The sequence below is a fragment of the Solanum lycopersicum genome, chromosome 3 (assembly GCF_036512215.1).
Source record: "Solanum lycopersicum chromosome 3, SLM_r2.1".
In the NCBI taxonomy this organism is placed as follows: Eukaryota; Viridiplantae; Streptophyta; class Magnoliopsida; order Solanales; family Solanaceae; genus Solanum; species Solanum lycopersicum.
Window position 1 is genome coordinate 67486300 of NC_090802.1, and position 69270 is coordinate 67555569.

Below are 69270 nucleotides of genomic sequence, written 5' to 3' on the forward strand. Positions count from 1 at the left end.
AAACAGTGATTCAGAGGAGAGTGCATCTGAAATTGACGGATCTGAAGAACTTCACAATCATGATGTAGTGGCTTAAAACACAACTTTAGATACAATATTTTTGTTACTTAGTTGTCAATATACAAAAAAATATTTGTTTAAGTAATTTTTGTATTCACGTAATTGTATATAGTATATTGCATGTTTAGTACACACATGTTTTAGTTATTTGTATATATCTTTCATTATTTATTTGTATATTCCTTTAGTTATTGTACGTATCTGTAGATTTGATAAGTTTATACATATTTTAAGTTATGTATAACAAATAATGTACTAAGTTTTAATAGGGGTAGTAATGGATCGTATATTAAAGGCTCCATATTATTTTTGTTTTTGTATACATATACAAAAAATAATTACATTTAGTTATAGATGTCACGACCGGAATCTAGACCCCAGACGAGACCGGCGTCGTTGACCTCTCAGAGGTTGCAGACAAGCCTGCTTACGTCATTCTTACTTTACATAGATTAATTTTAGCGGAAAATTTGAAATTTTTGATTCTTTAATCATAATTGCTGAACATTCTTAACATTCCGTAATCGTTCATCATCAACCATCTAACATTTAAGAGAGAAGCAACTGAAAGAAATAATTCATTAAGTATTAATTGTATATCGGCCACAATAGCACTAATACAAAGTTTGAACCAAAACAGGAAAGAAACGCTAGTGGAACATGCTCCACTAGCTCAACTCTAAAACTACGCTAGAATGTAAAACAGTAGCATCCTCGAAAGCATGAGGACCTACCAAACTCCGGATGAATACTGACGTCCGGATAGCTGCAACGACGAACCTGTAGCTCTAGCGTCCACCTGTGCCTGCACCTAAAAGTAGATGTTCGTATGGAATTAGTACACACTTGTACTAAGTATGGGTATATGCAAGTACACACCAGGGACATACATGAGAAAGAATAGCTCTTTCCTAACAACATGATTTTTGGAAGTCAAGTCAGTGGACTTGCCAAATTGAGATTGGGAAAGTTATGCCATGAGAGTGACATGCATCATTATAATTATCGTATGGCACACAAAACATAACATATTCATATAGCACATAACATATAACACATACTTTCTCTCATATTATTCATTCGTATACCATGAGACCTTATTATCATAGACTTAACTTTAAGACTTTCCAAAATGAGGGCTCAACATATGGGACCTCAACTAGGGAGCCTTCTTTAGCAAACCCAGAGTCTGCTTCACTCATTCATTCGTATTTCATTTCAATTCATTCATAGGCCAGTGCGAACACCAGCTATACCTAGGATGTAGTTTAAGACTTTCATCGGGTTTGCTGTGCAATGATCAGGAATGACCTAATGTCATTACCTGAATCTAGCTCACCTCTTGATTATCCTATCCTAACACCTTCGGTATCATTCATTTCTTTATATGATTCATTTGAGGCTGGCCTCATTCATTCATTGGGAACTTTAACTTTAACCGACATAGATCATGTGAGCATCATGAAATCCAGTGTCTTCCCTACACCGAAAAGAGGTGGAATCACCGGCCAAAGCGATTCAATAACATACTAGCGTATATGGGAATTTAACCCCGCCAGATCCCTATAGTGGCAATATAGGTTCAAAGACTAGGAGATGTATGGAGACCCATACCCGGCAAGCCGGACAGTCTCATCTCATGAGAATTACGTGAACCTCCGCCCTTCCCGAAAGAAGGCATCACCACTCATAGCTAGCCTATCGGTGCTCGGTATAAAGTTCCATTACATTCAACTCATACATCATAGAAGTTTGCTTCTAGTATGAGGACATCATAGCTCAATAGATGATTTCTCATCTCATCATTAGTATTAAATGTTTTAAACTCAATATTTTTATTAGAGTATTCATAGAGGCTGGTCTCTTCATTATCTCACATTCACGTTGGTAAGTACATATTAGTAACATTTACTTGGGCTTATTTGAGATTGCTCTCATCATATACATTAGCCTCACATCATGGTTGTCACCACATTCTTCATTTCATTACGTATATCTTAAGTCCACTTATTTTTGAACGTATGTTAGATTTATGTGTCTATACATACAAGCCATGGGACTTCATTTATAGTTCGTTAAGTGATTCTTATTTTTCTAAGATTATGTATTACAAGACTTATGTATCTTGTATATATGCCAAGGTCTTTGATTTTTAATCTAAGTAGATGACATTACTCTTGAATATTTCACTCACGTATGACTTATGTATCAATACGGAGGTTTGGACACGAGAACCCAAACCTTGAATTATTTGGATATCATTTATATTTTTCATTGACTTTAGTTCTAATATTCGTAAATTAGAACTCTAAATTAAATCTCAAAATTTTCATGACATAATAAATTTTTCTATTTTAATTAGAAATTCTAAATTAAATTTCAATCATTTTCATAAAAGAATTAATATTCTATTTTTAATTAAAATTCTAAATTAAATCTCAATGTTTACATAAGAGAATTAATTTTCCAACTTTAATTAGAATTTTAATTTACTATTATTATTATTTTTAATTAAATTCGCTTGAATAGGGAGGTTGTGGGTTCGAACCCCCACAGCCCCTTATTTTTCCTCTCTTTTTCGCTGAAGAGGAGACTGTGAGGTGGTGGGTTCGAACCCCCACAGCCCCTCATATTTTTTTTTTATACTCTGCTACAGTCATTGAGGTCGTGGGTTCGATTCCCACGCCTCACGTTTTATTTCTTCCCATTTTTCCCTCTCTCGCGCGCACTTGGAGGTCGTGGGTTCGAATCCCACGCCTCCCCTTTAATTTACAGAATTAATTCCCTTCCCCTCTTTTCCTCAGGTCGCGTGTTCGATTCCCTTCAGCCCCATTTCTTTTCCCTTTTTCGCGAACTGGGGGTCGGGGGTTCGATTCCCGCCCCCAGCATCTCCTTTTTTTTTTCCTCTTCCTGTACCCGATTTCGAATCCCCCAGCCCCCCTTTTTTTTTTCTTTTTCTGCGAGCTACTGCAGCTTCACAGGTGAGGTCCCAGGTTCGAATCCTGGCGGCCTCATTCCTTTAAAATTTAATAAATTTCCAGATTTCCTTCATTAAACTTTAGTCTAAATTAAAGTTGCATTGTTTCTGGAATTTTTGGTCATTTTTCAATTCGTTTTTATCAATATTTTCACTTGAATTCCTAAGAAAATTCGTAGACTATTATAACACATTTTAAGTGCATCTTTTATGGGTTTGTTTAGCTAAAAGATTGTTAATCAATTACTATATACTTCATCATAATGAACATCATCTTGTACATCCATTATACACATCAAATACACAATAAATACAATCATATTACATTAAACTTTTGGAGCATTACATAGAGAACCTCATTCACCGTAACATACTTAATTTCAAGAAAACATGATTGCCATTCATACGATTCCAAGTACACAAACATAATCATATTCATCGCGAAAACATAATATACCTCTAAATCTACCAACAATCATACCCAACCTAAAATTCATTGGGAGCTAGTGACAAGGACATACAAAAGGGAACAACCCTAGTTTTCGGAATGAATATCTTGAACCTTAAGGGGTCTCTTGGGAAAGGGACCAAGAGAGAAGAAAACCCATACCTTAATCGATGTTCAAACTTTAAATGTTGCTGCCCGGAAAACTCCTCCAAACCACTCCCAATTCACTTCAACGTACACCTCACTCAACAAATCTCTCTTAGCCTTGACGTTTTGATTACTTTTTCTTTTGCTTAAATTTTTTTTTTTTGAGTTCTTCAAGCATGAAAATTGTTGATATTTTGGCAGAATTAATGTGAGGAAGATGGAGAACGTGAGAGAGGGAGTTAAGAAGCGTGAGAGAGAGAGGACTAATTGGGTTAGGAGACTAATTCAAGAATTAGTCAAATAACATTAAAATAAATAAATACAAATCTATTTTATTTATTTATTTATTTATTCATTTAAAACGTGAAAGGACAATTATGCCCTTAAATACCTATTTATTCTTATTTACATAATTCTCTCTTTTTTTTTGAATCGTTACAATAGAGATGAAAAAAATTCATATATGATTATAATTTGTATATATTAGTAGTTATATACAAATTATTCAAGTTAAGTATATATTAAGTTTATATATTATTGTAGTATATACAAAGTCATTTGGACAATTGTATATATTGACATGTTTAAGTACCATATTCATGTACACATACTAATATACAAAAACGTACGTTTGTATATATATACAAAAGGAAAGCAATTACAAATGTATATTTAATTTATACTTTTTTTTTGTTATGTATACAAAAAATGTATTTATATGTAGACCTTGATTGAAATAATGTAGTTTTTTCCTGTTTTTTTTAGGTCGTCAAATTTATTTGCAAGAATCGTGAAAAAAGTACAGTTCACATGCAATGTATATGCAAATCAATACATTAAATGAGCTTCAGAACAAACTGCCTTCAAATCAATATAATCGTATATGTACATCATCGTATTTTGCAACACTTTTATACAATCATTCACTGAAATCATATGTACAGTTAATACAACACTTTTATACAATCAGATTAGTAAATAATGACAAACTTAAATTTACACTAATCTTCTTTCTAAAATACAAATAATACTCCAAAAATATATATATATAATTGTATCCTATGGGTTTTCATCGTAAATTTTTTTTATATTTTTTCAACATATACATTACTTCATTATTTGTACATGCAAAATTAGAAATCACAGAACGTATACTACACAACTATATCATAGGTAATGCAAATAGATACAAAACTAACTTTCATACTTATATACAATTAAATAACACAACCTTTGTATACAAAAAAAACTTAATATACAACTGCAAATTGAAATTACTGCTACAATGTACTGTCGTTTACGATAAACATTGAAATCAGTTTTCAAAAGAAAAACACTCCAAAAAATATTATATACACTTACCTTATGGACATATACAATTCTCAACACACTAAGGAACACACGTATATCCAATAGAACATTGTATAATTATTGCAATAATAAACATAAATTTTCATTCAATGAACCATTACCTGTATTCAAATATACGGAAAACAAAAAAAAATAGATGAAATGCTGCTTCGTCAAAGCGCAAAGAAAGTTTATCTTGTCTTTCAATTGCTGTATACTTCTTATTTTTTTAAAAAATAAATAAATATATTTGAACGTTTATCTTAAATTATGGCATTATCTAAATTTATTGTTAGCTTATTTAACGCTTCATTTATAAACCATTTTTTCTAAAAGAAAATTGTTTAAATAAAAAACAAAAGAAACATTATATACAACATTAAAAATATCTAAATAACTAAATTATACCCAACTAAATAAACTATAGCCAATGTTATTTAATCAATTAAGTTTGGCATGAAATTTCCTTTTTAAGTTGAGCCCAATTGAGGTTGATCATCCAAAGTGGATGTAGCCCATCATAGCGTAAACCCTAACCCTAAAGGCAGCAGCTTCGTTTCTGTCTCTCACACTCGCTATATATACATTGTTGTGCGATTTTCTTGAATCTATCTGTCACAGGCCAACCCTAAATTGTATCCCCCTCCCTACCGCCTCCATTCATGGTTTTACTGTTAGATTAGATTTGGGTGTGATGATCAAAGGAATTATACAGTTATCCCTGTCTGATATATTCAGTGCTGAAAGTTCTCCTTTCGTTTCTGACCCATGACAATATTTTATTTTTGTCAAAGAAAAGTATTGCCTATGATGACATGTATATAGATAGCCACGGAGATGCTAGTTTTATGACTAGTTTCGATGTTGATTATGGCATTGACTAGGACGGTCTGAGGCTTATTTTTCATATTTGTTTGTTTGTTTGTTTTGTATATATGAAGGCAGATGATGTGTTTTTCGGAGATGAATACTCAAAATTTTTGAGTATTATGATTCTCATCTGAATAGGAAGATCTGATGCTTCTTTTTTAACATTGCTTTTTGCCTTATGGATGATGAGATAAGCAATTCACAGTTATCCCTGTCTGATACGTTATGATGAATGCTTGTGATCTGACATGTCTATCTTCATTATGATACGTCATACTAATTATGCCTGGAAACATACATTACTTGTTCAAGTTTGTTTTGATGCTGGGACTGTAATAATTTCATCAAATCCACTTTTAGCGTATGACAAATCTTTGATGGTGAAACATGACAAGCTTTGCTTAGAGTATATTTATTCAGATCGCAGCTCTCAGGTAGTGAACTGTTAAAACGGAATACATGAGTTCATTAACATTCTCACATAATCCACTTCTGAATGTTAGTGTTATACTGTTGGCAACATGTTTATGCGGCAAATATAACACAAAACTATACTTGTGTGACACTTTTTAAAACAGAAATATAAAACTTTGGTCCAATTATTACCACATAAATAGCAGGCAGGCTTAATTAAATCAGTCATAAGCATATGTTTTGTAAATTAAATAATGACATGTGGTGTTTGAATCAAAAAATTTATTATAAAAAGCATTCCAACGAGATGAATGGTGAGTTTTTCTCTCCATCTAGTTTGGTATGAGAAAGATGAATATAGTTTTACTGAAAATTATGAATTCCGTTGGAAAAAATCTTATCTAAAATATTTTTCTAAATATTGAATACGTATATATAAGAATTAAACCTTGTTGGAACAAATAAGGTTGTTCAATTGGAACAAATGTAGGTTAAAGAATTTTAAATGAAATATACTAATAGTTTTTAATTTTATTATTAGTCAGTACACATTTTTATTGATGTTAAAATTTATATATATTTAATTATTTTATTTCTTACTTCATAAAATATTTATTTTAATTTCTTTTCACTTAAAACTTTTTTTAATTAATTTATCATCTTTTCACTTTTAAGTATTTTTAAAAAATTAGGTGTATTTTTTTGAAAATAATTTAAAAGTGTCATTTATTTTAATATTTTAATTTTTCATGTTTTATTTGTTAAATACAACACATTTGAAATCAAATCAAAAGAAAATAAAATCAATAGAAAAATAAAAAAGAAACGATGAATATAGGTAACAAGATGTTTCATTACAAGGTAAAAGGATGTGTATCCATTTAATTTAAATACAAGATAAAGAAAATAAGAATATTTTTTTAAAAAAAAATAAAAATTTAAGTATTGCAAAAAAAAAATTAAGAAAAAAATTATTTTTAATTAAAAAATAATTAAAAAAAAGATATGACGGATGAGTGTGTACAATACAATCAACTTGGGTGATTAAAGGTGTCACTTCAGCACAAAAGTTGCACAAAAATATAAAAAAAAATGAATTTGGAAGGTGGAAGGATAGAATCTTCGTCAAGTTTAAGTATGTATGTCTTTTTTTTGAAAAAATCGTAGAAAGTTATTTTTTAAAAAAAATAAACTAGGAAAAACTTATAAAAACCAAACTAAGTAACCATAGACACGAGGCCTCCACAAAATCAAGTAAACTAACTACAAGTATCCTTGACACTTGAGAGTTTTGCTAGACAGGTCTAATCTCTCAACTTTAACTAGGATAAAGCACTCCACCTATTCGTGGACTTTAGTTAAGTGTATAACTGTGGAAAAGTCTTTTTAATTTATGAAAAAAGTTCTTTTTTCAAATATTAATATAACTGAGGCTTCTAGTGACTACTAGATGATTTTAGGTCTTTGCTCTTTAATTAGCTTTTACTTAATTAAGTTTAAAATTAAAAGATATTGTAATAAATGCTCTATAAACATAACCTATACAAACACTACTATTAAATAGTTAAGATCAAACAATACAATAACAAGGTTTTAGGTGTCTTTTGGTGAAAAATTAAAGTATCTCTTCAAAAACATATTTGTGAAAGAAATATATTAATAAAACTATATATTGAGGAGATATTATAAAAATAATAATAAAAAAAATTAATCGAACCGTACCATTACAAAAGAGAAACTGATATAATTGAATTTTAAAAAGTCTAATTTTGATTATACATTACAAATTACCCAAAAAATTGAGATGGTATAATTTTTAAAAAATAAGCGATCAAACCGTACTATTGGCCCTCCTACTAGATGATACACACATATACATACTAACTTTCTACCTTCATTTTTTCCTCTACCCTTTTCTGTTTAAGGTCAGTACATTATATATAAATTCAAATTTTACCAAACCATCATGACAATACATCTATTCATAATAGAAGTTCATTTTAAAAATAATTTAACACTCAAAAGCACTCTAAAAATCGGATGCACACAAATTACCACTTGATATATCATTCTTTCAGTTTTAATGTTTGACTTGGTTGGATTAACTAAAAATAGCTTCTTATAAAAAGTGTCATTATTTTTTAAACAGATTAAAAGCAAAAAAAAAACCTCAATAACCGAAACTCTTTTTGGCATGCAGCCCTTTTCAAAATAAACCAATTCTGAAAGTTTCACCTAAAACAGGTGGTTTAAAATTTATAAAAAGCATCTGCACCCCTCCCAAAAGCACTGTTTGGGTCAGTACACTCTACTCTCTACTGGCTTCAATATCTTTTTGGCAGCACAACCATATCCTCCCGCTTAAACTATAGCTATATATAATCCAGCGAGGGTGAGTAATTGCTGCATTGGATACAAAAATCAAAACTATTTAAGTAGTACCAATAATACAAGTAAAACATGAAAACAACAAGATATTAAAAAGAGAAAATACATAATAAAAAAAACCTTTGAACTTGGCACCAATACTTACTATTTTTAATGATATTACGAATTTTGAGTAAATAAAGGTTCGAAGCTTAACCAATTTAGCTAATCCATAATTTACCCATATTTTTATGGGTTGAATACAGGTATCAACCCATATAAAAAATAATTCACCCAACCCATTAAAATATGGGCTCCTTTTGCCGGCACTACTCACAACTATGTAGCATCTATGTTTTTTTAATAAAGTATATTAGTTTCAAAATAACAGTAAATAACTCTTAGTGTAGTGACATAACACTCCCACTATTATCTTGGTTGTACCCCTTCTCTAATTTACAAAACACTTCGTCTAAACATTCACATTTACTATATTGGGATTCCAAATCACTTAAATCATTTAGAGAACTAGTATTAAACCTCTCGATAACAACCTTACCTTATTTTTTTTTTAATGTGGGTATGTTAGGATAGATATGATTAAAAATAAGGATATCCAAGACAAGGAGGGAGTGACTTCGGTGGAAGAGAAGATGCGAAAAACAAGTTTGAGATGATTCGGGCATGTGATAAGAAGATGCATGCATGCCCAGTGCGGAGATGTAATATGGTTGGTTGTGGATGGATTCAGGAGAGTTAGAGATGGACCAAAGAAGTATTAGAGAAAGGGTATTAGATAGGACATGGTGTAGTGCAACTCACTCAGGACATTACCTTAGATACAAAAGTGTGGATGATATGAATTAGGGTAGAAGATTAATAAGTAGGAGTGCTTTGTCTTGTAGCTCTTATTAGTAGTCATAGGACTACTCTTCTAGTGTCTTGTTTTTCGATTTCTGTTACTATCTATTATCTGATGTAGTTCATTTGTTGTAGTATTGCTCTATTTTTGACTAACCAGAACTCTACCCTATAAAACAATGTCAACCCAACCACCACTCAATAGAATTTATCTTTCGTCCATGGAAGTTTATTTGGACGACTAATGCTCCTCAGAAGGTTATGCATTTCACCTGGTTGGTAGCTAAAAAGATAAATTTGACTCAAGAAAGATTGAGAAGAAGAGGATTCCATTTATGTTCCATATGTTGGTTATGTGAGTCTAACACATAGATTAATAGCCAATTGTTTCTTCATTGTTCATTAACTTATCAGAATACCATTAAACACTGGATCTTCTTAAGAGCTGAAATAGTTTGAGAGTTATAGTTAGACAGAAGAAATGGCAGAAATTGGTTTCTGCCTTTATATGGTTGACAGTTTCGATTCCTTTTGGTATACCCTTGCAAATACGACCTGTTCGATCTTGTTTATGAATGAAAGATTTTATTTGATAGAAAAACAGATAAAATTATGAAGTTAACTAATAATAGGTCCAACGTTTTGACCAAATATTTTTCGGTACATACTATGGTGATCAAAAAACTTTTTCATTGAAATATTAGTAATGCATTCATCACTTAAAAGTTTATAATGCATTTTTGCAGGATGATTTACATGAATGAAGTTTATATGCAATTGCCTGAGGGATTTCCAAGTCAGGGGGACTCAGTTGTATGCAACTAGAAAAGTCCCTATATGGTCTTAAGCAAGCAAGTAGGCAATGGAATTTGAAGCTATGTTAGGCACTTTTTCGTTCAGCTTTTATTCAAAGTAGTTTGGATCATTCTTTATTCATCAAGAGACAATGTTCAGATATAGTAGTGATATTGGTTTATGTGGATGACATGTTGGTCACAAGAAGTAACATGGTTCTCATTGAACAAACAAAAGCTTCTTTACACGAGGCTTTTAAGATCAAAGACATTGCTGAGTTGGAATTCTTTCTTGGAATGGAGTTTAGCAGATCACAAAAAGGGATTCTGATAAATCAGAGAAAATATGCACTAGAAATCATCTCACACTTGGGGCTAGGAAGTGCTAAACCAGTTTGAACACCACTTGAGGCAAACATGAGACTTACTACACAAGAATTGAATGAATCAATAGGAAGAGCAGATGATGAGTTTTTTGAAAACATAGAGCAGTATCAAAGCTTGGTAGGAAAAATGTTATATCTCACATTAACTAGATCAGATATAGCTTTTTCAGTTCAAACACTTGGTCAGTTCCTACAGCAGTTAAAAAAATCACACTGGGAGGCGGCAATCAGGGAGATGAGATATGTTAAAAGAGAACCAGAACTTGGGATCTTGTTGAGCATCCATAAAACAAATAAGTTGAGTGTTTTTTGTGATGCAGACTGGGCATCATGCCCTAACACAAGAAGGTCAGTCTCAGGTTTTTTAGTCAAGCATACTGATTCCTTAATATCATGGAAATCCAAGAAGCAAAATGTGGTCTCCAGAAGCTCGGCAGAGGCAGAGTATACGAGTATGGCAAATCCAGTGTCAAGAGGTAGTATGGGTGACTGTGTTGATGAAAGAGTTAGGGAGTGAAATAACTGATCAGTCATGATCTTTAGTGATAACAGAGCAGCACAACAGATAGCAGCCAATCCTCTGTTTCATGAGAGAACAAAACACATAGAAATTGATTGTCATTTCATAAGGGAGAAAATACAAGAAGGTATAGTGAGGTCAGTGCATGTGACCTCTAAGGAACAACTTGCAGATATATTGACCAAGGGACTGCCCAGAATACAACATGAATATTTGGTTGGCAAGCTAGGTGTGTTGAATGTTTTTGCACCCACTAGCTTGAGGAGTAATGAAATAGGGATAACTTGATAATGATGTGTAAGAAGGGTATTTGAGTAATAAGCAAGCCGAGTTTATTAGTATAGTTAGTTAGAAATGTAGTTACCTTATCAAAAAAAAAAAATACAGTTAGAAATGTCGAGTTCACTGGTGTATATATATGCATCAGATTCATTGTATTGAGTCAGTTTTTTGTATCCAATAATAAGATCGAACACATTTCTTCTTTCTTCTTCACTGTCTATCCTTCAATGGACGCTGTGTAAATTTGACAATTAGGGCATATTTGTATTCCATAAGCCAAAAGTGTTCCATCTTTCAAGGGTCAAAATTTACTATTATTAAAGTCGAAACCCGGTTAGAACAACGGAAGGTGACTTAGAACACTTCCAGTCATGATGGGGTTTGCACGAGGGATCAACCTTTAGTTTGTTACTATTTGCCCAAGTGATGGACGAATTCAGATGACACATTCAAAGGCAGGTGTTGTAACGTAAGCTATTCACATATGACATAGTACCAAATGATTAGAAACAAGTTGGAGTTAACCATAAGCTGGAAGTTTAGCGACATGCTCTAGAGTCAAAAGGTTTCAGGTTAAGCAGAACTAAAATAAAGCACCTGAAGTTCAAGTTCAGTGACGTGATGCATTAGACAGAGGTGGAAGTGAAGAACGATACGCGATTCATACCATGAAAAGAAGTTTCAAGTATCTTGAGTCCATAATCTAGGGAGATGGTGAGATTGATGATGATGTCGCACATCGTATTGGAGCAGGGTGGGTGAAATAAAGGCTCGCATCCGAGGTGTTGTGCAATAAGAATGCATCGCCAAGGCTTAGTGGTTAAAAAAAGAATTTAAAAAAATTGGTATTAGGTATTGAGAAAACTAGGGCTGTGCTGCAACTATATTTGTAGACAAAAATCACCACAACCAAACAGAAGCCTAGAACTCATTCATGGTATCCTATCACTTCTATCAAATCCAATAAAGAAAATTCCTCCTCTAAGAAACATTCTTTATACTAAAAGTGGAACAAAAATAAGCACTTTATCTTAATATCCTGCTGCTTCTTACTTTTCATCTCTTCTTGAGAAGAGGGTCTAACTGAAACAGTCCCTACCTTGCGGGATATACTGGGTATGTTGTTGATTGTTGCTATTATAGGTAAAAAGTTGTTATAGAGGTAAAATATAACATAAAAGATAGGTTCCTAGAAAAAAATGGCTTTTATAGTGAAGTGTTTTTATACAAGGATGATGTATAGAGAGGTCTGTTCTTTAATCTAATATGACTTAATTACTTCCACTTCACCTTCTTATAACAATTTGAACTAAGACATTGAAATTGATAATCAAACAAGCTCAGAATCACTTCAAAAATTTTCTTTTTCAGATTAGCCTTCTGTCCCCGTTCCTGATACTGCGGAAGGTGGAGTCGCATAATTGTGTGCAACCAAACATGTCAATATGACAAAAATTAATGTGCAACTTCAGCATATAATATCAGATGTCATTGTAGCTAGAGTACCTACCTAGATTGCCATAAATCTCAATAGAGCCCCAACATTCTTAGCTCTGTAACGTGATTAGGATCAAGTACTGGGACATCTTTCGTTAACCTTTCCCGATCTTCTACCACATATTCCTGTCAATACAACAATAAAAGTGTAAGCAAATTAAATATGTGGATGGGTGGTGGGGGGCCTTTGGTTTTGCAATATATGAACATTTGATCTCCATAAAAATTCCATATCAATTAAACAACATTTGGTTTACGATACATTTAGTACCGGAAACCAAATATTATCAGTACATATATTAAATGAGCTATGCAGCATGCAGAATTTGAAACCAGAAACCAAACAAATGTATACAAATTTCGGTACACAAGAATCTATGAATATAGAATGTAGGATATGAAAACCTGTATAAGCATACATGGATATGAGCATCTAACTACATTAACAATCCATGTATCTATATTCATCGCATTCCTACTTATTCACCCCATCAATCCTTGCATAGTTATTCACCGTATAATTAATCTCGGACCATAATTCTCGTATAACTAGGCCATAAACCAAACAACCCCATTACTATTAAAGTTGAAAGGGACGAGGCATAAACAAAATAATGCCAAAGTCCATGATGCATAAGCATGTCTGTGTCTTAGCAGTAGATGCAACACCTTCGTCAGTTCTTTTTTGGCAAGGACATGATAATGGCGTTCACTAATTCTCTGTCCACAAATTATTGCTATGAAGAAACCATAAAGCAAACCCACCAGTACAATTGCCAAAACTGCAATCAAAGAAGACATATTAGTCGGCAAGTTAATAAGCAGGGTAAAGGCTCACAAATCATTTTGAAGGGCACAATAAAGCACAGGAACACATCTAATCCACTAAACATTATTAGAAAGGATGCATTGCTGCATCAGACCGCACACATTTTCCTTTGTCAGTCTTCTCTTCTTGATAAACATCCCATACTATCAATTAGATCTAATATGATTCAGAAAAATAAGAGAGTGTTATATCTTGATTGCAAATGATCACTTAAAGATACAGGAGGTACTGCATCCAACCATAGAACAGTAACATTACTGTAAAACTTACCATTGATTCAACACTACTGAATAAGAAAGAAATACGAGAACCATAAGACCTACATCTGAGAATTGTTTTTTCCTCTTGTTCCTGTATTCTCTTGAACTGGTTGACCAGAACATTTCATCGCATGATCACCTCACATAATGGTTAAATATTAGAATATTGTATATTGCAATCAATGTATCCAAGTGTATAAACAGGTCTTTGTGATAATAACCAAGACCTCACTAAAAACAGAACAGTGTACTTGATAGTATCCCAACATATAATATGTCACTACATCCCATATCTAGTAAGGCTTTGAAGCAACTGGACAAAACCAGAAGGAATTTTCTATGGAAAGGGAATAACAAAAGCCATAAATTCCATTTGGTCAAGTGGCCAATAGTCTTGTTACCAAAAAAGTTAGGCGGGCATTAGAGACTTAGCACTGCACAAGAAATCCCTACTTATGAAGTGGTTGTGGAGATACACTCAAGAGGAGCATAACCTTTGGAAGGATGTGATTATTGCTAAACATGGAGCACTAAACCACTGGTGTTCTAATGTTTCAATGGCTCCATATGGAGTTGGTGTCTGGAGAAGTATATCAAATTATGGGAGGAGTTCTCTCAACACAAACACTTAATTGCAGGGAATGGACAATATATCAGTTTCTGGAGAGACAAATGGATAGGCAACTCCTCCTTAATGGTAAATTATCCTAACATGTTCCGGAAGAGTATCTGATGTATTGAAATGTTGGAATAGTGATACCAACCCCTCCAATCAGAAAGAGAGATGAAAAATTGTCCCGGCTTGTATTTGGTGGATTGTCTGGGGAGAAAGAAACAAAGTTTGTTTTGAAGACAAAGCCATTAGTATACAGAAACTAAAGTTGAAATGTTTAGGACTTTTCTTTTTCTGGTGTAAACATAGCTTAATGGAGGAGTTCGAATCAGCTAATGATGTACTCGACTCCTTAAGAGAAGATTAAGGACTAGGAGCTCTTTTTTTTTTTGCTCATCTGGATGTAAATATGGGGGACTACACACCCTTTGTGTAGTTTGCTATTAATACACAAAAATGTTACCTGTTCAAAAAAAAGACTAATAATAATGTACTTATAAGTAGAAGAGGGAGCACAATGTGCTCTAAGCCAGAACCATGCTCACCCACTGGAAAGAGAAAAATTGCTTGACTACCTACTCTAACCCTCAACCCTATTCTCAACCTCCCTGCTTTCCTATCTAGGACACGTCTTCCGTGAGCGAAGACATGTCATGTCTAATCATTTGATATAGCTAATCAAATCAAAAGATCCCTTTCTGCGCACCAGCTGAAAGGAGATTGTGCTCTCTGCTATTTCTGTCAAACCTCTGAGCCTTTGAATATGGTGAGTGTTCCTAATACATATAAAACCTACTGCAAGTCCAAGGAGCGTAAAAAGCACACCTTGCATAAGGTCACACAATACAAGAAGGGGAAAGACAGGTTGGCTGCTCAGGGTAAGCACCCTTTTAACAGGAAGCAGTCTGGTTACCAGGTCAGACAAAGCCCATCTTCCACCAAAAAAGGCTAAGACCACAAAGAAGATCGTGATGAGGTTGCAATGCCGAGGCTGCAAGCATGTCTCACAGCACCCAAGCAAGAGGTGCAAGCATTTTGTAATTGGTGAGGACAAGAAAGGAAAGGGAACCTCTCTTTTCTAGATTGCCTGTGAAGTCACCAAGAACTTCCTTTTCTTTGCCTTCTCTTATGTTGCAATGTTGAACTTTGGTTATTTTGGATGTTGGTTCTGTTATGTTACATTGTCTTAAAATAGATAATTTTCCGTTATGATAGTTATATGAAGATCCTATCAAAAAAAAAAGAAGAAAACTTGCAAACACTAGACCAAATATAACTAAAAATGTGGAACTTATGCACGGGATGGAGATCTTGAGCTGGGAACAAAACTAAGAACAGTCCATCAAATTAAACTGCTCAATAATCTGCTGAGGACTTATAGTGGAATTAATTTTTTGTTTTGAGATAAGGGTAACTGACTTATAGTGGAATTAATTTGATTCCAACAAAATGGCATTACCTATATGACTCCCTAATTTCCTCTGTGATTTGTTCTTCACGAAGTCCACAAAGAAATTATGTATTAAACTGTTGAAAAGGCAAAACTTCTCTTTTCATTGTGCAATAGGTGATTAATATTGTTATATCAGATTCATTGCCATCATGTTGATTAATTTTTTTATCAAAGTGGTGTCACAATTGCACATGGTTTTGATAATTAACATCTCAAATGATATTTAATCATAAAAAAGTTAACATCTCAAATGATAGCAGGTGGGTACAACAGTTCATGACTTCAGATCAACAAGGTTATTAACAAGACAGCAACCAGGCATTACCTATCTAATTCACCCCTGTAGAAGTATAATCTCATTGATCAGTTCATGGTAAGCGTTTCCTCTCTCCTAGAGGCAGGAATCGGTTTTATATATCTTTCCGTTGAATGCGGCAAAGTAAGGCCAGCTTTCTTGAAAGCAAAACAAAGAACTAGACTAACAACTGAGAAGCTACCAGCACCTTTTCCTTTCGACCGACATAGTAATTCCACCCTATTCCCCAAAACTGAATTATTGTTCTTCCCCCAGTGTATTCTTTCCAAAAATACATTCAATAGTATCTAAAGATGTTTAGTCATTTTATTAGTGTATTCTTTCCAAAAATACATTCAATAGTATCTAAAGATGTTTAGTCATTTTATTCTCCTAAACACAAATCAAGGCATTTACGACTTTTTCCAGAAAGAAGAAACTGAAAGTGAAACAAATTCTCCCACAACCAAACGGTTTCTAAACCAAGCAAACCTAGGACGAATTTAAGAAGCCGTTTGATGGCACATAAATCTTCACATCAACAAGGACTATACAGCTAGAGTTTTTATAAAGGTCAATGATCAAAACTTCATATATAATTACATTTTTTGACAAAATGACGATGTAACCAAAACGTGATTTGTAAACCAACAAGCATAGCATTTAATGGCCACAAGTTCTAACGAAGGTTAATCTGATGATCAAGTCAGAAAATACCTGCCATTGTATAAAAGCCATATGGATGCTCTCGGTAGCCAAACATTTCCCTTAGCTCCTCTCCGTAGAATTTGTATACAAGTACACCTAAGAATGCTACAATCTGTGATAATTGTTCATTCAACAATCAGCAAGGACTGTTACTGGAAACAATTGATATGCATGGAAACAGTCGTATCATTATACAACATCAATAAGTTGCAATCATACAGAAAAAAACTCCAAGACTTATATGTATCTCATTGGGTCCTAGGTTTAGCTTTCCTCCCTAGGTTTTGTACATTCTATGATCAAACACAGATTCACTTCCGAGCTTCTTGGCATAAATAACTTTGGAAACTCTTTTGACGTGATAATAGGAAAGACTAGAAGGAGCGATGCCTGGTCCATGATAAAGATGACAGAATTGCACAATGATTTTTGCCCAACCAAGAGGTCTAACCTTATGGAAGATCTCTGAAAGGAAAAGGACGGTCTCGCTCTAACAATAGACTGTGTAAGGGCATGGGAAGAACTAGGGGGGTGCAAAAGGGTTCATCTGATGTCCAAACCCATACAAGGTCAAACTTAATTTTTTAATTTATATAGTAGATGATGAATCCCCCAGCATTTTCATGCATTTACTTATTTCACTTTTGAATCCCTTAGTGAAAATCATGACTTCGCCACTGAATAAGGGGGCATATATTTTTTAACAAAATGGACAGCTTTGTAAAAAATGAATTCATAGGAATTGGAGGGCCAAGTGACCTAGTATTACACAATGTATTTGCCAGTTTAGCTATGTTTCATTTATCTACATTAGTTGAAATATTGAACAGATGAGAGAAACCAGAAAAAAAAATGTAAGAAATTTCAAGGTCTTTAACCTTTTAAACCTACTTATAACAAACACCTATGCAGCAAAACTGATCCAATATCAAACATGGATAAAAGCAGGACTGCAGTCGGTTGACCAACATAGAAAATAGTCTTAACTGTAATGCATCTTATAAGTTTGATGGACCCAAAGAAATCATATAACTGATCCTAGCTAATTTTGATTGAAGCATAATCGAGTGAATGCAGGTGAAGAATCTTTTGAATATTGGGCACACTATTTCACCATGAAATGAATCCCATGCCCTTTTAAATGAAATTTGTAAACATACCACAATACTAAAGGAAAAGGCTATGGTGGTAGACCCCAAGGAAGATACTCTTGCTCACACCTTAGCCGAAAACCATTATTAAAGAATTAATTCTAAAAAAAAATGCTAGTACATGCATGTATTTTACTTTATCAAAAAAAATAAAAAATAAATAGATGTCAGGCATCTGCTTTTCTTTTAATGAAATTGTGCAGTCTGGAAAATCTTTAGTAACCACAATTAAATAAGAACAACAATGAATTGGCTCTAGGCTTCAAACTTAACTCATTAACACTCCCAAAGCTCCGTTTTGAACTAAAAAAGAAAAAGGTGCAAACATTCAAGATAATCTTATGCTTCGCAGTAAGTGTGAAGCTCTTCTAATTTGAGAAACTTATGGGGGCTTTTGTTGACGGCCATCAATGTCTTCTTGTTCATTATGGTAAAACCACCATCACAAGCATAGTTATTTACTGATGGCAGTACAGAAGAAACATATCCTGTCACATTGCAAATCTAGCTTTGGACTATTGAATTAAGGTTTTAAACAAGTGGTAAATAAATATAAAGCAAGAAGAGCATAAACGAGAAGTACAGCTACATCCAACTTCTGTGCCATAAACTATACACCACCTTTGAACTACACTACTGGTAGGAACATAAGACAGAATGGAAAATCTCGCTAAAAGAAATTATGTCCATACCAACTGGACAACGAGAAAAATGAATGCATGGTCTCTTGCCACAAGGAATTGAAATTTCAATCTCAACCACCAGCGATCAGGTGGGACATTTGCCCGTAATATGAACTTTGCCCTGCATTCGGTACAGTGAGCAAAAGCAAATCCCTCCTAGAAAATGGAGCCACAAACACATTAATAACATTAAGAAGATGACAACATGTCTTATACAAAGTACAACCATTAATGAAAATTTCAATGTATGTTGTTACTTTATCTTCAAAGAACGGCTGTTAATGCCAAAAATTCCAAATTCAATGAACTAATGAGATGTCAATTGATAGCTAATAATATTGATCCCAAATTACTGCAATGAGAAAGCAAGCAACCTGATTTTAAAAAAATATACATAACCCAAAGACTCAAAATAGTTCAATAAAGGATAGTTTCAAATACTATCTCCACAGATACATGGAGGGAATCTTGAATAAGATGGGAATAAATCATAAGACAGGAGAAAAGGAAAAAGAAATAGAGTATAGCACCTAAAAATAAAAATAAAGAAAATAACACTCTCATTGCATCTAGTAAAACTGAAAGGATCTCACAAACATGGAATTAACACTTCGTGAGATTGTTTATCACCTCCTTCAATGGTATAAGGGCTAACAAGCATAAAGTACCTTGTTTACGTTCAAGGGTTACATAGATAAATATAAACCACAGATGCGCTATGAGCATAGAGTATTCTATGGCATACTAGTTCTTCTTAATGGATAACTTCGTATATGCTTTCCAGATACTCTAACTTCCAATGTAAACTACTACATGCATTATGCATTTCTTGGTGATCTTTTGATGCAAACTAACTATACATCAGTCTGAGTTTGATGAGAATAAAATTTAAAATTCTCCAACAGAATCTAATTTTCTGGCTACTTCTAGGACATGCGACTGACCATTCGTAGATAACATGTATATAAGTTAATTCACCTTAGTTGATCTCCAGTTATCGAGACATGATCTATGGACATACTTTTGTGTTCCTTTACAATGGCAGGGTGCAATCAGATCTTCTCCTGAAAAAAATTTACCAAATTCAAGCTGTTAGTGCAGTAACGAAGTATAATTCCGAGGATATATGTAATCACAATCATGTAGCTGAAAGCAACAAATTCTCATCATATCTTCCTTAATAGTTTACACAAAACTAAGTGCACAATCAACACCTTCACTGTCCAAGCATATGCGACATTGGGACAGTTCAGCATGTGAGAAAGATTGAATTTCATAGACTCCAACACTTGGCAGGTCACCAGCAGTCTCCAAACAATCCTCAGTAATTTCAGTTGAATGTGAAGTGTCCTCAGATTCCTCAACAACCGAAATCTGCGATAAGATGGGCTCTGTTTCTGAACTATCCACTACCAGGCTATCATTTGACACTATTCGCATCGCGAGAAATCTTGACTCCAAATTATGCTGTAAATCTCATCACTGGGGAGATTGTCCCTACAGACCATTTCAGTATAGACGGGAAAAACTGCAAACAGTAAAATAACTGAGAAGATCAGGAATTTGAAGCCCACTTATAAATGCAACTGCTTAGGTTCGACTGCTCAGGAACAGCAGCTGATTGAATAATATGCACAGCAGCAACACCACTCTATACATATGGATGCTACGATCTCTGCTAAAATACCATCTAGTTATTGCTGGAAATGCTTCATGGGCATTATATTTTCGTGAGATGATCTGTTCTCATAAAATACATTGCCATCATTGAAATAAGAATTACAAAATCATTACGATACAATGACCTTGTAGCTGCATAAATTTTGACTATATTATAATTTATAAGCTTATCAAAGAACCCTGAGATGATAAGAGTACATACATCTTCAGCAAGCAAGAATTTCACTTTTCTTTGAACATTTTGACCACCCGAGTGTTTCATATGTAGAATTATGCAAGGCCAGCCTATATGATGATATGAATTTGTCTAGATGAATATAGATATCTTGTGACAGACATTATTTTGCGTCAATGGAATTCATTCTATGTTTGTAAAGGGATCAATTGGGATCTGAGCTTTAGAAGGAATATGCACGATTGGAAAGTGAATGATCTGGTAGACCTTTTTGCTAGACTACAACACTGTCACATTAATCTCCAGGCAGCTGATAAGCTCAAATGGGTACACCAGAAAGGAGTTTATACTGTCAAGGAAGGGTATCAACAGTTGTGCTCTAGAAACCCCGTGATAGCTAACTGGCCCTGGAAACTCATTTGGAGGACCAAGCTATCACCTAAGGTAGTCTTTTTTTACCTGAATAGCTCTATATGAGGCATCCCTCACCCAAGACAACATAAAGAAAAGAAAAATCCAGTTCCTAAACAGATGCTATAGGTGCAAAAAAGAGGCTGAAACCCCCAGACACCTTCTTCTTCATTGTGAGGTGGCCAGAATTATGGAACATGTTTTATTGTCTCTCTGGCATCAATTGGACCACACCCCTCACAGTCAGTTAAGGATGCATATGAGAGTTGGATCCTGTGGAAAGTTGACAAAGCCATCAAGAAGATCTGGATTATGATACCTGCTTGTATTTTTTGGTGTATTTGGTTAGAAAGGAACAAGAGATGTTTTGATGCAGAGTCAACTGCTTTAGGCATTTTGAAGACTAGGTGCATTGCAAATTTGTTTACTAGGTCCAAATGCCAGAGATTTTTTTGCAAGCTCAAATGCCATATCTTGTAAATTTTGCATCTTCCTGATGCTGTTATTTTTACCACTTATCTTATCCAAAAAAAGAAAAGAAAAAAGAGATATCAATAACGGAAGAGAACAATTTTAATTTACAACAAATTCATTTATTTTTTCACCTTATTCTCTAAGGGGAACATATTTTAGAAGGTAATTTGTGAATTTGTTGTACAAGGCTCAGGGCAAAGAACGAAAGAAGCAAAGATGCTGCGAGCAGTCAAAGCACACTCAATACCTCAAAACAATAGCTGAGCGGTAGCAAGTGACGAATGTCTTTCTGGATAAATGGCACGTCAACTACAGGAAAAGGTAACAATTCAATGTGGTGAATTGCTTGACCTCGTCATGGTGATATTAACTCTTTGTACCATTATGTGCAGTGATAATAGCAGGAGAGTTTGATGGCGAGAGAGAAATGTCGAGGGACATTGTGGAAAAATTGGTATAAACTAATTAAAAAAAAAAAAAACTGCTACGTAGCAAACCAAAAGGCCTAGGTAGGGGTTGAGATAATAGAACAAGCAATAAGTTATCCAGAAATTGAGTCCAATACACAAGGAATCGAATGGGATCTTGTATTAAGCAAATTTAAGCTAAGAAACAAAATGAATCCAAACTAAAGAACAAAGCTCGGTGATGTAGAGGGATAAGACTAACCTGATATATCTTCAGGAGTAGTTGTTGATCGGGAGATGCTTCGACGAAGACATTGGCCAAGTTGACGATGAAAAGGAAGGGAATAACAATCTGATAATAGCCGGAGGGCGGTGGCGAAGCTTGGAAGATCGGCACCAAAAGGGGCCTGGAATTTGGAATTTGGAACTCGCAAACGACAGGACACGACGGGACTTTTCCAATTATTGTTTTTCATCGCTTTTTAAAAATAAATTAAATTATATTTTGATATTTCAAATAAAAACATATTTAAAAATTGTTCAAAAAATATCATTAATTATAATTTCTTGTATATTAATATGAGAAAAAAAATATACCGTAAAATATTAATTATAATTTTATAATTTGACTCTAAAAAAGATATTATAACGCCCCAAAACAAACTAAGATGAACTAAAGCCTCGTAAGGATTTCATAAGTTAATTTGAAGTTAAAATGAGTTACTTTAGTGTTCTTAGGCAGTGTGTGAAGTTTGATTAAATTTTGAGGTCAAACGTCCAAGAACGTCCATGACGTTCGGAAGGTGTGCCTTAGATAACACTTGTGTATCTCTAGGTGTTTGAGTGAGTTTTATGTGTTCGTTTTACTTGAAACTTGCATGAGATGTTCCTAAGACCTAGATATCCTTAACCTATAGTTTAAAGTGTTTAAAATCCGTGGAGGTTATGTCTAGCACCGAGAGGATATGAAGAAGAGGAAATTACACTTCTTGAGTTGAGATGTTGTATTCCAATGTACCCCTTGAGATGAGTACTCCTCGCGAGTAGATAATGAGTTACTTAGTAGCAATCTCCTAATCCCTTAACTATGCGCTCGCATAGGTGTAGCCATTGGGAAAGCCATGTAAAAGCTGAAAAGAATGACCTTACTTTATGCAAGTGAGGATCCCTCATCCGATAGGGGTTATTGTCGGGATTTCATGTCTAGCTTTCATGGTCTATGTCGGTTAAGCTAAACCCCACAAAAGAATTGATTGAACTAAGTCTTCTAAAAGAACGTACTAGTTATGGTAGGTGGTGGTATGAGACGCTCATTGCACAAGGTAGGACCTTCCGAAAGGGAAGACTTGGTGTCAAACCTTCTAAAAGAATGTACTACTTAGGGTAGGTGGTGGTATGAGACGCTATCTACTCATTGCACTAAGTAGGCATTCCAAAAGGGAAGACTTTGGTGGGTTTTTGAGTGTCTTTTAATGTCTTGCCATTGGTTGAGGGGCTTGTTTCTTCCGAGTTGAGTAAGTCGAAAGGGGTAGCCTTGAGAATTGCTTTGGTGTGTATTCAAGGAGGCATATGCATACTTCCTTCATGTCTTAACTTAGTGAGTCTTAGGATAATCCCGAGGTAGGCAAACTCTTACGAAAAATCAGTTCACTTTCTCTTTCACTTGGCCTTGGAAGTTCACTCATTTAGAATAGGATAGTTCATTTAATTGCTTAAGTAGAATTCATTGTAAATGCTTGAAATGCTTCGTTGTAATGACTTAAATCTGTTCACTGTAAATGGGCATCTAGTTACTGTAAAGTTTTGAAAATTTACTGTAAATGGTCTTTTTTGGTTTAAAATTATGGGAACTCTTATCTAAGTGTTAAATGATGATTCTTGTGATGTTTTGTCTTTATATCCTTAAATGTTTTACTTAAATTGCATGAAATCTTATTTTACTAAAATGTCCCTTTTCGCATGTTTTTGCTTATGCCATACTTAGTATATTGTTTATACTAACCCCATACTTTTCTATACTCTATAAGTATAGGCTGAAGGCTTTTTGGTAGATTAGAAGGCGAAGCTTGGGAAATTCACTCTCTCAATAATTGGTATGTCCTCATATATTCGAGGACATAGTCTATCGTTTCTAGTTTTATTATTAAGACTTAATATGTATTTGATTTCAATGTAAAGAGCCGTGTCCTTAAGATATTATATGTTGTGTCTTAAGTTTGACTTGTGATGATGAGATTTCTTAAGTATTTATGAAAGATTTCCTTTTTATTAATTTATTCGTGAAAAGTTTTAATTCCTCACTACTTTTCATGTCTTATGTAATAAACGATAGTTGGGCTTATACAAGACCCCAAAGGTTTAAGTACGCCTTGCCACGATTCGAGGATTCTCCCTAACTTCTAGGGGTGCTTTCGGGTCGTGACAAATATCATGACAATTAAGTAGACGTTTGGTTATGCGATACCATATCACAATATGGTATCCTGAGATGAAATCAATGTTTGGACGTGCAATTTCACGCTGATTCCATCTCAAGATTCCATATCATGAGATGTGATACCATGTTCTCCAAAAACCATGATATGGAATCATATGGGAATACCATATCATTATTTGAGTTATTTTAATACAAAAATTGATCAACGAGTTTATATTTTGTTAAAACAACCCTACATTTATATTTACTAACCATTTATTTCAATTTTCACATGTAAATAAAATTTTGGGCAACTTTCACATATAGCAAACATAAAATTCATATTTGTATGTTATAGCAAAGTTTACATAATTGCACTCTATAGCAAACATATAAAATTTATAAGTCTCTATACATATACAATTGAAGCGAATTGTATAAAACAAGAAAGAGAAAGAAACTTGTCCAGAGAATTGTATAAAACGAAGTGTATTAGACGAATTGTATAAGTATAAGTGTATAGAACGATTATATACAATTTGAATTTGTATAACATGAGAAGGAGAGAAAGGCAAAAGAGACTTGGGCAGGGAATATACAATTGAATCGAATTGTATAAAACGAGAAAGAGAAAAATTATATACAATTTGAATTGTATAAAACGAGAAAGAGAGAAAGGCAAAAGAAACTGGGCAAGGGAGTTTTTTTATTGTATAATTGTAAGTGTATATGACGAAAATATGTGTATTTGCATGTTTATATACAATTTTCTCTCGCTTTATATAAACGGAAACACAATTTATACATTTCATTTCTGTTTGTATAAGCGAGAGAGGCGAGGGTGGCGAGTGAGATCTGGGAGAGGGGAGAGAGGGGAACAAAAATATATGTATTTATACAATTTCCTCTCACTTTATACAAATAGAAACATATTTTATACACTTGTTTTTGTATAAAAGTGAGAGGAAGAGAGCGAGAGAGGAGAGTGGCGAACAAGAGTTTGAGGGAGAGAAGTGACTGACAAACAATTTGCTACGGGACACAATTAAATCAAAGGGTGGTTATAACAATTAATTTGATTTATTAGTTTGCCATTATATACAACTTTCCCTAAAATTTATAATCACATCATTAAAATTTATTATTCTCACCGACATAAACTTTATTATTTTCGCTAACATATAGTCACTTTAACTCACACTTCACGTTTGTTGAGTAATAAAATTTTGAAGAGCCTGTGAAATGTGTTTCATTTTTACACGAATATATTGATGAAACAATTACTTTAAGTGGAGAACAAATAACATTGTAATCATTTATTATACGACAGCAATACGAAATCCCATTGTTCCAACCTCCACGGATCCACTAGTCACCTCGAGGTTCACCAACGAGCAACAATGAACAACTAACCCACGTTGCTCTTTCATTTTCTCCAATTCTAGCAAATTCTTGAGCTCGAAATCACCAAAAACCAACCACAAAGTCACCAAGGACCCATTTCTCAACCATTTCCAACTAAAACAACCATCAAAAAATGGATCTCGACTTGACCCAAAACCCATTCATTTTTTTTTCTTTTTTTTTTTGGCGAACAGCTGCATAACCCAACCTTTTCAGGCCCACAAAACCCCAAATTCATTTGCTGTATAAAAACACCAGCGAGCCATCAGAACTCACACCACTATCGATACCATTCTTCGGTGAAACACCCATCAACAGTGAGCTCACAGACAGTGGTGAGCCACCACAAAATCTGCTACCTAAGGCCGAAATCTGGCCAAACCGACACCTTTAGGTCTCCATTCGATCCAGCCATGAAATGGCAAAAATCCACCGGAGAAAGCTGCCACATCCACCATTCCTCTTGTCGGTGAGACCATAAACACTTTTCCCTCACACGACTTTGTCTCCTTGTCGCCTCCGTCCGCCGCATAGATCGTCTAAAGAAAATGAAAGAAAAAAAATGGTTGAGCATGGATAGTTATGCATGAAAAAGTAGGTGGGTGGGTGAATAAAAAGGGTTTTTTATTTTTTTTCTTTTTTTAAATTAATTGTTCTATATTTTGATAAATTTTATAATTTTTAATTATAAATATGGTGTTCAGTTGCTTTTACACGCGTGTAATCACTCTCTCTAGCCAATTCAAACATTCAAATGGCACATAAGTTTGGTCAATGGTTAGAGGGTTCATTAAATTATGTTTTATTGAATTCAGGATCTAAATAACAAAAGGATAAGTAGAACGGTTCACAATACAATAACATACAAATATAAGGGTCCACCATACCATTTCACCTTAAATTAAAAATAAAACTAATATTATGGTGTTTAGATGGAAAAAATTATTAGAATTAGTAAAACTTTAGGTATGTACATTTTGAATAATAAAATATAAACATATAAATGCGTAATGAAAATTGCGGTTGAAGAGGGTTGGCGACCATGGAAGGAGTAGTGGCAGCTCAAGATCAGCAACAGCAACAGCCACAGCCGCCCAGGGTGGTGGAGGGTCTGAACCCCGCTGTTCAACAACAACTGAATCTCGAATCCGTTAAAACTCGAGCCGTTAGTTTGTTCAAGGCTATTTCTCGCATCCTCGAAGACTTCGACGCTATCGCTCGCACCAATGCTGTCCCCAAATGGTTCTCTTTCTCTTTAGTTCATTTCTTCTATTTTAACTGTGTAGCAGCAAATACAAATACATTGGAGTAGTTAAGTTGACTAATACTAATATCTACGAGCTGTATTAGCCCCCAAAATGAAGGTGAGTGAGACTAGATGATATTATTCTATCCCGTAGTACTAAGAGTTTAGAGTAGTCTATTTTTTTGTTAATAACCCTCAATTTGTTTTACCAAGCACCTCCTCTGACCTCTCTGATTAGGATACACTATGGTTTTATTGGGTAATTTCGGCTAATACAACTATGCTACCAAATGCAGGAAGTTTACTAGTTTGTCATTTAGGGATAGTTTATTGACAACACCAAAATGCATTTTGTGGGTTCTCCAGCCAAATGAGTTTCCGGTACTGTGTCTTCACAGGCTGGGATACCCCTGCTGAACTTTTAAGGTAGCCATTTTTATTCTTTGTCAATTTAGGCTGCGAGATTTGTTGTCATTAGGTAGGTCAGGATGTTGTGATTCTGTGTATATTTGGAGATGTAATTACTGAATTAAGTATAACAAGTTTGGGAATGCATGCTACAAAATACTACTTCAACTTTGATGCCTCAATAGTGCAGTTAATATCCTTCCATGAGCCTAGACTCACCAGGCAAGATTACCTTTTGGTTAGATGAACATTGCTACATAGGACATCACATTCTCAACCACAAATCATCTTCAGACAATTCCCTGGACACATCTCGGTTAGTAGGAGGTTACACAGTCTCTTCACCAACTTTCTTATACAGTTTGGGCTTGGATCTGCATATCCTTGTCCCCAGGTTTAGAGTAGTAATAAAGATCTGTGTGAAAAGGAGAAGCGCCTTATTGATGCATGTGGATTATCACAGTTGATCTCAATATTCTCATTATCTCCCTTAACAAATGAGAGTAGACCTTCACTCTCTAGCATTTATATATTATTCAACCCCACTTATAATAAAAAATCCAACCTAAGATATACTTGCACATTCGTTTTGTAGAAGGGAATGATATATAAGAAGATCAACTTACACATTTGATATTGATTTCCTTTGGTATCTTATTGTACTGCTGATTTTTTTCTTTTTCATATTATTTTTGTAAAATGAAATCCAAATCTTCAGCGTCATATATAATACCCTTTTCACGCAAAATCTGATCTGCCTCACTCTTTTTTTTCTTTCTATAGACACCATTTAACTTATTTGGATCTCGTTGGGAATTGAGATGAAGTGTTTTACAGTTGATACTTGATGATTATTCTTAAGAGTACTGAAAAAAAATATGGTATATCTTTATGAGGAATATGTAATCAGGAATGGTTTTCCAACTCATTTCTCATATATGTTAACATTTAGTTTTAATAATTCTTTTTGCTAGGCAAGATATTTTGGGGCAATTTTCTATGGTGAATCTTGAGCTTTATAACATTGTTGAAGATATTAAGAAGGTCTCCAAGGCTTTTGTTGTTCACCCCAAGAATGTAAATGCTGAGAATGCTGCAAGTATGGACTTATTCACTCACGCTTGGTAAATTTGTGAAGTTGGACTTCTATTATCCTTTCTTAATTATACATGCTAACCACTGACATTTGTCGTTGCATATAAGCAAGTACATAGGTAGTGTATAGGAAAGTGAATCACCGAGAAGGTTGGTGTCTTAATTCTTCTCTCCTCTCGAATGCTACCTAAGGGTATATACATATTTAGTCTGGCTGTTAAGTTGCTCTTTATCTAACAGTTTCACTTCTTGCTGACTTGCTGAGGTTAGCTTGATATACATGTATGCATAACTAGATAGCACGACAGTCAGTCACTATTGCTAGCAATTCTATTTCCATGTGGTGAAATTGTTTGAGCATAATCAATCAATCAATCAACCACACCCAATATCAAATTAGTTTTTTTTTTTTTTATGAAGTAAGTTGTTTCATTACCGGCATCAAGAAGATGCTAAGAGTACAAAAGTAGATATGCTAGTTCCGTTACATGATAGCAGTTAAGACACGGGAGCCATCCACCAATTCAAAAAATCTAGAGAAGGCTTAAAACATGACTATGTCTGGCCTAGAGTTAAAGAGCTAATAAAATCTAAGAAAGTAGTGTAACTATTCACATAAGACGGGTTGGACCAACAAAAAAGAATGAACAAACATTTAGCTTTGAGTGAGTGATTAAGAGTTGAAATTCCATCAAAACACCGTTGATTCCTTTCTGTCCATAGGCACCAAAAAATACATGCTGGAATCATTCTCCAGGTGTTCCTGATGGCCCCATCAACTATCAAATGGTCCCAACTCACAACAACTTCTCTGATAGTTTGAGGCATCACCCAGTTCAAACTGAATAGGGAAAGGAACACATGCCATATGCCTGCATCCACCGCACAACGCAAGAAAAGATGATTTACTGATTCTGCACTTTCCTGAATTTCTTTTCCAAATTTCTGATAAGGTTAATGAAAGAAATAAGCATGTATTTTTTGGGCTGTGGAGTATATTTGTGTTGACAGAAAATCCGAAAGATGCTTTCTGTCTATGTTGCTCAGACTCTCAGTGGGTGTGTATCGGATTTTCCAAAAGTATTGTATTTTTGAAGAATTTGACACGGGTGCGGCATCAAAAGTGAAGAGTCCGCGCAGCTTAGCTTTCTGTTAGTTGTTACTTACAAATACTTTTCGATGCAGTTCTACCTGTTATGCTGTCATCAAAGCTGCTGCCAGAGATGGAAGTCGAAGATAATGCCAAAAGGGAGCAATTATTACACAGCATGCAACACCTATCGGTAGCATCCCAAATTGAGAAGTTGAAGGTGGAAAGCTCTGCAGATGCTATTTCTTCTGTTTCTGTATCCTTGTGGCTTTCTAATATACCTATAACACACAGGTTAGAATTGATATGATTGGAGCAGCATGTGAAAGTGCTGAGAAAGTCATAGCTGATACGCGCAAAGCCTACTTTGGAACCAGACAGGGGCCAACACTGCTTCCAACTATTGACAAGGCACAAGCAGCAAAAATTCAGGAACAAGAAAATTTACTTCGCACTGCAGTAAATCATGGTGAAGGTGATAATATTTATGTTCTGAGTTTTTTCCCAGAAACATCTTTTCTCCTTCTCAGAGTTCGTTAAATGTTTTGCTTGCACAAGACATTGACGCTAAAGATACTTGGACCCCAATGGTCCCTATGTTGATGTTTAATCTAAACTAAAAGAAAGAGAGAAGGATTCTTGCAAACTATCAGATCCACTGAGTGCCTTGTTAATCAGAAAATTGCACATATTTCTGATGACGAAGAAGGTGCAATTGCAAGTCAGATGCTTCAATGTGCTTCTGCTATGCATCACAATATATATGTACAATAAACCTGACATGTGTCTAGTGTGTGTAGCATCCCTTTGGTGGTGTTTGGCGGTACACTCGTTTATGATTTGTTTTAACATGTATGCTCACAGATTTCATGAAAATGGTACTTATGCAGGATTACGTGTACCTGGAGACCAAAGGCATATTACTTCTGCACTTCCTGGTCATTTGGTAGATGTGCTTACAGTGTCTGATGGCCCCCAGTCTTTCGCTGATTCATCCGGTAGCCTATCATCTATTGTTGTCCTACTGTTTCCACTTTATTTCATGAACATCTGACTAGAGAAATTGATGCTGTGTTCAAGTAGGGACTTATCTGAAGAATACTCCTCCCTTTCCATCGAGCAATGTTAATAGTCAGGGAGCTTTGTTACAGGTCAGATTTCTTATAATTTGCCTTGTAAATATGCCTTTTGCTTAAGGGATGAAGATCAATTTGAAACATGATTTTACTTCCACCCTCCGGCGTCCTGTAATGTTGTTATTCAAAGGAGCTATGAACAAAGGGACAAGTGGTTATCTTGTTAATGAGTGAATATCAATTTGGAACACATGAATTTTACTTCCACCACCCATAATTTTGTTACTAAAGGAGTTATGAATAAGGAACAAGTAGTTATCACACAATTATGCTATTCTATCTTTATCATTTAAAAAATTATGCTATGGTTTCTTTCTGTTTCGAAAAAAGGAGCCTTAACAAAGATAAGCGGTATGCCGTGTTACCAGGGGGTCACAGGTTTAGCCATGTGTAGGTCTCTCGCAAAAATGCAAAGTAAGGTCTGCACCTTCTCTAGTCCCAGGTATAGAGGGAGCCTAGTGAATTGGGCTACCTTTTTGTCGTCTTCTGTATGGTTCTACTATCTCTTTTACTGTTCTCGGGGAGGGAATTGTCATGCCTTTTTATTCCCAGTTCACTCTAGGTTTACAGACCTCTTTTTAGGTTGGCCAACCTGATTATTTTCACATGTTCCATAGCACCAAATGGATACCAAAAAACTGCACATCTTAGAATGGGTTTAGATCAATTAGTTACTGAAGGAGTTTACTAGGTCCACTATAGTATTTAATAATCATATACATGTTCTATGTTACACACCAAATACACTACCCTGATTGTAATTAATATCAACTACTGCATGTTCTTTGTATACTTACATCCTTGGTTACACATCAACTTCTCGTGCAAGTTGTAACGCCTGTTTTTTTTTTTTCTGGGGGTGAAAGAGCTGTAGGAATTATTTCCCTCATTTATTTGAATTTATTGGAGGATGGGAGATCAAGTAGAGTTTGCTATTAAATACTTATGTAAGAGTTCGGAGAGGAAATGCAAATCTCCTTCTATTCATGGCGCTAATCAGTAATATGGAAACAATAAATGATTAATCTGCCAGAAGTATACTGATCATATCCTTTTTCCATTCTTTCTCCTTAACTAAACATTACATTAAATCAATGTTCCCCAAGTTATTTTAATATATTGAGTCCTTATTGTCTTTTAAGTTCGTCAGTTCTAATATGTATGTATTGCTCTTGGAGTAGGCTTCTGGAGCACTTCGGGCTGCAGTTTCTCCTTCTGGGCCCACTTCCTTTGATACTACAACAGCATCACCTCTGCAACATGTCAACTCACCTAGGTCTAGTGCTAACATGATGAATACACCATCTCCTCAGCAACAGACCCATCAGCAACAGCAGCAGCAACAGCAGCAGCAGCAGTTGCAGCAGCATCAGCTCCAACAGAGGCAGAAAATGCTGCAGTTACCTCAGCATCAGCAGCAAATTCTTGCCCAACAGCAACTTAGGCAAGCCTCAATGCCTGGACTGGGGCAGGTACAGTTTGTACAAAAATCTTGATTGGTTTAAGGTATCTTTTTGTGAATTTGCACGACGTATAGCGTGCTTAGTATGGGCTACCTTACCATTACCCTTTTACTCATAAAGAACAGGCATATATCTTCTTTTGTTTCCTCCAATTGTCAGCTATGAGAATTGAATCCCTAGCAGTTCCTTCACAGAAAAGCCACTTTTTTTGGCCTTTAATATCCAACTAGTTCCATTAGGGAATCCACTGAGTCCTTTATGACAACCCGTAAATAGATTTAGCGGTGAGAGGGCCTGATGAATCACCATCCAACTGCGAACGCCTCTCATCTCGCAAAATTTACAAAAGTTGAAGGCTAAAATTGTTTACCTCATTCAACTCTTGAGTCATTATGATTCATTTAAAAGGTCCAGAAAAGAGTTCTCTCAGGCCTCTGCCACATCCCATGTTGACTTTTAACAAATTGGGAGAAGTCCTCCTAGTTGTGTGGTATCCCGTATCCCCATCCTAGCTGCTCTTTGATAAGGACTGGTAACTTGTCATCCCCATTTCCTTTCCACGTGTACTCCTCTGAACCATGCTCCAGTGCAATCTTTATCAACCCTTGACCTCCAATTAGGGATGTTCATGGTTCGGTTTGGGTCAGTATTGGTTGAAACCAAAACCAAATACATATCAATCAGTTTGGTTGTTGTTATTTGGTTTGGTTCAGTTTTAATGATACCTAATGATATTTCTCTCTTCAATTTTTCCCCTTACAATTAAGAAGGATTTTCCCATCCTTTTTCATCTTTGTGATGTCTTCCATTCAAAATACTTTTGATCATTCATCTAAAGAGGATTCTGGGTTTCTTTTATCCGAAGCGAATGCTTAGCCTATTTTGTGTTCTTTTTACAGTCAAAGACTGACATAAAATAACAAAGAAAATAGATTCATAAATTGGATCCACTGTTTTGATATGCTTAATGGTAAATCCTAGTATGTGAGGACAGGCCACTAGTTTTACAGCCAAGCTCCTGATCAACCTACAGGATTCCCAACTTCTCCAATAGGTAGGAATTTTATCTCATTTCTTCATCTACCAAGGAGAATTAGGTCCATTTCACCAATTAAAAAAGAAAATTGGGACCATTTCCCCGTAAAATTGAAGAGCAAAAAGTGCACTGCTTGCACTGATCTCTTTAAACTTGTTATGGTTCATCTCTCCTTATTTAGCATTCAGACAATTCATGAGGAGGAAGAAGCTCAGATTAGTTAGTAACACATGCACACTGGCTGTTTGTATATACGACATGCGTAAATATCCAATTCAGATTCTTTTCAAAGGGCACTTTACTCCAGGATTGCACATATTTTCCAAAGAGTATGAACTTGTTAATCTTTTAAACAAAATGAGGACAATTATTGATTTTCTGCTACTTTTTTGGGTTTCATTTTTGGTTTTGGAAAAGCTTTGTAGATGACACAGAATCTTTACTTGACATAATTGATACTTTGTAAGATAAAAGAGTTGATTTTCTGAACTGTAAATGTGGCTGCAGCACAGCCTTTATGCTGATATGAATACAACATTACAGTTTTCTCAAAATTAATGAACATTGATTTTCAGCACTTTCAATATGCTTACCTTACCATGAATGACTTCTTCAAACATGAACATAATTATTATTCTATTTGGTGTATAATATATTAGTTTCTGTTGTTCATTTTATTGGGGAGTAAGTAATTGCTAATGAACCTGCTTTTATCAAACGGTGACCAATAAACCTGTTTATTAGCTGCATGGTCAGCCACAGATGCAGTTCTCTCAGCCACTGGGAGCACAGCAGTTTCAAGGTAGGCAGCTACCATCTGGTGCCCTTCATCACGGTATGGGTCAAAGTCAGCTCAACCAAGGAAATCAGCTGAATCGACATTTAAACCAGTTTTCTAGTCCTATGAATACTGCACTATTCAATTCTGCCCAAAGCACACCTAGCTCTCAGATGGTGAGTCAAATATATCAGTTTTTATGTTATTTCCTTCTTCAGTTCAGCCTATCCACAATGACTTACTCATTTTGCCCGAGAATTTTAAGTTCAAAATCTCTAGTTCTGCTGTTTTCTGCCTCTATAAATTAATTTGGGATATTCTGGTTACATCTGAAGAATGCAAGTTATTTATCTCATGCATTGAACTGATATTTCACATACTGAAAATTTCTGGGATCTTTGAAGCTGATAGTTCTAACTAAATGTTTGTTGCATTGTATGTACTGAACCTGTTAGAACCAAAAGTTCTAGAAAATTTTCATCTCTATTTGGTTCCAACTCATAGTTTGTCCATTAGTTTATTTTCCCCTGAAGGCACTCAATGTTGTATAGCACAGGATATGAAGTTATAGATCACATGGCGTGCTGTGTATGTAGTCCTCCCCTATGACATAGATATTAACTAACTTGGTTTACATGTTAATGCAATGCTCATCTGGTCACAGAAATGGTCGTTTCCGTGTCAACAACAACATAACCTAGTGTAAATCCATAAGTGGGGTCTGGAGAGGGTGGTGTGTAAGCAGTCTTACCCCTACCTTGGGAAGGTAGAGAGACTGTTTCCGATAGACCCTCAGCTAAAATAAAGCATATCTGGTCTTTTCTGTGTCAAGCTTCATTGTGTCTTTTGATTATTAGCTGTTTATTATTTTACTAGTTTCTGACAACGTGCGTTGCACGTTTATTCTTTACTATTGTTATATAATTTAAAATTGTGCTATCAAATAGAAAATATTTAAATCAACAATATTAATTTTACCAATTATATTTCATGTATCAACAAAAATAAATAAAAAGGGATTGCACATTTGGCATCAAGCAAAAAGTATGTAAAATTAATTAACATAATATAGTCTCCTTTAACTTTGTATAAGTCTTTTTTATGATCTAAATATCAGTGATAACATTTTATAGCCATAAATGGATATTAAAAATACATGCACACTTATTGATAAGATTGCCTATTTTATTTTAATGAGAAACGATAGAGTGAAATATTTATATTATTTAAGTAAGGTTCTAAAATTAAAAGACAGTACTATCAAAATTATACAAGATAAACACTGAATCTCATACATACATCTATTTCAAAAGCTCATAATAATAGCTAAAAGATTACATTACCACAATGAGTTTATTAGAAATGCAAAAGATATTAGAAACAACAATAATCTTCGTGATGGAGAATATATATCGAAAGAGATATGAGGAGTTAGGCATGTCTAAAAAGAAGTCTTCAAGTTCTTCTCCCACCTCATGTATTCTATTTTTTCATGTCTTTTTCGCCAATCATAGATGGAATAGTTTTTTGATTATCAGTTGAATGACAATTTCTTTCATTTTTCAATGTTATCACCTAGTTCTTAAATAGTAGTAAAAATGTCTGTTTAAATTCTATATTTTTCAGTTCTAAATAATAGTCTTTAATATATAGATAGATGGAAAGATGAAAAATACAAATCATAGACTTAATAAGAGAATTAACATTACCACTAATAATTATTACTTTGAACTTGGAATCTAATCTAGTTTGAATGAATAATTAAAAAGATGAAAAACACAAATCATTTTAATTAGTAATAAATGAGGCAGTTACAAGTCATCTCAATAATTTATTACTAATTCATTCATATATAATAACACACTTTTAATATCATAGTAATAATAAATAAAATAACTAAAATCAATGGCATTAATCGGATAAATGGGGGGTCACTTTTTTCATATGCCAATAATTATTTTAGGATATACATGTACAATTAAAATATGTCTTTTCACATTCCAAACATTTAATTATTTACTTATATTTTAATTAAGAATTAATTTAAGGAAATGCAAAAGTCGTCTACATTTTTATTAAAATGATACAAGTTAACATTTAAACTAAATAATTAAATGCTTTCTGCCATTAAAATATGTGCATCATAATTTCTAAATTTATCGAGCATTCTTTTCTTGAACTTAAAATTCCAAATGTCCAGTCTGCTTCGAATTATGTTAAACTTATTCTATATGGCAGATCTCAAATATGTCAGCAATGGTGCCATCACAAACTCTTCTGCCACGAATGCAGGTGTGTCAAATTGTATTTCCTATTGTTGTTGTCATGCATGCTGGAAGTTATTATTTGGTCAATAATTATAATTCACGACAAGGTGAACTGAGTGCCTTCTCTGGAGTGGAGAAAGTGACCCGATGTCTTCATTTAGCTTCAAAGGGAGGGAGTTCATTTTGTTTTCTGTTTGACAGTTAATTGAAATTTTCTATTTTATTGGCATTATACACATCAAATATTTTCTGTTTTGATATCTGTCTTGACTGTGAATTTGGTTTAAATTGATGGGAGGCTATAGCTATATGTGTGAACATGCGGACACAAATTACATGTGGTCCTTCAACATGTGGACACAACTTACATGTGGACATACACGCTTAGACATAATTAGTAGCCAAGGAATTTGGTTCAGCTTACATTTCTTGAAGTTCACTGATTATGTTTAAGCATGTATGTCCACATGTTCAAGGACATTTTTACGTCCAATATGAAAAATCTGTTTTTTTCGGAAGTCATTTGCATGGGAATAACCTAATTTTGCATGTTTCATTTATATTATGTTGCCAATTGTTTTATGGCCTCATATGACTGCTTTCAGTTTGGAATGTCTGGTGGAACTCGGAATCTTGCTGCTGCAAACCTGAGTGATCAAAGTAAAAGCACCTCCCTCTACTTATCTTTTATATAGTTCTGTCCATAAGGATTTTTCTTCATTTCTTAGCCCGAAGAGAGAATGTCGTAAACCAAATAAAAGTGCGCCTTGTTTCTAGTTGCAAAACATTTGTTCCTAAACAGAGATGGTGGTTTCTCTGCAGTGTTCAATATGGGAGGAAACAATCCTGGTATGATGTCAATCCAACAGCAGCAGCATGGCACATTTGGAAACATGTCACAAAATACACAGAATCTGCAGCAGGGTATGATGCCTCTTCAGAACGCACCTCAGACCCACCCTTCCTTTCAGCAACAAAGACCACAAGGCCAACAGTGAAGTATCTAAGATTAGATGGAAGAGGAGGATATTTATACCAAACCTCAACATTTCCTAACTTTGTTTGATCTTTAAAAAAAAAATGTGAAGGCCAGATTCTTGCAGGAAATTTTTGTTGGAACATTACATTTGTTAAAAGAAGATTGTAAAATTACGTGCCTTGTACATTATTCAGTCGTAAATGTAAATCAGAAGATGATTGTTTGCTATTCCACATCTTTTTTTAATATGCTCTAGTTGGTGTCTCAATTTGTGAGTACAAGAAATGAAAGAGGGTGTATACTGAGCCATTTGACTTATTACATGAGTCTTTTTCTGGTTGAAAAAGAAGTGCAGCATCTGTTAAGGAACCATCTCAACCTGAGCAAGCAAAAACAATAAATTTTAGTTTTTAAAGGAAAGTAGATGGTAAATGTGGGTGGGGAAAAAGAAGGTTGCTTACAAGTGTAAAAGGCAGGAGGAGCATCTGTGATAATGATGATGAGGTTGGAGTTGGTGATGTAGTGAAAATGGGGGATGAGGGGATGAGGGTGGTGAGAATGGTGGGGAAGGAGATGAAGAGAAATAGTAATGGTGATGTGCAGGGCCGACACTCACCGGAAGTGGGGATCGGGGAGTTGAGGACGAGGACGGACTTGCATAACCAGTGACCATTCTGAGTTAGTTATCTAGCTTCCTCCCCCCATCCCCATAGATGATGTTTAACATTTAAAGAGATGGAGCTCTAAATTTTGTAGGTAAACCAAACGGTCATCTATCTGTCTGTACGTTTCAACAACCAATCTATGTATACAAGGCTAAATTGGAGATAACTGCATTTTGTGGCAATCTTATCTATCCATATGAGTATGAATTGTAGATTAGCTTTGATATTACTGACTAGTATTGTTGACCCAGTGTATATATATATATTTTTTGGACATTAAGCTAATCCAACAAAATATATATAGGAGTAGTTCTAGTGTTTTAAGATGAATGAAAATATAGCTTTAAAGTTGATTCCGGTAAAATCTATATAAGTAGAAACAAACATCCAGAGAGAAGGTAGAGTGAAGTTAAAAAGCGAAAATGAAAGGGGGGAAAGGGGTATGTACTGTACAAAGTACAAACCACCATCCATCCATTGTTTGATTAGCTATGAATCAAAGAAGCATCTTCTTCTTCTCCCAGATCATCTCCTTATTGAAATTTTCATTCGCCTCCCTATCTCTGACTGGAGAACTCTCTCTTGTGTTAGTTAACAAGCAATGGGCTGATCTCTTTCGCCAAGACTTGCTCTGGAATGCTGCTCTTCTCACCACTTTTCCTCTCGCTGCTAACAGAAACAGATGGCCAGGCCAGGCTTGTCCAAAAGGTGGTTCTTTTGCGTTTTTTTTTATCACTTCATTTGATACATCAATTTTTCAGGAGATATACTGCATTGTATGTCTGCAAACATATTGGTGAAAATTTGGATGATGAGATTGTTGGTCACGTTTATTTATTTCTCAAAGAGCAGCTTCAAATGCCCCCTTTGTCCGGAGTACTTCATGGAACCATCATAGGTCCGTTTCCTCTTTTCTCTTGTTGTTTCTTATATAACTATATGTGATCAGTATGACAAACATGGCCTGCCCTTTCGTTTTAGCACTTTCATGTACAAATTAATCTCATTCATAACATGATATACATAATTGCCAAAAATGTTATTTTTGGTAAGATGAACTAGGTAGAAAATCATTTTTTCTGCCTAAAGAATAAAAGCAAAAAGAGTTAGCTAACGCCTTTAGTTCAAATAGGCAGGCCTATGTACTAACCCTGCTAGGTATGATTTTCCAGGTTTTCACTTTACCACCATGAGGACTAGGGTGTTTGTTACTTACAGAATGTTGCAAGATCCAACTAGCTGCATTTATTCTGTAAATAATAGTGAGTGATAATTGCAGGAAATCTTGTTATACTCTAATCAAGACTCAAGTAGATCCTTCTCTTGGGGAGTGGAGCACTCCTCTTTGTTTTGTTCCTTTCTAATAAAAGCTTGGTACGTGTTCTGACTGAGCCTTCATGTAATGTGAACGGTACCTATGAAGTGGAATCCATGCTAAGACTTTCCAGAAGAAGATGCCATCTGTTTGATGAGAAATAAAAAGGAATATCCAATATTCGAGTGGCAGAAGCTGAAGCAACTACTTTCTATGTTCCTTACTGTAGTCTTGGTCCATAGTTTAAGACTCTCTTCCTTATAAACAGCTGATGTGACTCCGTATTATATTGATGCCTTTCCCTTTGTAGTTTGTATAGTATATGGTTAAGTGATGGACATCATGATAATTACTACATGCCATAGTTATTAAATCAAACTGTTGTGATAGTTTATTTGTGTTTGTTAAATCTGTTAGTTTATATTTGTTATGTGGTAAGGGGCTATCCGAAAAAAGAAAGATTGACCTTTTTTCTCAAGTGTTTTGATTCAATTATCTTCAGTCAGTTTTCTTTAGTAACATAGTGCTTTGCGTGTCATTCAATTGGTATTTTGCAGGTGATGTTACCTTTCCCATAGTCCAAGGTCTTATAAAGTCCAATGGAGAGTGTTTGAAAGGCTTTTCACAGACTTCCGCGACTGCTTGAATCATGTGGAGTACTCTCATCTGCCTTTCAACCAGTACCATCTGCTTGGTTAGCATAGAATTACATATGTAAACAAGTTCAAGCGTCTGTTTTTCTCCTTTTCTTTTTTTTTTTTTTAAAAAAAATATATAAAAAGGAACATGCCGGACAAAGTTATGAATTGTAAAGACTAGTAATGTTTGAAATGAATGTCCTTAGGTTCAACCTCTCAAATGTAGTTAGCATTCAGAAAGAAATCTTATACATTTAACTTTAAACTGGGTTAAAAAACTGACTATAAGTCAAACATAATGCTACGTCACTTGCGAATCATCTACCTGTGCAAAAATAAATTAGGATTGAAATTCTACTATTTCTTGTAAGTCATACAACACATGTGAAAAAATTATTTATGTTATGTAATTAAATTTATTTTGTGTTTCTTATATGTCATATTCATAGGTGTGCGTATATATATACACTAGTTTTTGATAACGTGCGTTGCACGTTTGTCCTTTATTATCATTACAATTTATTTATTTTATTTAGAAGTGAGTTATAAGGTATAGATATTGAAATTAATTTTATTTTTTATTTTTTATTCATAAAATAGAATGGTGCACCTGCTATCAAACCAGAAATATGTGAATCATGAATGTAAAATATGTCTATGGATTCATGATAGAAAAATAATAATAAATGTATCTAATGCCTTTAATGAAATAACAAAGGAGCGAAACAAATTTATCAGAAATATAAATTTCAATTACACATTTTGCATTTTCTATAAAGAAAATAAACATAAAAGCTTAACGACAATATGATAAGATTGTCTTGAGAATGCAATTACTTGTGATTAGTCCATGGGTCTATATATGAGTATATTTTATTGTATTTACATGAAATATATCACTATTTGTGTTAGTTTTTGATGATATGATGTTCAGTATTCATGAAAAAATCATCACTCTATTCAAATAGTAAAAGTAATTGATATCTTTTAGTTTTCAAATTTAAATTTTAATAAACAGAAAATAAATTAACAAAATAATAATAAAAAAAAGACGAACCAATAATAACATCATAAACATGCTTGTGATGAGTCATATATAATTTGATGAAGGAAAAAATATTACAAATTCAAATCGAAGAGAAAATAATATCTAAGACGTACTAAGATTAAAAAATATGTTCTCTAACTAAGATCTTAATCTTCAATCACCCAAAATTAAAATAGGAAAAGGAAAGAATCTTGTAAGAGAAATGATAATGTATACAATTTAAAAGCCTATATGTGAAAATATGAGGATAAATATACTGTATAAAAAAAATTATAGCTTCGAAAAATACCATGTGTGATTCTCAAAGGTAAAATTATTTTACTATTACATGTCAATTATATACTTTCATCATATTTGTTGTTCAAATTTCATCTTTTCAAAAATGAAAAACAAGCTAAGAAAAAAATAGTAAAAAAGAACAAATAAAGACTAATAAAATAGAGAAAGGAAAAAATCAGTGAATATCCTGATTGAAACTGTATTATAGAAATACTCGGATAAATTAATATACCTTGAATTTTAAGAACACTTCAAATTGCATCACATATAAATCTAGAAGAGGCATATTCTACAATAAGAGGGGAAAGGGGGGGGGGGGGAGGGGGAGGTTAGAAGAAAACAACAGCGGAGAAAAGTGTTAAAAATTTGAAACCTTCCCGTTTCAAAAAAGAAAAATAATGAAGGGCACGGGATGTTGGAGGACTATGAGATTTCTAGGAACACAAAATCAGTTTCTCATTATTGTCGTTGTCGAGAAATCACTGTAGACACCATATTTCATATGTTCTTCATGATTGTCTTAAAATCTTTGATTTCTTAACTAAAATAGCGTTCGTATATCTTCCATGCCTTTTGAAATGTATATGAAGATGAAATGATTTACTTAACGATGAAACATAGTTTGGTGTCAATTGGGGGGTCTGTGGACTTTTGTTGCTCTCCATGGAGCTTTTGGCCTAATAGGTTTCTTTATTTACCTGAAAAAAGTCATTATTCACCTAGAAAAAAAGATTTATTTAATGTAAGTTTAACTGTTGTCTTTTCAATCATTCTAATTATTGTAATTGAAGTGTAAATTTATTTTTTTAGGTCATTAAAAATGAAAATATTGTGCTTTTATTTTCATATAATGTTATATATATTCAAATAATGTTCAAGTGAAGAGTAAATTTGTAATACAACTTTGAGTTGAAGGACCTCTCACTTACATTATGATATGATATGATATATATGTTGAGATTATGTTTAGTAGAATATGAAAAGAAAGTATTAAATTTCATCATAATCAAGTTGAATGTAACACCATTCAACTAAAATGAGATAAATAATAGGGGTTATTTTAGGACGATACATTAGATTAGAATAAAGAAAGAGGATGAATATTTCAAACCCCGTGGTGGGGTTTAAGGAACGACATTTGTAATAATCTAATATAGTAGAGTAGGAGTAAGTTAAAACAAACAAGAAAACTCTCTCTTCTTCTTCTTCTTCTTCTTCGATATATATGGTTCTGCGCTGCGTTTAGGAATTGATCATCACATCACATCACATCACATCACACCACACCACGCCATCGGGGAGTTATGTAACAGACTCTCTCCTTATCATTAGAGCAGGTATGTAATCACTTCACTTTCCTTTTCATCTGCTGTTGTACTAGGGTTCTTATGTTACACCTTTTGACTCTCTCCTTCTCTCTTCCTACCATGCGATTCTACCAAAAAAAGGTTTTTGCTTTAGCTTTTGTCAATTTTAATTACTCACTGTGTTAATCACCACTTCGATTCTGATAACAGATTTCACATGACCATTACTACATACAACCCGTTGGAATTCTGTATCCTCCACTTTTTCCTTCTATTTTCATACCACAAAAAAACTTCTATTTGGACAATCAAACCATTCAGCTCATTGAAGTTTTGGATAACAAAAAACTAACCTATTACTTCTCTGCTGTCCAGTTATTCAATCACGCTTAGCTGCTGAACATAGAATGCTCAATTTAATCATCAATCATTGTCCCTGCTGGTCATGGGGTTGATTGATTGTGACTAAATGAAAAATTATTTGATTGGGACTCTAGCAAGTAAATGTTATGGTACCTAAATAAATATTTCTGCTCATCCCTATTTACAACAAGTATCACTGCATCATCAATTGTTTTTTATCTGAATCTTCCATTGCAGTTGCCCCAGATTATATGTAGTCACCACAGCTTAGTATCTTTTGTTTCTAGAATCTCTTCATGTGATGTCGATGAAAAGCTTCGGTTGAAATGTCTCCACCTTTGGCTTTGTTGATTTCAAAACTCTATATGCTTGCTTACTCTTGAGCAACATGGCAACGGAGAGCCCTATGAGAATATTCCAAGACAGTAGAAAAGGAAAGTGGGTTTCTGCCAAGGACACGGTCAACTTCGCATCACCTATGAATGAAGTGGCAGCTGATGAACTGGGATTGCTTCTTAAAGGTCATAAGATTCATGGCCATAATAGAAATAAGGTTCCAAATCGTAGTGGTAGTGCGCCTCCAAGCATGGAGGGCTCATTTTCAGCCTACGGTAACCTTGTCTATGATCAAAGCTCCGGCCGGAAGTTGAGTTTGGCAAGCTTAGACAATGCCATGCAGAACTGGCAGTCTGAAGAGCAGATGCGTGCTGATCCCTCGTATTTTGCATACTACAACTCTAATGTCAACTTGAATCCTAGGCTTCCTCCTCCTATTATTTCTAGGGAGAATAGACACCTGGCACACCATTTTGCAGATCTGGGTGATAGCTGCCAGTTAAACTCTTCTGAGAATAGTAAAGATGGATCCTTGCATGTGACCAGAAGTTCTCTCTCAACTCATGATGAGGAGCCGGAAGATGAAAATTTACCACAGAGTGCTTCAGGACAGCACTTGGCCTCCTTTGCAGGTCAACATAAAAGTTTGGTTGACCTAATACAGGTATTGAAGTTCAAGAATATTTCTTCCATTCTGTGTATTGTTTCCTTTCTATTAGTTTCTCTTTGCATGTGCCCAACTTTTCAACATCTAAGAAGTTCTGCTTAATTTTCTGAAGCATACATACAGTACATTGTGCTAATGAATGAGAAGATAGTATCATTTAGATTTCTGTAGTGCTATCTCTTTCATGTTCCATGCGGCCTGCTTATACTGGTGACTAATTGGTCACAGGAGGACTTCCCTCGCACTCCATCACCAGTTTACAATCAAACTCGGTCCTCTGGTCATGTTGCTGCGGAGGAACCAACTGATTCTGATATGCAATCTCTTACATTGGACGGTCTCTCCCTTGATATTTCAAATAAACACGGTGCAGATGCTTGTGCGGATGTCTTAGGTGACCATGATATAGCTGCCTCTAATCAGCCTTTGGCCATTACACTTGAAAAAGAATCTTGTGTTGACAGTCTTGGGAAATCTCATTCCCCTCAGAAAGGTGAATTACCAGGTAATGATGCACATCTGGTGAATGAACTCTTAGTCGGTGATGAGATAGCATCAGGTATTTTAAAGAACGTTCAGGCTCCAGAGGCTAGTAAGAACGAGGATGAACAGTATTTTCACAGCAGGAATGCAGTAGAACAGAAACAACAGCAGCAGTACCACTCCCAGAGAAGCACGACTTACCAAGTTAATGGCCCACAAGTTCAAGCAAATACACTTGGGACTAATACACTGCAGAGTAGCCTAGCAAAAGGTTATGGTCAGAGCTGGTCCTCTTCAGTTGAAGTACAAGCAGCTCCTCAAGGTTCTGGCCTCACACCTCCTCTATATGCAACAGCTGCAGCCTATATGGCTTCTGGTAATCCGTACTATTCTAACTTGAGTCCATCTGGTGGATATGCCCCTCAATACAATATGGGGGGATATGCGTTGAGTTCGCCTTCTCTTTCTCCATTTTTAGCTGGATATCCGTCTATGCATATTAATACTAGTTCTGGACGAAGCATCAGTGGTCAAAATGTTGCACCAAGGGAAAACATTCCACAAGTTGGTGATCTGCATCATTTAACCAAGTTTTTTGGGCATCATGGGTTAATGGTGCATCCTTTCCCAGATCCTTTTCATATGCAGTACTTTCATCATCCTCATCCTGTTGATGATTCACACACTTCTCCTAGTCAACATATGCGGTTTCCTTCGCCTGGTGTATTCGGGCTTGAAGTTGATGCTTATGCCTCACAGAAGGAGTCAAATCTCCCTTCTTATATTGCTGAACAGAATTTTCTTCGTCCACCAATTGGAAGTCTGAACTTACCAAGTCCTGGAAAAATGATAATTCCTGGCAATAATTATTTTGGGAGTCCATCGGGCCTGGGATTCACGCAACAGTTTCCAGCCTCACCTCTTGGTAGTCCTGTACTGCCAGGATCCCCTATTGGAAGAAGGAATGAAATTAAACCTTCCCCTGGTTCAGGTAGAAATAATGGATTGTATTCTGGATGGACTGCACAAAGGGGTCCAGGTAGCTTGAATGACTCTAAAAGACATTCATTTCTCGAAGAACTGAAACAAAGCAATGCTCGAAGAATTGACCTCTCTGATATTGCAGGTCGTGTTGTTGAATTCAGGTAGTATATATGTACCGACTGTGTATTTTCTGCAGTAAACTTTCTGTATAATCCCAAAGATGTGAAGTTAATTTAATGGTTCTTTAACCTTAGTGTTGATCAGCATGGAAGTCGGTTCATACAGCAGAAATTGGAAAATTGTAGTATTGAAGAAAAGGCATCTGTTTTCAAAGAAATCCTTCCACATGCTTCAAAGCTAATTACAGATGTTTTTGGGAACTATGTCATTCAAAAGGTAAATATTCTGGTTTTCTGTACTTTCAGGTCTTCTGGACATTTTCAGTTTTTTAAACCCTTGAGCCTTTAACCTTCCAGCATGTTTTGCATATCTGAATTATGTGTCCAGTTCTTTGAGCATGGAAGTCATGAGCAAAGAAAGATGCTGGCATGTCAATTAGCAGGACAGATGCTGCCTTTGAGTTTGCAAATGTATGGTTGTCGTGTTATTCAAAAGGTATATCTTACTTCAAGTATACAAATATATTTTTATGATTGGATTCATATGGAAGTTGTTATTCTTGTATGACGAACAACTTGTATAACTTCACCAATAAATAATATCATTGTCTTACAAAAAAACAATTGCCTTTCAAGCCATGGCCCTTGATTTTGAAGATTCGGAGTCACATTTATCAAGAGTCATCAACATTTTCCCCATGTACATGTCAGTGTTGCTCAATTCTTCTCTTGAATCAGGTCATGCTTGCATAACTGTACCAAACAAGGATTTTCGGTTGCTAATTTACTTTTAAAAGAATTTATTGAAAAATCCCCCCTCCCTCTCCATTTCTTTTAAGTGTTGAATTAGTGGCTGAAATTTTAAAGAGTTTATCGGTATAAGATCCTTGATTTGACATGGTGAATAGCTGATCAATTAGAATTTCCTGATATACATGCTCTCTAAGAAATATCATCATTATCAGTAGTGGTAAAGATTTAAAGTGTTAATGTTTAGCATTTTTACCATTTTCACTTCATTAAAGTTTTGTCGTTTTGATGATCCATATTTCGATTGATGGGCTTCTCCAACCAATTCTTGGCTCTCTAAATTGGGCATAATAAGTAGTTGTAAATACGGGAAATTAGTATTAGACCTTTTAAGTGAAATATTGGTTTGCGCGTACAAATCTTCAACTTCTTTTTTCAAACCAAGTTAATGTCCATGGACAACTGCAACTTCCACAAATGTCTTTCAACTTCAACAACACTTTTTTGTCGATTTCTCAAAGAGTGTCCAAGTACCTACTAATATTGCTAACTAATTGGATCTCTTAAAGGGTAGAGCTGAAAGCAGATTGTAAGGTCCCTTCTATAGGTTATAAACCACGGTCCATGACTGTGCTAAGCACACTTTGAGGCCATACAGTTATTATCATGTTGGATAGCACACATTTATTATGCTAATTTTTTTTGTACTCTAGTACTGTAGTTTTCTTTTGTCCGTTTTCATCCAAGCAATTCAGTAAGTTGTACAGATAAAGATGTCGTTGTCTTGCTGTTGATGTTCTTTCTAGGCCCTGGAAGTTATTGACCTTGATCAGAAAACAGAACTTGTCCATGAACTCAATGGGCATGTAATGAAGTGCGTACGAGATCAAAATGGGAACCATGTAATCCAAAAATGCATTGAGTGCATACCTCCTGAAAAAATTAACTTCATTATCTCCTCATTCCAAGGCCAAGTAGCTATATTGTCTACTCATCCTTATGGTTGTCGTGTAATCCAGGTATTATTAAACTATGTTGTACCATGACATATAGTTGCTTTTTTAATATTTCAACTGACTCCCATCTCATTTCATATGAATTTTCCAAAGAGAATATTGGAACATTGTTCAGAAAACTCTCAAAGTCAAAGTATAGTGCATGAAATCTTGGAATCTGCTTATCCTCTTGCTCAAGATCAGTATGGGAACTATGTCACCCAGGTTTGTATCTATTTTTTCTCCGTTTGATATACAAAAACTTTCTTTCTTATTGTTAAGTTCTGTAACTTCCTGATCACTATATGTGACTTCTTCTCTTCCAACCATAACAAAAAAGCATCTATTGTGCAAATTAAATAATTAGTGTGGTGTGATGGGGACATTACTGGCTTATTTTAAGTGTTCTGTAAATTCCTTCCTTTCAATTAGACATCGATGTCATTCAATAAGAAGTAAAATATAAAATTATACAATTCTCAGAAAAATAGATATATAATATTATACAACTCTCTGAAAAATAAATCATAAAATTATACCTTTCAGATAAGGATGTGCAATACATGAATAGATTTTTTTTCAAAGTTCCCCTTGGCTTCCTGTGTGTCTGTGCTATTATTGTTGTGTGCATGCACCCAACCGCTCCCCCCCCCCCCTCCCCCCCAAGAATAGGAAGAGGGAAAAACTAAATGGCTCTAAATTGTGTGCTCAACTGGAAAATAGAACAGTTTGTTTGGGGACAGTGATGGACCAAAGGGCACCGGTAGTGTTAACATAAGAATTTATGGCTGCAGCATGTTCTGGAGAGGGGAAGACCACATGAAAGAAGTCGAATTATCGGAAAGTTGACCGGAAATGTTGTACAGTTAAGCCAACACAAGTATGCCTCAAACGTTGTTGAGAAGTGTCTGGAATATGGTGATTCTACTGAGAGAGATTATTTGATCGAGGAGATTCTTGCAGAGTCAGAGGGAAATGACTGTTTGCTGGTAAGGCAATCTGAATTCTTGTTTACTATTCTTGCGTTTTCCTTCACAGCTGTAATTCAGTAATCAACTATTTCACATAGCAATTTCTGTGAAACCTCTTTGTAAAGGACGATAGGAAGATCATGTGCCTAAACTGAGTTAAGCCAACTTCTCTTTGCTTTCCCAATCACTTATATGGTCATTTGGCAAAGAAACTGAAATGTGGGCCATTCCCTGTGTAGTTGTGTAATTACTTTCTCAAACATGCTTCAGTGAGATATAGAACCTAGAATTCCACCATCAGAGGATCTTTTTTGAAAAATGCAAATAGGAGTAGTATTATAACAATTTGCTCTTTGGAATTATGCCCTAGCTCTTTCTCTAGCCTCATCAGCTAGCAATCTTTTTCTCGTCCTGTTTCACTTCAAGATAACTTTTTCAATTTAGACTTTGCGAGAACCTTTTGGGAGAAATTATCAGTGATTCAGTGTAATTTAACATGTCGAAGATTTCTTATTTTATTTTCCGTTCTACAGATTTCACTTATTATGTGTAATTAATTCTAATTTTTAAAGTTACCTAATAGTGCAAGCAAATTTAACCCTGCATTCTTTTCCATTTTTCTTTTATTATTATTATGTAGTGGAATTAATTATAAAATGTTCAACAGATTGTAATGGGGGGAAGATGATGTCCTAATTCTTAGATTGCAAGATTAGCTGATGGATTTTTGAAATGATGGGAAATATTGAAATTGTTTTTATAACAATTTGATGCCAGCCTAATTTTTAAAGTAACCTAATAGTGCAAACAAATTTAACCCTGTATTCTTTTCCATTTTTCTTTTATTATTATTATGTAGTGGAATTAACTATAAAATGTTCAACAGATTGTAAATGGGGGGAACATGATGTCCTAATTCTTAGATTGCAAGATTAGCTGATGGATTTTTGAAATGATGGGAAATATTGAAATTGTTTTTATAACAATTTGATGTCAGCTGCAAAAGATCTATTTTTGGATGGTAGACATTTTTGTTAAATTGTCCAAAGGATTCTGCCTAGGGAAAAAAGGCTCTCTGCATGTGTAAGGAGAAAGTTCATTTATCTAACAGATTCTGGTTTGCACCTTAGATATTTGATCTGGGCCTTAGATATTTGATCTGGGCCAGCGGAATAATACTATTTGGTGTTTGACCTTTTATTGGATGGAACACTGCAAGATCTGGGTCACTGCAAAACATGATATCAGTGAATTAGTGTACTGATTGATTAGATCCTAATTAGGACCCTATAGTGAATCTAAAAGAAGGGGAAAAGAAGTACTTGCTACCTTATTAAAAAAAAAAAGAAGGGAAACGAAGTAAAATAGATATAAGCCAAAGAAGAAGAGTGAATGAATGAAGAGGACAGCGCAAATGAATTGTTCGTTGAAAAGAGATGAGACCTTTCTTCAGTATGTTGAGGATTTTATGCATCAATTGTTACAATACTTCTTTTTGTTTTCAAAAGGAAAGGATTCTGGTTTTGGTTTTCTTAAGTCCTGGTAGGAAGCAGTGGTATACTAGCTATGCCTGCCTGTCTTTATGTTGTGGGATGAGTTTGATGGTCACAGCTCTTAGTTTTGTCCAATATCGCATCATCTAACAGTTTCACACACACACACACTTGCTCTACCTATTTATAGTAGTTGTATGCCTACCCTACCCACCCTCTCTCTATCTCATAGGCATCACCAATCTTCATTTGCCGATCATTTTCCTTTTTGAATGCACATGTATTAATAGTCTATGCAAGGAGATGAGCTAGGGTGCATTCCTTGATTGTTTTCATACATGCATTGTTTTAACATGGTATATTCTGTCTCTATTTTGGTGGGGTTGGGATAAATTTTCTTGTCCTATCAATTACTGAAAAAAAGAAGAAATTATTATCCTATCGCATGTTTTTGGTAAGGTATTGCATCCAATTGATATAAAACGCAAGTACGATCTATCCACCATGGAAAGAGGTGGTTTACAATAGTGAAGCTAATAGCTCTGAAAGTAGTTTGGAAAAGATTGTGGAACTGTGCAACTAACTACACTTTCAGGAAGGCAGAAGCTTTAGACTCTGTGGGGCCTACCCTTGTCACTTGGGCTAGTCCACCTAGACTGAGATAGTAATGTATTTAACTGACCTCAAGTCTAATTGGTAGGAAGTGGTCTCAGCTGTAAGTCTAGAATTTTCTGTAGAACTAATGTCATTTTTCTCACTTCTCTATTTGGTGAATGTGAAGTTCTAATTTTTTTCAAAGCAGTGACGAATGAGTTTTTCCTAAATTGACTTATTGACGGGGAAATTTTGGCTCTCATGGTAGACAATGATGAAGGACCAATTTGCAAATTATGTGGTCCAGAAGATTCTTGAGATTAGCAACAATAAGCACCGGGAAATTCTGCTAAGCCGAATCAGAGTTCATCTTCATGCTTTGAAGAAATACACCTACGGAAAACACATAGTGGCTCGATTTGAACAGCTCTCCGAACAGCTGTGTAATGAAGGTGTGTAGAAGTTAAGTGGTCTGATTTATGTGTGCAACTGCTATTATTTGTTGCTGCCGTTGACTGATTAACTGACTTTCATGTTTTGGGGGGATTTTAGTGCTTTGATCTATCCATACATGTTTTGCACATTCTACCATTTGTCATGCAGATATTGGAACCTGTGAACCCTAGATCGTTGAACAAAGAGTTCTCTACTCGTCCGGTGGACGGTGGAATTGTTTGCAGCAGCCGAACTGTTGATTGTTCAGTAAGCAGTATGCAAAGTACCAGTGGTAACTGTTAACCCTAGAGTGGTGTTGTTTTATTTGCCGACTATATCCAAGATTGTAGATATCTTGAATAATCGAAGCATGTATTATGGGAGAAAAATATTCAGTGCGCACTAAATTAGTAAGATTTGCTTGCTTTGGGGGTGGCTTTCTACAAATATGCTCAAAAGCAGTTCAGGGAAACATGCCATAAGGTTGTTTTTTTTTTGTTCTCTGGAATGGGTGGTTGCAGGGGAATCAGGGTATTTGCGGTTGCAAGTTAAAGGACCATGTCCTCTCTTTGTTAGAGCAGGCTCCTTTTTTTTTATGTAGTAACACAAAATTACGGCAACATTCCCTAGTTTCTCCAACAGTCATGTTAGTCTCATTTTTGAGTTAAAAGGATCATCACTGAAAAACTAAAATAGGAAGAAATGACATACTCACTCATTTGCCACCCAAGTGGGATGATTGAGATCTCTTTTATTTAGAACAAAAAGAAAACTATATTGATCTGGAGCATTTTTCTCCCACTGACTTGGCGCTAATACAAATTTGTTGGAATTCTTTAGCATCATATGTTGAAATTATATTTTTCTTCTGAAGTTCTCTTCTCGCTAAAACTCAATTAATTATATTTTTCGTCTAAAAATTTTCAACACAACGTGACCAGTGGTGGTGCCCGCCCTTCTCTATTGATGTTTAAGTTGCTGGAAAATTAAAAATAATTGTGGACTAGTCAGGGAAGAAACCAAAGACTAGCCTTAGAAGTTAGAATGAGCAAGTATACCATATTGTCCATCCAAGGATCATTTGAGGCCGACTTATCAGAGGGTCTTTATTTTATGAAAAATGACACGAAGGGTTTGCTGAGGTGATGAAGTTGATGTTTCTAAAGAGAGCAATGGAAGAATAATACTGACCGCTCGTCAAACCAGTAAAGGTAAGGTAAACCGTAAATAAAGATTAAAAAGGGAAAGGGAGAGCAAAACCTACTGTGTCAAGTTTCATGACCTCTCACAACATAACAGAAGTTTTTTCACCATTATGCAACTTATGAGAGCAATTTAGAACATCAAACACATGATATCTGAAGACAACCAAAAATTGGGAGGTATCCCGCCTTTCCTAAGCATAGGCTGCGATGCAAAAAAAAAAGAAAACAGAAAGAAGAATAAAAAACATGTTCACTCCAGTGCACCGAAATCAAGAACCCCCTTGCTCCCATTTCTAACATGTAGGAAAATAGAAAAAACCTGGCCCATTTGCTTCTCAAAGCCTCACTGCCTCTGCCCATGCTATGCTTAAAGTTAAATCTAGTCACACCAAGTAGTACACAACAATGACCCCTGAGAAACAGTACTTGAGAAATTCCCAAGGCTTGTAATTCCAGCAATAATCATAAATGCATGTCTGTTGCTTACAGAAATGTTAAAGAGATCTCTTTGCTCACGGAAAGAGCAGGGAAGATGGGAAGCAAAATTTGTGGATGCGTATAAATAACAAATCTCATGATGACAGAGACCACGTTTAACTCTTACCATCACCAGCTTCTAGCTTGAGCGCATAATAATAAGATTTCATTTACTGTACTACTATTTGTCTGCTGTTACACATGACGTCTATCAGCAAGCAATATATCTTTCCAAGCTTCATACAACGTCCAAGTAATGCCTGATGATGGCATTACTTTTAGGCAACTTGCACCCCAGCCTCTATAAAGGCCTAACAAACCCTCCTCCCTAATAACTTCTGAAAGTGCTGCGACCATGTGAGGTGGACATTTACCTTGTAAAGCACCCACCATTAGCCGCTTTCTCGCCACCTCCAATGGATAACTAATAGTGCTTGCTGTTAAACCTGATCGACAATAACATTAACTCTTTAGATCACATGGTAATCTTGTAATCTGTCTACAAAAGGTGGCAGGTCAAAACATAAGAGTCTCATCAGTGTTAAAGCAACAGCAGATATGCCCCAGTAGTACCATATCCCTATTTGCAGTTAAAGGATCTTCAAAAGTGGACAGTACATTACCTTAAATAATAGAAAATTATACTAACATATAAAAGCTTGAGATTAACAATGAAGAATTCCTTCGACTTGCCTCGCAAAGTCCAAATTTCTACTTTATTTTAGAAAATCAAATATATGACAATTTACACTGTCACCCCTAGTTTGCTTGTTTTAGAAAGACCATCTCCTTGTTTAGTACTTCCTCCGTTCCTTTTTATATGTCATCCCTTCCCATAAATAGTTGGACCATAATACTTATCATTTCATAAAAACAATGCATAAATTACCATATTCTTCCTATTATACCCTTGATAGAGTAGTTAATTAGTCTTGAAAATATGTAGTTTGACCAACCTAGAAAAACTAATAAGTACTTAATATTCATTGGAGTACTTCATAGATTGATTAATTACTCTCTCCATTCACTATTCTACAAAATCTGATTTTGAAAATAAACTCAAAAATTTAAATAGTCATCCAAATGTATTTTAATTTTTGAAATCTAGCATATTCATCATTTATTGAAAAGTTGACTTAAAGAAAACATGAAATAAGGGTAGAAGGGTAAAATTACTTAATTTCTTAATGCAAGTGCAATCTAAAAAGGTGACATATAAAAAGGAACGGAGAGAGTATATCATATCTATCAAAACTGATTCTCATCCTCCATTGAAATAGAAACCCACTCCAACAACAAGATCACACTCTTTATTTCTATTGGCATCATACTACAGAAATTTTCTGATTTACTTCTTTTGTTCTATGCTGACCACTATCAGTGTGATTATATCAAATGTGTGGGCATTTAACATTTAAGGAAAAAACATCATGTTGCTATCTCCTTGTATTAGCCAAATGCTCATAATTTTTAACCCCAAACTATTTCTTGCTAGGATTTTCATAAAAATCCCATTGTATCCTGCAGTATGGACCATCTCAGCATCAGAGAGGGTACATGATTCAGTGACATTATTGCAATTAGACTTAAAATCAATTGTTCAGCTCATTAGAACTAATTGCTCTAGTATTTGTCTCCCCCCAACAAAAGAATTCTGCATGTAAATTCAACCATATCCCTTCTTAGTCACCTTGCAAGCACCTCCGTTACAATCTTATAGATACTACACACCATAATGATTGGTCAAAAATATACTTAAATGTACGATGCTCCTTTTTCCAGAGTCTGTACAATGGATGTCCTTTCTCCTCTCTGCAGCGATATTAAATCTAGTCCTGGTATTGTTCTTTTGACCTCGTGCATCGGAGGAGAAAAGCATCACAGGCTTGTTTCAGTCTTTACTATTTTTCTTCCAGTATTTTACATCAACCTTTCATCTTTGTTCATGTGCTGTTCTTTTGACCTGCCCAACCAGTTGCATACGTAGGAAGGGCTTTAAAAGGTTAAATCCAGTAATTGAGATAAGGAATTATCAACTCAAAGCATAACGGTGCTGTAATCTGTGCAAACGAAGTCCAGTGGACTAACTCAAGTATAACCTTGAACTGCCACTGGAGGAGTTCAACACACAACTGTAATGCTAATTTCCAAGTCAGCACTTCCAGATTTTGTGTTGATCGTGATACACAAATCTTCCCGGAAGTAAGGACTTGCCAGTCAAGAATGCACACCTAAAAAAGATGAAGTGCCACAAATGAGGATGCTCAGATGGATGTATGGGCCTTCTAGTAGATTAGGAACGAAGTTACACAGGACAAGGTGGGAGTGGCCTCTGTGGCAGACAAGATGAGGAAAGTGACGCTTAGATGATTTGGGGCATGTAAACAGACGGTGCACAGATGCACCAATAAGGAGGTGTGAGAGGGGTGGCTATAGCAGGTCCTAGGATAGGTAGACGTAGGCTGAAGAGGAATTGGGGGGGAGAGCATTAGACTGGACATGGCACACTTGCAGCTTACTGAACATAGACCCCAAATAGGAAGGTATGAAGGTCGAAGATCAACGTAGAAAGGTAGTAGGTAGCCGAGTGCTGTGTACTTGTATGTGGGAGAGGCAGGGGCCTCTGCTCATCTTTTCCATAGCTAATAAGAATAAGAAATGAGACAAAGGATCTCCTTGTCTGAAACTCCCTTTGTGATTTAAAGAAACCTGTTGATGAGCCATAGAAAAGAAACTCATTGTTGATATGCAGAACTGTTCATATCAATCCTCTTTACCACAAATAGCAGATCACTGTGAAGTTAAAGAAAATTTGAACCTAGGAGAGAGTGTGTTTGATTCAAGATTCTTACCTGAGAAAGCTCCAACTAGGAGCATCTCTGCACGGCTTAGAGATTCTTTCTTTTGTGCACGGCAATACGATTTCTTAATTGTCTCATACATGAAATAATAACAAGTGCTATATGGGAGCATGCCAATCAATGTTGGCCCAAGTCCAGCATACAGGCCTGCAATTCCACCGTCCTTGTAAATCTTGTGAACTGCAATGCGTATGCTGGGGTAGACCTCAGGACTCACCGTCAACCGATCCTGTGAAGCACGTTGAATCAGCACTTAAAAATGTGAGATAATTTCTCCTTGCCACAAGCACAATAACTTAATGACATAACTGTGCAGATAGTCATGAACACTTTGAAAACCAAAGCTATTGTTTTCCCACAACAAAACTCTCGAGTTAAAATACCTTCAGCACTTCCAGCGGATGACATGCAAGTGTGCTTACAACTCCAGCAGCAGCACCAGCAACAGCAACTGGCGATAGCCATGAGAGAGAAAAGCTCAGGCTAGCATTACCAATCTGCAGCTTGGGGCTACCAGTATCCGTCCATTTCTCTTGTGCTGAAGTCATTGCTCGCTTGACACACTCAAATGTCCCAAGTTCAATTGCTTGTGTGGGAATTATCCGTAGCATGTTAATTGTATTACCTGCCCACAGCCCTTGCCAACCCTGCTGTTCAATAACCTGAATAAAACTTGTACCAATGTTTCTGGACCCAACACCAACTACCATTCTTGTCCTGCATATTTTAAATACCAAAATTAGGTAACATAACCAAATGAATAGTAAGCCAATTTAAAGCAAATAAAAATTCCTGCAAGTCAATTCATATCCTATATGAGGAGCTTCACTGACAGATATATTTTATTTATTTATTTATTTTTTTTAAAAAAAAAGTAACATAAGGTAGCTACTATATAGATGAACAGTAACACTATGAGAGTGCTACAGAAGATCACACATGGAGATAAAGCATGCCCACCAAAGTAGTTGCATCATTTATAAAAGACTGCATGGACCAAAAATATAGCAAACGAATAGGCCTGTCTTTAAAATTATGTGATACCTTTCAAACCAAGCTGTAACAAATGCAGCAATTTGTTAACATAAGTTAATATTTAGCGCTCTAACGCCGTAAGATTTTCCACCTTTTCTTTTTATGCCGATGTAATTTTTTTTTTTAAAAAAAAAAAAAATCAATGCACTTATAAACACGTTGTAACCAACCTGATGGTTTCAAGAGGAGCTAGAATGGCCTTAGTCATCGCCCCAGCCAAAGCCCCGCTGAAAAATTCACCAACTTCTTGAGTCCTGATAAAATCCTGCAGAGATAATGCAACATTTGAGCGACAATCAATGATAAACTCAAAATAGTAGATGATGAAGCTACATTAAAGACTCGTCCGACGTCAGGGAAGTTGAGTTGAAGGTTAATTTGACGGTCCTTGGTAGGAGAGAGGTTGAAGTCCTTGGGTATAATCATGATATCTCCGACGACACAGTAAGTCTTCTTCTGCGATTGGGATTCCGCAGCCATAGAGACAATGAACAGATTAGTAGTTGAGGTGTGCCGCATTTACAATAAAACTTCAAAAATCCTAAAGACTAACGCCGGCGAGACAAGAGAAAACATGGAAAATGGAGAAAACGTTTTCCCTGAGACTATGGAGGGAGATTTTTCTTTTTGACTCAAATTTCCGATATTATTAGGGTTTTCTTCTCCTGTGATAGTTTCCATGTAATCATTTATTTTATCAACTAAGTTCTTAAATGTAAAATATAAAATTACTTAATATTGTCTAACGTACTTTTATATTTTTTTTACATATAAAATAAACTTTTTTTAGTGATTACTTCATGTTTAGAACTTAAATATTAACAATTTTCTTGGTGAATGATGAGCAATTTGTAAGGCTAAAACTAAGTCTCAAGGCTCAAATTTCTTGGGACATAAATACTTCAACAATCATCAAAAATAAAAAAATGAATGAAGGACATAATCCAATAATAAAAATAGTGATCAATAAAAAATATACAAGAACTGTTAAATTACGTATTTCTCTAACAACTATGAAAATAAAAAATGAAAAAAGGCACAAATCAATAAGAAAAATAGTGACCAATAAAAAAATACTCCTTACAGAAGAACTATTAGAAGATGAAACACAAAGTGTGATGGATTAATATTTTTTATCCAATTTATAAGGGAGAAATTAAGTACATGAAAGATTTGTGCATGAATATGTTTAATGGTGAAAGCTAAAAAGTTTTAAAAATTAAATTTATTAAGAAATGAAAAATAATAAGTTGTAATATCTAATCATGTATTTTGTCTAGTTTCATTATCATTATTGATTTTTTTTATAAATTAATTAAAAAAATAAATTTTAAAAAATTAGTGAAGGACATTTTCACAATCTAACTTTGAACTTCATGTAACGATTCAGAAAAAAATTAGTATATAAATAAGAATAAATAGGTATTTAAGGGCATAATGGTCCTTTCACGTTTTAAATAAATAAATAAAAAAAAAATATTTGTATTTATTTATTGTAAATTCTATTTGACTAATTTTTGAATTAGTCTCCTAATCCTAATAGTTCTCTCTTTTCACGTTTCTTGACTCTCTCTCGCGTTCTCCATCTTCCTCACATTATTTCTGTCAAATATCAACAGTTCTTCATGCTTGAAGAACTCACATAAAATTTTAAGAAAAACAAAGCAATCAAAAAAAATATTAAGGCGAAGAGGAGTTGTTCGTTGAGTGGTGTGGACGTCGACCTTATGCGCACAAGTGCTGCTGCATGCAAAATAGCATGCCCCCACATCGACACAGATAACTTTGTTCTCATTAGTAATTGTCTAGCTATCAATTGCAGACGTTTAATCAATGATTCTGCTAGACCGTTTTGAGTGTGAACATGAGCAACTGGATGTTCAACTGTTATACCAGTAGACATACAATAATCATTAAATGCTTAAGATGTAAACTCACCAGCATTATCTAGACGGATTGTCTTTATTGTATAGTCTGGAAATTGTACTTTTAATCTTATTATTTGAGCCAGCAATCTCGCAAAAGTCATTTTGCGAGTTGATAATAAACACACGTGTGACCATCTTGTAGAAGCATCTATCAAGACCATATAATATTTAAAGGGTCCACATGCAGGTTGAATTGGTCCACATATATCACCCTGTATATGTTCCAGAAACGCAGGGGATTCAATTCCAACCTTAAATGTTGATGGTTTAATGATCAACTTTCCTTGAGAACAAGCAGCACAAGAGAATTCCTTTGATTGAAGGATATTTGGGCTCTTTAAGGTGTGCCCATGTGAATTCTCAATGATTTTGCGCATCATATTAAATCCGGGGTGGCCCAACCGGTCATGCCAAATGATAAAATCATTAAAATTAGTAAACCTTTTGTTTACTACGGCATGTGATTCAACTGTACTTATACTTGTATAGTACAACCCAGAAGAAAATGCAGGTAATTTTTCGTGCACAATTTTCTTCTCTACATTAATTGTAGTTGTAACGATTCAAAAAAAAAGAATTATATAAATAAGAATAAATAGGTATTTAAGGGCATGATTGTCCTTTCACGTTTTAAATGAATAAATAAATAAATAAGTAAATAAATAAAATAGATTTGTATTTATTTATTTTAAATGTTATTTGACTAATTCTTGAATTAGTCTCCTAATCCAAATAGTCCTCTCTCTCTCACGTCCTCCATCTTCCTCACATTATTTCTGACAAAACATCAACAGTTTTCATGCTTGAAGAACTAACAAAAAAAAAATTTTAAGCAAAAGAAAAAGTAATCAAAATGTCAAGGCTAAGAGAGGTTTGTCGAGAGAGGTGTACGTTGAAGTGAATTGGGAGTGGGTTGGAGGAGCTTTCCGGGCAGCAACATTAAAGTTTGAACATCGATTAAGGTATGGGTTTCTCTCATGGAATTCTTTCTCCAAGAGTACTTTCTTTCGGACGTTTCTTAAACTCTTGAAACTAAGGTTGTTCCCCTTCGTATGTCCTTGTCCTTAGCTCCCTAATGAATTTGTAGGATGGGTATGTTGTGCTGCTAGATTTTTGCATGAATGATGTGTTTAAATTAAATATGAATGTGTTTATGTGCGGGAAATCGCGATAATGATCATCAAAATATGACCGGAAACAGTTGATGTATGGGTGTGTATAGGGTAGTGTTTTAGGCATTGTTTTGGGGTATATAAGTTGTTTATTTATCATGTATTTTATGTGTGAAATGGGTGTGCAATGTGATGTTCATTTTGATGAAGCATAGTGAAGTGAATGAACCATGAAATCTCCCTAAGAACTAATGTGAAACTTGATGAAAAAGTGCAGAAAAATAGTGGAATAAATTTCCAAAAACATAGAAATAGGTTTAAAAAGAATCTGGAAATTTTTGGATGTCAAAGAATTAAAAAAAAACGTTTTGAGGCCTGCAGGGATCGAACCCAGGACCTCCCTGCAGCTGCCTTAACAAAAAAAAGATTTAAAAAGGGAATGTTGGGGGCGGGGATCGAACCCGCTACCCCCATTCGCGAAAAAGAAAAAAAAAACAGAAAAGGGATGCTGGGGGCGGGGATCGAACCCACGACCCCCGTTCGCAACAAAATAAAAATAAAAAATAAAAAATAAAAAGGGGGATGCGAGGCGTGGGGATCGAACCCACGACCTCAGGGCTGAAGGGGGGATAAAAATATTAAGGGAATAAAGGTGAGGCTGTGGGGGTTCGAACCCACCACCTCACAGCCTCCATTCCCAGCGAAATTAAGAGGAAAATAAAGGGGGTTGTGGGGGTTCGAACCCACAACCTCCCTATTCAAGCGAATTTAATTAAAAATAATAATAATAGTAAATTAAAATTCTAATTAAAGTTGGAAAATTAATTCTCTTATGTAAACATTGAGATTTAATTTAGAATTTTAATTAAAAATAGAATATTAATTCTTTTATGTAAATATTGAGATTTAAATTGGAATTCTAATTAAATTAGAAAATTATTCTTTCATGTAAATGATTGAAATTTAATTTAGAATTCTAATTAAAATAGAAAATTTATTATTTCACGAAAATGTTGAGACTTAACTTAGAGTTCTAAATTTATTAATATTAGAACTAAAATCAATGAAAAATATAAATGATATCCAAATAATTCAAAATTTGGGTTCTCGTGTCCAAACCTCCGTATTGATACATAAGTCATACGTGAGTGAAATATTCAAGAATAATGTCATCTACTTAGATCAAAAATCAAACATCTTGGCATATATACAAGATACATAAGTCTTGTAATACATAATCTTAGAAAAACAAGAATTCACTTAACGAACTATAAATGAAGCCTCATGGCTTGTATGTATAGATATATAAGTTTAACATACGTTCAAGAATAAGTGAACCTAAGATATACATAATGAAATGAAGAATGTGGTGACAATCATGATGTGAGGTTAATGCATATGATGAGAGCAATCTTAAATGAGCCTAAGTAAATGTTACCGATACATACTCACCAATGAGAGTGTAAGATAATGAAGAGACCAGTCTCTATGAATACTCTAATAAAAATATTGAGTTTAAAACACTTAATACTAATGATGAGATGAGAAATCATCTATTGAGCTATGATGTCCTCATACTAGAAACAAACTTCTATGATGTATGAGTTGAATGTAATGGAACTTTATACCGAGCACCGATAGGCTAGCTATGAGTGGTGATGCCTTCTTTCGGGAAGGGCGGAGGTTCACGTAATTCTCATGAGATGAGACTGTCCGGCTTGCCGGGTATGGGTCTCCATACATCTCCTAGTCTTTGAACCTATATTGCCACTATAGGGATCTGGCGGGGTTAAATTCCCATATACGCTAGCATGTTATTGAATTGCTTTGGCCGGTGATTCCACCTCTTTTCGGTGTGGGGAAGACACTGGATTTCATGATGCTCACATGATCTATGTCGGTTAAAGTTAAAGTTCCCAATGAATGAATGAGGCCAGCCTCAAATGAATCATATAAAGAAATGAATGATACTGAAGGTGTTAGGATAGGATAATCAAGAGGTGAGCTAGATTCAGGTAATAACATTAGGTCATTCCTGATCATTGCACAGCAAACCTGATGAAAGTCTTAAACTACATCCTAGGTATAGCTGGTGTTCGCACTGGCCTATGAATGAATTGAAATGAAATACGAATGAATGAGTGAAGCAGACTCTGGGTTTGCTAAAGAAGGCTCCCTAGTTGAGGTCCCATATGTTGAGCCCTCATTTTGGAAAGTCTTAAAGTTAAGTCTATGATAATAAGGTCTCATGGTATACGAATGAATAATATGAAAGAAAGTATGTGTTATATGTTATGTGTTATATGAATATGTTATGTTTTGTGTGCCATACGATAATTATAATGATGCATGTCACTCTCATGGCATAACTTTCCCAATCTCAATTTGGCAAGTCCACTGACTTGACTTCCAAAAATCATGTTGTTAGGAAAGAGCTATTCTTTCTCATGTATGTCCCTGGTGTGTACTTGCATATACCCATACTTAGTACAAGTGTGTACTAATTCCATACGAATATCTACTTTTAGGTGCAGGCACAGGTGGACGCTAGAGCTACAGGTTCGTTGTCGCAGCTATCCGGACATCAGTACTCATCCGGAGTTTGGTAGGTCCTCATGCTTTCGAGGATGCTACTGTTTTACATTCTAGCGTAGTTTTAGAGTTGAGCTAGTGGAGCATGTTCCACTAGCGTTTCTTTCCTGTTTTGGTTCAAACTTTGTATTGGTGCTATTTTGGTAGATATACAATTAATACTTAATGAATTATTTTTTTTCAGTTGCTTATCTCTTAAATGTTAGATGGTTGATGATGAACGATTACGAAATGTTAAGAATGTTCAGCAAGTATGATTAAAGAATAAAAAAAATTCAAATTTTCCGCTAAAATTAATCTATGTAAAGTAAGAATGACGTAAGTAGGCTTGTCTGCGACCTCTGAGAGGTCAACGACGCCGGTCTCGTCTGGGGTCTAGATTCCGGTCGTGACAGTAGTAATGTTAAGGTATTCAACCTTTCCTTCATTAGCCGTCTCAACACGATAGCCATTTTGGCGAATAACTTTGAAACTTAATAAGTTTTTTTGAGACTTACTACAATATAATGCATTATCAATGCTTAATATTGTCCCTCTAGGTAGTAATATGGTCGCTCTTCCAGAGCCCTCAATTAATTTTGTACTACCTGATATTGTGTTGACATATGCCATTTTCATAACCAAATTAGAAAAGTATTTCATTTCTTTTAATATTGTATGCGTTGAAGCACTATCAAGAAGGCATACATCTCCATTACTCATCTTGAATTCAACTGACAACTGAGGATTTCTATTAATTTTCATTAAAATAAAATACATCAAAAGAAGGAAGAGACAAAATTAACAACGGAAATTTAAATACTTCAACATGAATAACATAATAATTAAAAATACATAAGTAAAATATTAACAAATTTCATTCCCCAGCTAAAAGATCAAACATTAGTTTCGATCTCCAAAGAAGTCATTAACTTCCATATGAGTAATGTCACCAAGGCCATCAAAAACATCATCCTTTAAAACCAAATTTGCTTCAACATCTTTATCATATTTCTGAGATGTTCCCGGCTTATCACCATCTTTAAGAGTCATATGTGACTCAGCTCGAGCATTGGAAGAGGAAGCACCACTTTTATTTCCTTTCTTTTTAAAGGAATTTTGATAGAGCCTTATAAAATGTTCATGTGTGCGACATTCATTCTTCCAATGGTCTTTCATGCCACAACGACGACAATTACTTTTTGAGGGGTTATTTTGAGAACTCATGTTGTTCTCCCTTTTATTATGACCACCACCTTGACGATTAGTGTTTCGTCTTTTATCTTTGTCACGTCCCCGTGCATTATTATATCCCCGATGATCATCTCTTTTTACTTCAGATTGATCACGTGCTTCCACCACATTTGCCTCCGGTAATGGAGCAGCTCCAGTGGGACGAACTTCATGATTTTTCGTTAAAAGAGCATTATGTTGCTCAGCCACCAAAAGACATGAGATTAGTTCAGAATATTTCTGAAAACCCTTTTCACGATATTGCTGCTGCAATATCACATTCGAGGCATGAAAAGTAGTAAGTGTCTTTTCCAACATGTCCTCATCTTTTATAGTCTCCCCACATAATTTCAACTGGGAGGTTATCCTTAATACAACAGAGTTGTATTCAATTACGGTCTTAAAATCTTGAAACCATAAATGCATCCACTCATAACAAGCTCTTGGCAACACTGTTGCCTTTAGGTGGTCATATCTCCCCTTTAAATCAGTCCACAATTCAAGTGGATCTTTCACTGTCAGATATTCAATCTTCAGGCCCTCATCAAGATGATGACGAAGGAAAATCATAGCTTTCGCCTTATCTTGACTCGATGCTTCATTTCCCTGAGTAATAGTGGCATCAAAACCTTTAGCAGCCAAGTGAATCTCAGCATCGAGTACCCATGAAAGATAATTCTTTACAGAAATATCTAATGCCACAAACTCGAGTTTGGATAAATTCGACATAGTGAAAATTATGAGAGAATATGTGAATTAAATAAAAATATTTATATAGTACTTTTGCAAGTAGCAATTTCATGCTGATAACGTGTTGTAAAGAAAGTTCAGAATATAAGATGAAAAAGACAAGAAGTATAAGATAGAGGAGATAATTTTCTTATTCAAGTATGTCATACAATGGTGAATGATATTTCTATTTATAGTGTTGAGATATCATTGTCAAAGGTCACCTTGAAATTTTACATAGTTATCATCAAGGTTCATATCACCTTGATATATTATCACATTGGAAACACTAATACATGAATCCAATTAATTGTTGAATAACTCTAATGGATCATCCACATATACAATGGATTTACAACATATTAGAAACTCACCTGTTTAACACACATTTACTCTTCTTTCGTCATTATCTTCTTTCTTTTTTAATTAAATTAAGTTTGAACTTTTAATAATTAAATATTAGAGCAATTTTCACATATAGCAAGTACAAAATTCATATTTGTATGTTATAACAAAGTTTAGATAATTGCGCTTCATAGCAAACATAAATATGTATATTTTGTTATACATATAAAAAAAAGCAGTTGTATAATTCGCTATATATATACAAAAGGAAATAGTTATATACAAATTAATTGTATAATTTGTGTATGTATAAGCGATAGAGGCGAGGGTGGCAAACAAATCTGAAAGAGTAGCGAGTGAGATTTTGAAGAGGAGAGAGAGGGGAACGAATATATATATATATATATATATATATATATATATATATATACATTTTTTTCTCGATTTATACAAACACAAACGCATTTTATATATTTGTGTTTGTATAAAATCGAGAGGGAGCGAGAGAGAGAGGGAGAGTGGCGAGCGAGAGTTTGAGGTAGAGAAGTACCTAGCAAACAATGTGCTACAAGGCACAATTAAATCAAAGTGTGGTTATAACATTTACTTTTGAATTCTTAGTTTGTCATTATATACAATTTTTCCCAAAAATTAACCTACTTTGTATCATGATACATATAGAGTTGTGAATATGGACTAGGCTCGTTAGGTCGACCTGGCCTAACTCGGGATTTAATAAGAGTGGGCTTAGATTATTGGAGCCCGTTTAAGAAAAGGGTTTTTAAGCCCGGCCTGAATAAGTCTGCTGATTTGTGGGGCTTGAGAAATATCGGTAGGGTCGACACGTATGCCAATAAAAATAATATAATATAATTTTAAAAATAAAAATTAAAGAGAGTCCAAACTAAAAAAATTAAGTTAATATTTCTATTTAGGTATTTATACTTTTACTAGAAAAAAACTTAATAAATATTATAAAGATAATTTTATTTGTGGATTTGATTAACAAGTAATAACTTTAACATCATGTAATATTGTTTCGTCAACATTTATGGTAATATTTCAAATTATAATGTATAATTTAATTAATAATTATAAAAAAATATAATTTTTTAAAAAGTGAATTGACCCGACAAGTCTGTAGCCCACGTACTTGTGGGTTGGGACGACTGTTTTATGGCCCACTCTAAAAATGGGTTAGCCCGGCCTGATCCATAAAACATCAAAGCTTGTATGGATTAATCTGAATGGGGCGGACTAGCTCATATTGACAGTTCTAGATTTAGATGATAGGTTGATAGCAATATATTTTGGAAAAAAGATAAAAATTCACCTTTAAGTTCTCTTGTTATCATTATCCCCTATTAGTTTTATAAATTCTAAAATTTTACATTATCGCGCATCAGATTAATGTATAAGTGCATCAGAATAATGTATCTCGCGCATCAAATTAATTTATCTCATACATCAGATTCGAAAACCTTTTATGCAAGAACCCAAGACTTGGAGTAAAAATTGGACTTTTCATCTTTTTGAAATCTTTGAAAATCATCTTTGAAATTGGCTCTAAGGTGATAGCAAGCCTCAGATGAAGAACTTCCATTCTTTATTAGAAGAATATAATGTATCTCGCGCATCAGATTAGTGAATCGTATATAATATGTATATCAAATTAGTTTATCGTGTATAAAATATAATGTATCTTACTTAAAGATTAATGCATCTCGCGCATCAAATTAGTGTATCAGCACTTATATTATTATATCAGTTTGAGAGATTTCTGTACTTATAAACTTATAAAGAACAAATAAAAATTTTATTGTAATTTTTATCTTATGCCCATATATTTTTCACGCCCTTGGTGATATTATTAGTGCAGTTTCTCTTAAATTGATTAAATGAAATAAACACATGCAATTTGGCTTGTTTTTTTCTAATAAAAAATTGTTCCTAAAATAGTTGAGGCTATTTATTAATCGAAAAAGGACCTAAAATACCCTCGAAGTATTGAAAATGGTACACAATTACCCTCATCCACCTATTGGCCCCCAAATACCTTTTACATCCACCTTTGGGTCCAAATTTACCCCTTCATTAACGGATCAAAATTAAAAATAATTAAATAATAAGTTTTAATTACGTGGCACTCAACCATTAGTTGTAATTTAAAATTTAAAATAATTTTAAACCCACCCATTTTAACTAAACCCGCCCCACTTGACCCAATTTTTTTAAAAAAACCATCTAATTAAAATACCCTAAAACCTTATTCCTCCAATTTTCACAACTTCCATGGACTCCATTGTCTTCTTCTTCTTCTCCATGAAGAAAATGTCAGCTTCTTCTTTGATTTCTTCACCTGAAAAACATTAGAATTTTAAAAGCACTGCATGTGACTCCTAGAAAATGAACATATTTTATTAATGTCTCACAATAGTCTTATATTCTAAAGGTCATACAAAGTGAAACAATATATTGTATAATAGTTCATTTACGTGAATTTAATAGTGAGCCGCAACATGTAGTTGATTAAATCTATTGTTTAATAAATGAAGGACCCTCTGGATTCATGAAAGCTTTAATCATCATGGGCAGCATGTTTTAGTAAGTGGAAATTTCGAGAGTTATCTATCATTAGTAACAATAGGGAACTGCCATAATTGATTAGACTAAAAAAGGTAGTTAAATTGCATACAATTATTTCAACTGTGAGAGTGAAGTTCTTCAGGGGAAGAAATCGAAGAAGAAGCTGACATTTTCTTCATGGAGAAGAAGACAATGGAGTCTATGGAAGTTGTGAAAATTGGAGGAATAAGGTTTTAGGGTATTTTAATTAGATGGTTTTTTAAAAAAAACTGGGTCAAGTGGGGCGGGTTTAGTTAAAATGTGTGGGTTTAAAATTATTTTAAATAATTAAATTACAACCAATGGTTGAGCGCCACGTAATTATTAATTATTATTTAATTATTTTTAATTTTGGTCTGTTAATGAAGGGGTAAATTTGGACGCAAAGGTGAATGTGAAGAGTATTTGGGAGCCAATAGGTGGATGAGGGATAATTGTGTACCATTTTCAATACTTCGAGAGTATTTTAGGCCCTTTTCCGTTTATTAATAGGACAGTTGAAAATTATTAACAGTTGATTTTGCATATGTAAATTAGTATTTAATAGAAAATAGATATATAAAATAGAATTGGTCATTTAATTTTGTATTGTCACGTGTTTCTTTGTTATTACTGATATGATTTATGTTAAAGTATGATAAAATTGATATATATAAAATTGAGGTTGATGCATATAATTAATGAAAATAACATATTTATATGGTTAGCTTAACTATCTAACAAGAGAATGAAAATAAGCATATTATTTTCTTCAAAATTGAATTAGAAGTATCCAATTTAAAACTTTAGTAGAAAACGAGATGTTTAATCAGAAAGCATCTTAGTTTGGGTGTCAGAATGAAATATTCTGACGAATTTAAAGAGTTGAGCGTGTATTGAACCTAAAATGATTATGGTCTTTTCAATTTGTTTTTTCGAAAAAGGGCCTAAAATATCTTTAAGCTGTTGAAAATGTTACAAAATTACCCTTTATCCATCTATTGGTTCCAAAATGTTCTTTTCATCCACCTATTGGGTCCAAAATACCCTTGTCATTCACCTTTGAGTTCAAAATTGACCACTTATTTAATGATTTTAAATTTAAACTATTTAAATATTTTTTAAAAATACTTGATGCTCAACTATTGATTATAATTTAATTTATTTGTATCATTTATAAACCAACTCAATACCCACTCATTACTAACTAAATCCCACCCAATTAATAATCCAACTATTATATCAAAATCGTCATAAACACTAATGAAACACAATGAAATTATAGATTTCTGAAAATGATATTCAAAATTATTCGAATCCGAATCAAAGCTCCAATTAAATTTATGTTGAGTCGTTTATTTAAGAGGACACTTTCAATAGGATTTTCTTTCAAGATTGAATTAGAAATTTATGATTAAATGTAAAGAACTAATATATCCCGAATTAATTCATGCACTTTTTTAAAATATACTTTTATAAATATTTATCATTTGTTTTAAAACCTTTAATATATTATTTTGAAAAAAAAGTTACGTATAAAGTAACATCACATAATTGAGACGTAAGAATAATTAAGATGAACATGGCCAGACTTTTAAATTTGTCGGTAATTTTTATTTAGATACTTGAATGTATGATAATTTACTTCTATAGATATTTTCGTCTCAAATTTTAAAAACACTCAATTCGCAGTAGCTTTTCTGTTGTTGCATTAATAATGTGACATATTTATTAATTTGGTGGGTTTAATTAGTAATGGGTGGGTAGTGGATTGATTTATAAATTATACTAATAAGTTAAAATATAACAATAGTTGAGCGCCACGTATTTAAAAAAATATTCAAATAGTTTAAATATAAAACCGTTAAATAAGTGGTCAATTTTGAACCAAAAGGTGGATGACAAGGGTATTTTAGACCCAATAGGTGGGTGAGAAGGCTATTATGGAGCTAATAGGTGGATTGAGCGTAATTTTGTACCATTTCAAAAAACTAATAATTAGTCTTTGACGGTTTGAATTATCATAGAATCAAAAAATATTTAAATTTTTTGTGGTCTTATATCAAATATGTACATTAATTTAATAATCTTAAATATGTCATGTAAAATCTAATTATTGAAATTAGAAAAAAAAACATATTGAAAATAATAAAATATTCATATTAAAATAGATAAATTTCATTTAGTTATTTTTTTAAATAAATTGAATAAAATATTTTCTAATTAACATTGATGGTATTATGTTATTCTTTTTATAATCACATGGTCCTCGAATATTACATCTCATTTTCGTTAATA

The 69270-nt window shown here is 34.4% G+C and overlaps 7 protein-coding genes, 1 long non-coding RNA gene and 2 other non-coding genes across 29 annotated transcripts; 6 read left to right on the forward strand and 4 right to left on the reverse strand.

Annotated features, from left to right (window-relative positions):
- The first annotated feature begins 5932 nt into the window (after nt 1-5932).
- On the forward strand, nt 5933-6003 carry LOC112941238 (small nucleolar RNA snoR64a). Its single transcript, XR_003246335.1, has one exon. It is a non-coding gene; the product is annotated as a small nucleolar RNA snoR64a (small nucleolar RNA).
- Nucleotides 6004-6026: 23 nt separating this feature from the next.
- LOC112941226 (small nucleolar RNA R38) lies at nt 6027-6106 on the forward strand. Its single transcript, XR_003246323.1, has one exon. It is a non-coding gene; the product is annotated as a small nucleolar RNA R38 (small nucleolar RNA).
- Nucleotides 6107-8367: 2261 nt separating this feature from the next.
- LOC101263685 (uncharacterized) lies at nt 8368-22589 on the reverse strand. Of its 2 annotated transcripts, none has more exons than XM_004235455.5 (8): nt 22375-22589; nt 20180-20493; nt 19944-20029; nt 18975-19121; nt 17141-17243; nt 13643-13755; nt 12987-13099; nt 8368-8669 (listed from the first exon to the last, which is right to left on the reverse strand). In XM_004235455.5, exons 2-7 carry the CDS (start codon nt 20403-20405, stop codon nt 13004-13006), a joined length of 771 nt encoding a protein of 256 aa, XP_004235503.1. In that variant the 5' UTR covers nt 20406-20493; nt 22375-22589; the 3' UTR covers nt 8368-8669; nt 12987-13003. The 2 variants fall into 2 exon arrangements, with proteins under 2 accessions (XP_004235503.1, XP_010318437.1); XM_010320135.4 differs by lacking the exon at nt 8368-8669 and adding an exon at nt 12647-12874 and having other exon boundaries at nt 22375-22586.
- LOC138347718 (secreted RxLR effector protein 161-like) lies at nt 10706-11191 on the forward strand. The gene has a single exon (XM_069296035.1). The coding sequence runs from the start codon at nt 10706-10708 to the stop codon at nt 11189-11191; it is 486 nt and encodes a 161-aa protein (XP_069152136.1).
- LOC104646516 (large ribosomal subunit protein eL42-like) lies at nt 15439-15757 on the forward strand. Its single transcript, XM_069295447.1, is given in 3 exon segments — nt 15439-15586; nt 15589-15614; nt 15617-15757. Coding segments are annotated over 3 exon segments (315 nt in total).
- Nucleotides 22590-26884: 4295 nt separating the features above from the next.
- LOC101263389 (mediator of RNA polymerase II transcription subunit 8) lies at nt 26885-37663 on the forward strand. 15 transcript variants are annotated; one of them, XM_069295676.1, is made up of 12 exons: nt 26912-27174; nt 27475-27604; nt 28561-28685; nt 29867-29991; nt 30066-30246; nt 30662-30769; nt 30855-30922; nt 32089-32379; nt 34151-34360; nt 36423-36476; nt 37057-37111; nt 37274-37663. In XM_069295676.1, the coding sequence occupies exons 2-12, from the start codon at nt 27549-27551 to the stop codon at nt 37447-37449; spliced, it is 1449 nt and encodes a 482-aa protein (XP_069151777.1). In that variant the 5' UTR covers nt 26912-27174; nt 27475-27548; the 3' UTR covers nt 37450-37663. The 15 variants fall into 15 exon arrangements, with proteins under 15 accessions (XP_010318429.1, XP_004235502.1, XP_010318435.1 ...); XM_069295678.1 differs by having other exon boundaries at nt 26934-27174; nt 28561-28710; XM_010320128.4 differs by having other exon boundaries at nt 26942-27174; nt 30852-30922.
- On the reverse strand, nt 37578-38132 carry LOC138347382 (uncharacterized). Its single transcript, XR_011220262.1, has 2 exons — nt 37892-38132; nt 37578-37809 (listed from the first exon to the last, which is right to left on the reverse strand). It is a non-coding gene; the product is annotated as an uncharacterized lncRNA (long non-coding RNA).
- A 4221-nt stretch (nt 38133-42353) lies between these two features.
- LOC101263093 (pumilio homolog 5) lies at nt 42354-51511 on the forward strand. Of its 4 annotated transcripts, none has more exons than XM_010320126.4 (10): nt 42354-42712; nt 43283-44045; nt 44277-45676; nt 45770-45911; nt 46023-46130; nt 47191-47403; nt 47494-47604; nt 48174-48368; nt 50706-50889; nt 51041-51511. In XM_010320126.4, the coding sequence occupies exons 2-10, from the start codon at nt 43434-43436 to the stop codon at nt 51061-51063; spliced, it is 2988 nt and encodes a 995-aa protein (XP_010318428.1). In that variant the 5' UTR covers nt 42354-42712; nt 43283-43433; the 3' UTR covers nt 51064-51511. The 4 variants fall into 4 exon arrangements, with proteins under 4 accessions (XP_010318428.1, XP_004235501.1, XP_069151783.1 ...); XM_004235453.5 differs by having other exon boundaries at nt 42419-42712; nt 43333-44045; XM_069295682.1 differs by having other exon boundaries at nt 42509-42712; nt 43058-44045.
- A 992-nt stretch (nt 51512-52503) lies between these two features.
- On the reverse strand, nt 52504-57153 carry LOC101262794 (probable mitochondrial adenine nucleotide transporter BTL1). Of its 2 annotated transcripts, none has more exons than XM_010320125.4 (5): nt 56784-57153; nt 56621-56715; nt 55799-56132; nt 55407-55644; nt 52504-55263 (listed from the first exon to the last, which is right to left on the reverse strand). In XM_010320125.4, exons 1-5 carry the CDS (start codon nt 56967-56969, stop codon nt 55070-55072), a joined length of 1047 nt encoding a protein of 348 aa, XP_010318427.1. In that variant the 5' UTR covers nt 56970-57153; the 3' UTR covers nt 52504-55069. The 2 variants fall into 2 exon arrangements, with proteins under 2 accessions (XP_010318427.1, XP_004235500.1); XM_004235452.5 differs by having other exon boundaries at nt 52504-53000; nt 56784-57146.
- A 5811-nt stretch (nt 57154-62964) lies between these two features.
- LOC101249626 (uncharacterized) lies at nt 62965-64023 on the reverse strand. The gene has a single exon (XM_004236323.1). The coding sequence runs from the start codon at nt 64021-64023 to the stop codon at nt 62965-62967; it is 1059 nt and encodes a 352-aa protein (XP_004236371.1).
- Between the last annotated feature and the right edge of the window lie 5247 nt (nt 64024-69270).

Coding starts and splice junctions, on each gene's coding strand:
- LOC138347718 (XM_069296035.1), top strand. CDS start 10,706: ATGAGACTTACTACACAAGAATTGAATGAATCAATAGGAAGAGCAGAT.
- LOC101263685 (XM_004235455.5), bottom strand. CDS start 20,405: ATGCGAATAGTGTCAAATGATAGCCTGGTAGTGGATAGTTCAGAAACA. Junction 19,122..19,943: donor ATAACTGGAGATCAACTAAG/GTGAATTAACTT, acceptor TCCATTTTCTAG/GAGGGATTTGCTTTTGCTCA. Junction 17,244..18,974: donor TTTTTCTCGTTGTCCAGTTG/GTATGGACATAA, acceptor CAATTATCACAG/ATTGTAGCATTCTTAGGTGT.
- LOC101263389 (XM_010320127.4), top strand. CDS start 26,975: ATGGAAGGAGTAGTGGCAGCTCAAGATCAGCAACAGCAACAGCCACAG. Junction 36,477..37,056: donor CTCTTCTGCCACGAATGCAG/GTGTGTCAAATT, acceptor GACTGCTTTCAG/TTTGGAATGTCTGGTGGAAC. Junction 37,112..37,273: donor TGCAAACCTGAGTGATCAAA/GTAAAAGCACCT, acceptor GTTTCTCTGCAG/TGTTCAATATGGGAGGAAAC.
- LOC101263093 (XM_010320126.4), top strand. CDS start 43,434: ATGGCAACGGAGAGCCCTATGAGAATATTCCAAGACAGTAGAAAAGGA. Junction 46,131..47,190: donor GTTGTCGTGTTATTCAAAAG/GTATATCTTACT, acceptor TGTTCTTTCTAG/GCCCTGGAAGTTATTGACCT. Junction 50,890..51,040: donor CGAACAGCTGTGTAATGAAG/GTGTGTAGAAGT, acceptor TTTGTCATGCAG/ATATTGGAACCTGTGAACCC.
- LOC101262794 (XM_004235452.5), bottom strand. CDS start 56,969: ATGCGGCACACCTCAACTACTAATCTGTTCATTGTCTCTATGGCTGCG. Junction 56,716..56,783: donor ACGTCGGACGAGTCTTTAAT/GTAGCTTCATCA, acceptor TTATCTCTGCAG/GATTTTATCAGGACTCAAGA. Junction 56,133..56,620: donor GCTCCTCTTGAAACCATCAG/GTTGGTTACAAC, acceptor TAAAATATGCAG/GACAAGAATGGTAGTTGGTG.
- LOC101249626 (XM_004236323.1), bottom strand. CDS start 64,023: ATGTCGAATTTATCCAAACTCGAGTTTGTGGCATTAGATATTTCTGTA.